Genomic DNA, 72,089 nt, shown 5'->3' on the forward strand with positions numbered 1-72,089 from the left:
ACTATTGATTTTTCTCTCTCCATTGTGGGCTCATTCACAGGCAGTGGGATGGGTTCATCCCATCTGACCTCATGGATGGAACTCAGAGGAGGAGGAACATCCCTGGGAAATGAGGATGTGAGTTCCATAAAGAAGCAATAGAGATGCTGTGAAGCAAAACCGTCATGTGCCTCATACTTTGTCTTTTGAATGAGCTTTGATTGCAAATTGTGAGCACAGTGGGTAGGGAGAGTATAATTTTTTTCTTGGTCTGATAGCCCAGCATATGTAACTTTGAAGGTGTTTTAGACTAAAGTCAGATTTGCTATGCTATTGACTCATCTCAACAGCCTATGAAATCCTTTTTTCAGTTAGGATCTCACATTTCTAGGTTTGGGCCATAAGCCATTTTGAGATCATAGCAAAGGAGAATATGACCCATGGCCAAGATAGACAAAGTATTGAATTGCTAGATGATCCAGTGCTTCCTAAGGACACTGGAACAACCAGGCTGCTATTTAAACAACATATGCCACCCCTAAAGCCCATAGATTTCTAGCCTCCATCTCTCATACTTCCTGAAGTTCAGTTGGTCTTGACTCTCAGAATCAGCATGATGTGTAGAAGAGTAGGATCTCAGGTCAGGCTCTGTCCAGTGATTTCAATTTGGCTGTTGGCTAGAATTCCATCTGTCAAGAAAGTTTTGCAGTCAGCCATTTGATAGTAGGAGGGTTAGCCCAAGAAACTGGATTTCCTGTGTGTTGGGAAAGAGGAGCACCCCTGGAGATCTGAGATGCTCCGTGAAAATTAGGGGTTAGTTTGTGCTATTCCCGGTTAGTCTCCGATGAACCTAATGCACTTCGACATTTGAGGACTAAAAAATAAGTAAATAAATAAGGAAGAGTTTCTGTATTTTTTTAATTCTGAACTTAAGTAACTTCATGGCAAGAGAATCTAATCAACATTAAACTATTTACTTCCCTCCAAAGTAATTTCCTTTCTGTCAATGCACAGACATGCATTTCTACTTAAGTTATAATTAGTGTGAACATAGTCGTTTTTGCTTAAGAAAGGTTTTCTTTACCTTGGCTTTCGGATTTGTTTTCATAGGCGAAGAAAACATTGAGAATGAGAAGGAACCTTTGCTGGAGGGTGGGGAGGATTATATGGGGTCATACTAATTCAGAGTTAAAGAAACCTTAAAGAACCCCACGCCTGGCCTCAACCCCATACCTATTAGGATTACCCTTCTGCACTAATAGACCCAGTGGGGTGGCTTTTCCATTCAGAGTTGTTGACCCAGCAGGACTCTCCCTTGTCAGGGAAGAATGAAATCCCAATCTCTGGTCCTTCTTGTTGCCCCTGCTTTCCTGGGCCATGATTTTCCTTGAGGGAAGAAAGCAGAAATTCTGCTGCTCTGGGACAATTCTCCCTTCTATTTCCCTTAAATGTCTTCTTTTTCCTAAGTGCAATCATACACTGGTGTTTTCTAATAATCTGTCAAAGCATAAAATTGCCAGTCCTTTTCCCTAAATTAAGAAAGTAGCCACATTTGGTTTAATTAAAAACAGTAACTATTTGTACAGCTGTCCCTGGGTTCACGGCTCATAAAAGGATTTAGCTTCAACCTTGCTGCCTGAGTCCTTTGGGAATCTGACACAAAACCATTGAGACTCCTCATCTGGGCAGTACCCAGATGAGGAGTACCTGGGATTTAGGAGCAGGATGCACCTGTGCGCCAGAATGCCGCTTCAGCCGCCAGATTGTCGGTGCCCACCGGCAGGGAGCAAAACTAGGGGCAGGACAGGACTTTGGGATACAAAAGTCCATCTTCTGTTTGGGAGTACGAGGGGCCTCGAAGGATATAGCAAGAAGTTCCTGAAAACGCCGCTAGGGTTGGAAGGAGGCGGGGCAGAACCAGGCACAGTCTTCCTTTTGCTGGGTCTTTTCACGTTTTGGCAAACTGGGTGGGTCTTTTGCACCCCCAGCCCGGGCATAAGTGGTCATTTGGCAGGCATCCTTCAAAGGAGAAGGGGGCGGGGTATCCCTGCTGATAGATGCACCAGCACAAAGCAGCACGTTTTCCCATCAAAGCCCTGGAGAGAAGGGAGAAGCAGCGCTCAGCATTTGGCTGATATTCAAGTGCACACCGAGCAGCGCTCCAGGCAGCCTTGGGTCAGAACAAGCCCATTTGGATTTGAAGCGAATGCAGGGGCCAGAGCGGGTCACCAGCTGCCAGCGCGGGGGCGCGGCTGACCACACACGCTAAGACGCAGAGGCCCAGGAGCCGCGGTTTAGGCAATGTGACCCTGGCGACCCCAAACGCCCCCGCCTCCCTCGCTTCTGCTCCACCTGCACGCGGAGCGCGGAGCAGCCAACGGAGGCTATGGCCAGCCCTGCGCCCTTAGTGGCCTCCATCAGCCACCAAATGGTGGCTTTGCAGACTCTGCAGCTGCTACAGCAGGAGTGGGGCTGGGGGGATGGTCCAGGCGCCCCCGGGGGGCCGTGTGACCCGGACCACGTGCCCACAGCCCCAACCCGTCGCTCAGGCCCAGTGAGAGCCAGGCCGGGGCCGGGGCGCGAGGAGGGGGCAGGGGCTGCCAGGATCCGAGGGGCCCGGGCACGGGCGAGCTCCCCCGAGGTTGAGGGGCTGCGAGGCGCTGAGGGGGGCGCGGAGCTGCTGCCCTTCCCTCGGGATCGCGGGCCCTGCACCTTGGCCCGGATGGCGATGCGCAGCGCGCTGGCTCGCGTGGTGGACTCGACCTCGGAGCTGGTCAGCGTAGAACAGACGCTGCTGGGACCTCTCCAGCAAGAGCGGTCCTTCCCTATCCACCTGAAGGTGAGTAGGGGTCCCCGCAGTCCCCTCTGGCGCGCAGGGCTGGGCTGCGCAGCTGGGGGGGGGGTCTCCTGGAGAGATCGCGGGCGATAAGCCCAGTTGCCACTGTGGTTCATTCCCCGGGGAACAGCCTGGAGGAGAGAGCTGACAGTTTGGGGACTGGGCAGCTGGGGCAGGACCCACCTGGGGTCCGGCTGACTGCGGACCGGGATACAGGGGTGGCCTTGCAGAAACCATCCTCCTGAGCTCCTTCCTGTCACATAAATCAGCTTCCTGCTGTAGCCTCAGGCCCTTTCCACAAGTGCAGCTTCTAGGGGTGGAGGACAGCCCCCCCCCCCTTCTCAACTAATAACCCTTCCTTCAGAGGCTTAAATACACTTAAGTCCCTCTGCTTTCTATATGATGAAATCATCTACATTTAAAGTTCCTTCACACTCATGAATCACAATTATTTTTGCATCAATCCAATTCCCCACAGAGCTCAGAGGCCTTACAGAGTCAACCTAAATTCTCATAAAGTGGATGAGAGCCGGGTGGGTTCCAGGTGTTGAAGCGTGAATACCAACAGGAACTCCTGCTAAGTCACCCAGCTCTTATTTGTAGGACACAGTTTCCTCTTCAGGTGCTGAGTTAGCCAGGGAACAGAGCTGAGGGGGATGGTGGGAACCAGGGGACTGGGTTCCAGTCCTGGCCTTGTCATTAACTAACCTAATTGGTTTAAGGTCACAAATCTCTTGGGGCCCCCTGGCTTTCAAGTTTTGTCTAGGAGCATGGCTGTACTCATTCCCTTGGGAATTTAGAAAGGAAGTAGGGGAGGGGTTTTGAGGTTGGCTTGGAGCACTCCTCCAGAGTTGCTATTCTTGCTCTACAAGCCAAGATTTGGAAAAAGAAAATTACTATATATTAAGTTGCACTATAAGTTGTAAAAAATTTGTTTCAAATCACACACAATAAACCATATTACATACCAAATAAATATTATTTCTCTGTTCCAGGGTTTCTCAGTCTCATTTGGGGATGGGTAATTTTTGTTGGGACTTTCCTCTGTAATGTAGGATATTGAGCAGTATCCCTGACCTCTGCCCAGCAATGCACCCCCACCCAAAGTTGATAAAACCAAAATGTCTCCAGACTCTGCCAAACGAGGGTGAGGATGGGTCAGGAGGCCAAGATCACCTCCAGATCAGGAGCACTTCTACACTCACCTTAGAAAATTAAGCTGCATTTCACCAATGCTGTTCTGCCTTAGATGCACGTTTTTGGCTTTGGTTTTATTGGTACCAAGACATTTTAAAAATCCTGTTAATTAAAAGATGACACACCACTGATTCTAAGGTACACCCAAATTTCATGGATTTTGAAGATGTGAAAAAATGTGCATTATAGACCTGATGAAATATGAAGCAGCATGTGATGTTAGGAGCATATGCAGGGCATAGATAAGTTGGCAAGAGGGGAGACTCAATGATCAGTGTCTGCTAAAGGTGATCCTGGAAGGCTTCTTAAAGGAGGCAACCTTTTAAAAAAAAATGAGTGTTTGCTCTCTAGACATTAAAGGGGGGGAGGGGAACAGAAGGAGACCAGCATTGAAAGGGCCTGGGATACTGGGAAGATTGCAATTAGTTCAGTATGGTAGAAGGAAGAGAGAGAGAGAGTGGGGTGGGGGAGAGAGTGGGGGGAGGGAGGGAGAGAGAGAGAAGAAATGATGATGGAGAATTAAGTGGGGGCCAGTTGAAGGCCTGCATGACATGGATTTTCTTGCAAACCAAGGGTAGATACGTGACAGGAGCCTAGGTAAGTCACAGAAGGCTAGGTTTTAGTTTGAGTCAGGGCAGAGACAATTATCTGAGTTCCTGACCCAACTCAGTGGTGATGGAGTAAATCTTGCACCCTGTGCCCTGAAGCAGTTCCTAAACACCATTAGAGCTGAAACGATGCTGTTTTAACTTAATGTAGCAGTCATTGCTATCTGGTAATCCTTTTAGCCCTTTCTAACTGACTTTTGGTCCTAAATGCTGTCCACCCTCCTCAGGCTTTCTTCATTCAAACCTTGCCCTCTCACTTCTTTTCTGAGAAAATTGAAACCTTTGGATCCAGATCTCTTCCTCTGTCTTTAAACAATTGCGTATCCATTCATCTTTATTATTTTCTTCTAATAAATAAATGTTGCTTTCTCCCCCTCCCTATGTGAATACTTCTTCTTAATTATTGGAACAAGCCTTCCACATATCTTGCCCCCTGATTTCCACCCTGTTTATACAGCATTCCCTGCTCTGCCATCCCCAGGATGCCTGGAGTGAACACTATACATACTATGTTTTGTCCTATGTATACAGACATAAGATCAAGTTTAATTTATAACTTAGGCATAGTAAGAGATTAACAACTAATAATAAACTAGAACAATCATAACTATATTCTGTAATAAAAGCTCTATGAATATGGTCTTTTTTCTCAAAATACCTTTTTGTACTGTACTCACCTTCTTGAGATGATGTGAGGTGATATGCATGGTGCTTAGGTGAGGGGATGAGGGAGTGATTAGGCATTGTGACTGCATTAGGCTGCTGTCCAAGGGTTACTTGAACTCACGTCCTGCATATCATGCCAGCCAATCTGATAAACAAGATGGCTAATAAGTGACTAACGCTTGGGTAGTATGTATGGTGAGGGTCACTGGACAGAGGGGATGATTCACGTTCTGGGTGGAACAAAGTGGGACAATGCAATATTTCATCACACTACTGAGAACCATACACAATTTAAATTTTATGAATTATTTCTGGAATTTTCCATTTAATATTTTTGGAACCATGGTTGATTGCAGGTAATTGAAACTAAAGAAAATATAACCTTGGATAAGATGTGTGTGTGTGTGGTGGGGGAGTGGGGAACTACTGTACTTTCTATGACCTCCTTTCTGCCAATTCTTCTCAATCCAGAAACAAGCCCCAAGCTTCCCACTTATTCATCTCCTGAGTCACAGTCCTCTTTCCTGTCCCCTGGCCAACTTTGCAGACTTCTGGATGTGTTGCTGCCTCTTTCTAGAAGTGTCTAGAGTGCTTATTAGAAGTAGAGATCTTCCAACATTCCACTGCTGGAGCCTGCAGTTCACCTGCAGGGGAATGATACATTTCAGAGCTTTCAGAAGGGAGAGAGCAGGGAGTAGTCAGCATCAAGAAATTCTGCCTGGTTTGCAGTTTGGAGAAAAAAAGGAGAATTTCCGTTTGGCTGGTGGATTAATGATTATGCACCACTTAGACTCAAGAAGATAGCAGTCTGTCTTTCCAAGGAGCTGGTTATGCAGACTTAGCTTCATTAATACTAATATTAATCCAAACAATTTGGAAGGGTGTTTTCTAAATTTTTAAATTAAGAACATGCAGATTGTTTTTCTACAACAGCAGAAGAATTATGCTTATGGAAATAACACTTGTGTCTCATTTAGAAGTGTGTGGAAACCTTCCAGACATCAGGTTGGTGGTATTGTCACAAAGGGTAAGAGGATGACCCAGTTGAACTGGAGTCCAAGGATCTGATGCCACCAGCATCCTTCAGAGGAGACAGCAAATCATAATGAGCTAGTTCCATGGTGCATTTCAAACCTACTCAGCTTCTTCCTGCCTTAGGCCCCTGGGCAATCACTTAGACTTTCTATTCCTCAATTTCTCATCTGTAAGGTGGAAATAGTTGTCTCTAACCTAAAGGATCACTGAGAAAATGCACATAAAGCCTAGGTCAGTGGTTTATCATAGTAAGTCCCCATATATTTAAGTGATTATCACCATTATTATTGCTATTGAATAGGTTGACACCTCTTAAATTCTAATTATGATTCTTTGAGTTCCATTCTTGATATTCATGAATCTGATCCATGTACTCTTTGTTTTCTTTTCTGGGGTTGTTGATAAAATTAGAGTGAAATGACCAAAAGAGATTTCCAGGAAGTTTCCACTGTACAGAGGTCAGCCTTGGTCCCATGTCAATGACAACAATTTGGAAGGGTGTTTTCTAAATTTTTAAATTAAGAACATGCAGATTGTTTTTCTACAACAGAAGAGGAATTATGCTTTGTGTTTCATTGTTGAGTAAAACCACCCTTGGGTTAAGGAAGTGGAATTTTCAGGTGTGAAGGAAGAGATACTCACACCACAATAGTAACAAACTTTTTATAGCATTATACACTTTAATTAAAGAAACCAGCACTTAATATTCCCTTTGACTATTTAGAAATTATCATACACATGCAGAAAACCATGAAATGAGTTTCTTCATGGCAGAGAAAAATGCTTAGCTGTCCTGGGTCTTGTTCAGTTTGGTGAAGAAAATGGAGTTAACCAACTTGGCAAATACTTATTAAAGGTTAAAAATAAGCTCAGAGGAATTGAGAACTTTGCTTTAAACCCTGCAGCTAGGAAGTGATGAGTTTCATCTGATTGATCCTACTATATCACAGGCCGGCTCACAGGGGCATATGAACATCATGCTGAAATAATGTACATGAGAGTGTGCAGTAAACAGGGCCACATTTGTGACATTGCTCACACCATAACTGACACATTATAGGATAGATGTATTAGGTAGCTCAGCTGCTATAACAAAATACCACACACTGAGTGGCTTCAATGATAGATATTATTTTCTCACTGTTCTGGAGGTTGGAAGTCCAAGATCAAAGCGTCACAAGATTGATTTCTAGTAAGGGCTTCTTTCCTGCTCACAGCTAGCCACCTCCTCACTGACCTCATGGCTTTTCTCATTGAGTGACTTTTGGTGTCTGTTCTTACAGGAAATTAAGGCCTTACCCTTATAACCTCTTTTCTTTTTTAATTACCACCCTAAAGGCTCTGTCTACGACTATGGGGGATTAGGGCTTCATTTTGGAAAGACACAATTCAGTCTATAATACTGGATGATCTGTATACTTCTTTCTGTGATGGCCACATTATATGGTGACATAAAGTACCCCAGAAACTCAGGAAATCATTATCAAACTACTAATGAGAATATGTTAGGCATTTGCCATCCAAAGAGAGCAAGAAGTGGGCAGGACACCAGAAGAAAGTTCATTTAGGAGTTTTTAAACTGCTGAAATTGACCAGTTCACATAGGGACCATTAGCCAAGCCAATGATGAAGTTACTCTGATTGAGTTTTGTCTGTCCTCCTTTGAGAATTAAAAGCAGTTACAGTTTCCAAGAATTCCACTCGGAAGCAAGTTGCATGGAAATTATGGCTAACACCAACTTGCACAGGCAGAAGGAGAACTTTCTTGCCACCACAGATTAAACTTGCCTGGGAGCTCACCCATTTCATTTAGCTCATTCGGGTACCAATTATTCTGTTGTGTTCAGTCTTCGGTGCTGGTTTCCTCATTCTATGGAGCAAGAGCAGCAGTCATAAAACTGTTGGCTTTGGCTTCCCAGTCATTGGAAATGCTAATGCTCTGTGCAAATTGCAAGTGTGAATATTGGGTTATTCAGGGGAAGCCATTGGGGACAAGTGCTTTTCCACCCATTAGCATTAATTAGTGAAGTCAGTTTCTGTAAATTTGGGAATTGGGTCTTCAAAAATGAGTAATGCACCATTGAAGAACATGGTTACCTTATTGGTAGCTGTAGCTGGGAAATTGCTCCTTATTTGAGGCAAAATTGTGTCTTCATGGCCATGAGTAGTCATAGAATTTCTGTTGTCAGCTCCCACCCCCCTCAGGATGTGGCGACTGTTCTAGAAGTAGTCTATTTATAGCTTTTCAATGTCCTGTAATGTGAAGGACATGAAAATCATGAAGTGAAATCTAAAATGAAAAATTGGGGAGATTTTTAGAAAGGCTCTAAGAAAAAAACCACTTATGTTGCACAGCTCAGTAGAAACTGCGGTGTTTTATTTTACAGTCTTTGGATTTGCCTTGTGAGCATCCCTGAATCAAGTGTTTGTGTTCATTACAAAAGTGCTTTTCACTGGACTTTTCAGCTGAAAAAGGCATCGTACCCAAAGCAAATGCCCAAGGAACCTCAGTGACTTGTGAGCATTTACACTAAGTCCACCACAAGTAAAAATGTTTAATTTCCTGTGGACGATAGACTTTTTATGGTGACTGGCAAATACCTTGGTTCTTCATTGGGTGTTTTATTAATACATGGTTCCATATCTATTTGAGACAGACTTTGGGGTCAGGCAACTGGTGATGATCCTGGGCCCTGTGAATTTGTGGTTGAAAGCCAGATGTTGATGAACCAGATGAAACTGGGACAATTCCTCATTCAGGACAGTATGTTTTTCAGAACATTTCCCTAAAACAAAGAAACCTCATTCCCATTTTACATATCCAAGCAGTGTGGAGGACACCAGCGAGTCTGGGGGGTTCACACTGGGCTGCTGTAGTGGAGAGCAGGCTGCTGGCCAGGCACAGGTTTATTAAGGTTAGGGCCTAGAAAACGGAGGGGAAACTTCCTCTCTTCTCCCTCCCCCTCCTCCTACTCTCCCTTTCCTTTCTCTTCCTTCCTTTCTCTTCCTCTCTTTCCCTGCCTCTCTGTAGAGGCTTTTTTTAGTCAGGAAACAGGCTTATCAGGCCATTGTAAGAGAATTTAGTCCAAGATATAACTTTTTTTTTTTTTAAAGAGGGAACTTAAAGCCAATCAGTGGCTAAGTGAGCAGGTACTGATTCATATAACTTACAAAAATCTAGAAGCGATTCTGAAGGGGACATGGTAGGGGGAAAGAAACCTGTGGGTTGTTTAAGCATTATTTGTATTTTATAGCCTGAAAATTCGTACTGGATTTTTATTTTATTTTATTTTACTTTATTACCTATTGCTGTTGCTTTCGGAAAACAAGCTTTGAAACTAACTCCTGCTGCCAGATCCCTTTTGTCTTGAAGCCTTCAGTTTGATGGGAATGTTTGTTTTAGCAAAAGGCAAAACACAAGACTTAAGTCCCCCCCTCCCCCTCTGCTTTTGGATTTTGCAGGTGCAAGGAATATACTTTAAGGTCTTTTTAACGTTCTTTTAAGTTTTTTTTTTTCTTTCTGTTGTTCTAGGATTCCAGACTTGTGCGTTCCAAATAAGCACAATGTGTAAGGCAGAAAAGCACAGTGGTGGTGGTTTTCCTAAGAGACCTTTGCATAAGAGACTTTTGCATAAGTAGGAGAGAACAGAGTAGGGGAAGGGAGCACTCCAACTGGGAGGTCTCTGATTAGCTAGGGGCTTGGCTTTATGTGGAGCATAGAAGGTTCCATGCCATGAACAGCTTTCCAGTAGCCAAGCCCTCTCAAATATGCTGTGGGGAAGACGGTGGGCCAGCAGGCCAGTCCTCAGTTTGGATGCAGTCACTGCCAATTTAAGCTTTGTAATGCTCAGTCGACCTTAAGAAAAATAGCATGAAGATGGTCAAGGAAGAAACATGAAATGATTTCGTTGGCAGACATTTTTGTTCCATCCCTAAATCTTGCCCATTACCTCTACTGGCTCCCACGTAGCCCCTGCTCAGCCCCATCCACCGCACTGTAGTGTTACAGCTCCCTGACTTCTGTGCAGTGCTCTTGCCTCCCACATTGAATGCCTAGCTGTGCTCTGGGAGTCCTCACTGCACGAGGCACCCAGTTTGTGAGGTGGGTGGCGCTGGGTTGCAGGGCGGAGGGGGATTGTCAGTCTTTGGTGAAGAGCTGAGTTCTGAAGAAAGGTTAATTCCAGCTCGGTTTCTCACTTGCCTGTGCAACGTAGGGCCGTCATTTACCATCCCTAGGCCACATTTTCTTTTCATCCATCATGGAGACAAGGTGTATAAGGAGCCCCGTTTGCAGTCTAGTACCTTCTGGGTGCTCGGGCTCATGGGCCAGACCAGAGTTCTTAACACCCAGGCTTGACTTGTTACTACTCTGATTGAAGGTGCCCAGGTTTGACTCTGTCACTCAAGGCTTTCTGCACACTCCTTTGTCCTGTTCTTTTCTGACTGGCCCCTCCCTCTGTGTCCCAGCCCCTTCTTACCTTCGGACTTGCTTGTGTTATTTGTTCTTACTACTGGGGCATCCCTTTCCCCTGTGAGTCAGCACAGTATATCTTTTCTTTCTTTCTTTTCTTTCTTTCTTTTTTTTTTTTTTTTTGTGTGTATTGGGGACTGAACTCATGGCACTCAACCACTAAGCCACAACCCCAGCCATATATATATATAATTTTATTTAGAGACAGGGTCTCACTGAGTTGCTTAGTACCTTGCTATTGCTGAGCCTGGCTTTGAACTCCAGATCCTTCTGCCTCAGCCTCCTGAGTCGCTGAGATTACAGCCGTATGGTACCGTGTCCAGCAGGCGCAACATGTATTGTAACGTCTTCCCTAGCTACTTTTCTGATGTCTGGTCCAAGCCTCCGTTCCCTTCTGCAAGAGCCAATGGTAGCAAGCTGGAAACTTCAACCATTCTCTTTGAACTTTGTGTGACATCACTGCTAAACAGGTTCAATAGATTTCATTTCACCAATTATATTCTACACTTCTACAGTGTTCTTTTTTCCTTCTCTTTTTTAACCTTTCCTTTTCTCCCTTTCCCTACTCTCTTCCCTTCTCTCCCCCTCTCCCTTACTGACCTCCCAACATCTCTATTCATAATCGGAGACTGAGGAAGCAAATAGAGTTTTTGTGCTCCCAAGCCAATTTGACCTTCGCAGCCTCACCGTGTGACAGCTGTTATCAGTTCCATCTACAGAAGAGAAAACTGAGTTTCCCACAGATAAAACGGCTTGTCTAAGGAGACAGGACCAGGGCACTAGTGACAGGTGCATGACTCATGTAAGAATGGGCTCTGTCTGTCTGCACCCCTGGTGTCTTTGTGGCTGCTCTGAGAGCTGCCCCTCCTAACTCAAATCTGTAAAAAACCCTTCTGCCATTTAGGGTAACATATTCATATTCTAGGAATTAGGATGTGGTAATCTTTGGGTGGCCATTATTCTGTCTGCCGCAGATCAGATTTCAGCTAACATTTAGAAAGAAATATTTTTAAAACAAGAGCTACAATCTGAAGCACTGCACGACAGAAGAGAGAGAGAGAGAGAGAGAGAAAGAGAGAGAGATTTTCAACAAGTAGAGCTATCTCCTTTAATGGGATTGTCTCCTAAGCAATCTGTATCCAAATGCATTTTGGACAATAGCACATTGGGCACATTATTAGAAGGATTCACACACCAAAATGAGCTTTTTAGGAACCTGGTGTTGTGCTTAGATATCTTTCATAGGATTGGATTGTTTTGTGATTTTCCCATGGCCCTCATCTTATTTCACTGGATATTTAGATAAGCGATCTGAGTGTCTCATTCCCCTTACTGGGTAATAAGCTCTTGGGACAGCAGGTTCCATATCCTATTGCCTTTTATTCAGTATAGTTGGTCATGCAGTAGAGGCTTGAAATACACGTGAAATAAATTTAACAAATTCCCTGAGTTAAACGGGCCTTGAGGCCATTATCCCAGTAGATCCTTTGAATCATGGGAAAGAATCTCAACTCACTTTAGAAGGTAAATGTTAGCCATCAACTTGGACCACTGTAGCAATCAATACACTTCATATCCAAAGTCTAAAATTACACGAGGCTTTAGAAATTCCAAAACCAACTTTAGATTGCTCAGCCTTATAGTTCTAATTCTGGCAAAGTTCTCAAAGTGCTGTGTAGGATATGACATCATTTCTGGGAGCATCTGGGATCTACTGAATAAAATAAAAGCTACAGGGAGGATATGATCTGTCACTGAACAGAAAGCGCTGTAAGTAAAATCATAGCCAATATCGATCATGTGAGTTTCTATTGAAAGCCCATGAATCATTTAATAGGCTGTTTGCTTAACACTGTGATTTGTGACTTCCACCTTCTGCAGCAGAAGCAGCAGAGGTTGGTTGGAGGTAATGATTATTGGATTCATAGTTGGCTTTCAGACCTTCTAGAAAGGAAGAGAAGCAATCACCTGTTTTATTTTTTCCTCCCCCTGGCTTAAGAGTCCCATGGAAAGTCTATTCCTATTAATTTGTTTTCTTTGACTGTTAATATATTTGAGAAAGGATTAAAAGGAAATACTGTACTAGAATAGTAAAATAAAGAGACTTTGCAAAGCTCGCCAGAGATCTAAAGTTTGCCCAGGGCCTCAGGGACCAGTACAGCCCAGAAGTCGAATTTTATTATGCATGTAATTTCCCCCAAACGATGCCTCCTTTGATTCTTTACAGTAAACGTGAAATTGACTTCAGATTTTTGGTCCACAACGATATTTTTAAAGGCATTTTAATCTTTGTTGGGTGATGGGTGCCTTTGCAGACCGGCTAATGGGCACAGGTCAGCACACATTTCAGCGGTTCCTTCTATTTTGAATTTCCCTTTGCGTGTTTTCTTTGATCTTTCCACTTTGTACTTAGAGTTGGATTAGTTCTATAAAGCAAGAAGACAGTTTCCCTTGATGTGGATTTTGGGGAAATTGTCCAGAGTGATTTTTTTCCCCCTGATTTCCCCAATTTCAAGCAATATGCTTCAGCAACACAGGTTTCTCTATAAGATATGGACAAATATCTGAGCAACACATGAAGGTAGGGAAGCAAGAATGCTTTAAATTAGCCTGGGAAAACTTGAGTATAGGTCTATAGCATGTTTATTCCTCTAGCCCTGGATGCTGCTTTTGTTTGCTTCATTGAAATAAGCAGACATTATTTCTTGGGGAATGTTGTCCAAAAAGCACTTTGCCAGAAATCTCAGGTCCTTCTCATCCAGGTAACAGGGTTTTTCTTAGGGGCTAAAATAGCTTTTCCTATAAACAAGATCAGGAAGAACACTCTGGTCCCTCATCAGACTTCAGTCTTCCTTCCATTTTCTTTTGGATTACCTATTTTCTTTTCCTAAACTATTGAGTTTAATTCTTAGCTTGCAGATGACAGTGATTCTTTTTTTTTTTTTACTTACATAAGCATTTAAGTCTACACATTTCTCTACATTCCCTGAATTTTGATGCAATATTCCCTTAACTGTTCAGTATAAATTATTTTTAAGTTTCAATTTTTTTTCACAAACAGATGAAGTATTCAGAAGTGGTGTTTTTAAGGCTTTCCTTTTGAGAAAGTTAGCTATGTTATTGATTTTTCATTTACCCCCACATTGTGGTTTGTATCATATAGACTGTCTGATATTTGTTGAGATATGCTTTGTGGCATGATGATATAGTCAGATTTCATAAATATCCCATGTATGCCTGAGAATCGTTATAGTTTGGATTTGGAATATCTCTCCAAGCTCACGTGTTGAAGGATGTTTGTTCTACTTTATTTAGAATTTTAGGAATTTATAAGCAGGGGGCTTTGGGAAGCTAAATATGCCTTGGTACCAGAAGTGGAAGTCTGTGGAAGTCTGGAGGAAGTCATTTCTCTGTGTTTAAAAGAGAATTTTTTTTTAAACTGGGAATTAAAACCAAGGAGTGCTCCACAGAACCACATCTCTAGCCTTTTCTTTCTTTCTTTATATTTTTTTGAGTCAGGGTCTTGTTAAGTTTCTTAGGGCCTTGCTAAATTGCTGAGGCTGGCTTTGAATTCATGGTTCTCCTGCCTCAGCTTCCTGAGCTGCTGGGATTATAAGCGTGCACCACCGCACCCTGCTTAAAAGAGATCTTTTTTTTTTTTTTTTTAATATGACAGCAGAATGCATTACAATTCTTATTACACATATAGAGCACAATTTTTCATATCTCTTGTTGTATACCCACTATATTCACAGCAATTCATGACTTCATACATGTACTTTGGATAGTAATGATCATCACATTCCACCATCATTAATTACCCCAGGTCCCCTCCCTTCCCCTCCAACCCCTCTGTCCTGTCTAGAGTTCATCTATTCCTCTCACACTCCCCATCCCTCTCCCACTATGAATCAGCCTCCTTATATCAAAGAAAATATTCGGCATTTGGTTTTTTGAGATCGGCTAACTTCACTTAGCATTATCTTCTCAACTCCATCCACTTACCTGCAAATGCCATGATTTGATGTTCTTCAATAGATGAATGGATAAAAAAATGTGGCATATATTCTTAAGAGAGATCTTATAGATAACATTTTCTCTAATGTGGAATACTTCCAGTGGACCTTTATTTGCAGTGGATTTTAGAAAGTGAACCATTGTAAAAAATCTATTGAATTACTTCCTGTTAAAAAAAAAAAAAAGAAACGACCTGAGAACCACTCTTTCTAAAATTGCACTGGGAGTTTCTAAGGGTCCATGTCTATTAAATAACAAATTCTGTTTTGGAATCATCAACACAGTGAGTCAAATAGTGGGAACAGAGGCTATTTGTGTATCTGTCACAGCTTTTTTAGAAACGGAAACAATTCTAATTGGCTAACTTTGAAAAAAAAGATTTAAGTAAATTTAAGTTAAAGAAAAAAAGATTTTTAAATCAAAAGGATTTATCCTTTAAAATCTTGGGGTTTCTTATTCAAGTATATTTAGATTACCATGCATAGGAAAGGTGATTAGAGTTCTGTTATCTGCTTCATCCTGATTTGGATTTGGACTCTTTCCATATGGTGGCAAGATGTTTCCAATAGCTCACTTAGAAGGTTTCCCTTTCCCAATCTAGTAGATGTGGGATGGTAGCCAAAGGCTTTGGTCACCTCTCCATCCTGATCAGTCCACATGGCCAGGGGTAATATGCTCTGAAGGACCTGGCCCCTAGAGTGATGTGTGGGGTCAGCTTTGGTCAAACCACATAGGCTAAGAACGGAGGAAGGTAGTTCTCTGAGAAAAATCTGGAAGCTGGGTAAGTGAAGCACAGCATATGTTCCCATCACCTGTCTAATTTCCTGTCTGTTTGCTGTTCATTTCAGGACAGTGTTGAGTTTAGGAACATCTGCAGCCATTTGGCTCTACAAATCGAAGGACAGCAGTTTGACAGAGACTTGAACGCTGCCCACCAGTGTTTGAAGACAATAGTCAAGAAGCTGATTCAGTCACTTGCTAATCTGCCTTCAGATACCCACGTGGTGGCCTGTGCTTCTTTGAGACAGATCTTAAAGAATCTCCCAGACACATGAATGTTAAAGACATCAAGATTAAAGTCACAGCGAGTGCTGCTAAAGAGAACTGGATACCTTATTTTCTTAATTCCATCAGCAGACAATGGATGTCTATAGCATGTTAGTGAAAACTTTTGAAAGCTGTAGTTCACATTTTTATGTATGTTGACCTCCTATTAGCTGGCTTTTTGATTGAAATATATTTCCCTTTATGGAGCTGAGTAGCTTATATGTGTATATGTACATTTATTAATTCATATTAAGTACTAGTTTGGATCAATTATATCTTGATCTATATTCATATTACTGTATGCGATAAGGTTTAACATGTTTTTTTTAAATAAGATTAAAGCTCCTAGGTTCCAAAAATTATGTTGAATAAATGGCACTTCGGATAATTTACATGTTCTAGGCACTTCATTTTATGTTATGAGAATGATCTTTAGTTGCAAGAGCACATGTGTCAGCAATTATGAGTTCCAATCCTGGCATTAATAACTTAACCACTGGGCAGGAAGAGTTGTTTCTAAACCTTGTGCTTTCATATCCTGATTTGTAAATTTAAAATGATAATGAGCTATGAAGTACGAAGGCTATGTGATATGTAAATACAAAGTACAGTATTATTAAAGTCTCATGAGGAAACATCTAACTTTTCTGACAGTTTCTAGATATTCTGATTGCTGTAGGAAATTCTTGTGAAAAAAAAAAAAAGAGAGAGAGATGGATATACTGCCAGGTTTCCCTGAACATTTAGATGAATTATTTTTTCTGTTCTTCTTCTTTTTTTTTTTATAATGATCTGCACATACCTAGGAAAAACTAAATTTCCTGTTGTTTCATGGTGATTGTATTGAGAACCAAAATAAAGTGAAATGCTGCTTCTTCCCTAAAAGTTTAATAGAAACAGCACTGGATTTAGGAGAAAAAAAATTATACAATGTATACATATAGCTTGCCTTCTATAAGTATTAGAAACTGGATCTGTGTGGGAAGAGTACTTCTCCTATCTTAAAAAAAAAAAAAAAGCATTAGTAGTCATCAAAGACTTTTTAAATCCCGCATATTGCAATCTTAGTTGTTTCCACGTTTTCTTCCAAAATCTGAGAATGAAAGGTAAATATATTGCTTCTCTTTCAATGTAACTGACCATATCCACAGAAGAGACTATATATAAGACTGAATTGTCAAGGGAAGATGAAAGTTGTTTTTTTGTGTTTTTTTTTTTTTTTAATGTGTGTGTGTTGCAGGGGTAGTTTTGGGGATAGGAAGGAAGACATTTATTTCTTGGGAAAAATCTCTGGCACCTTTTTTTTTTCCCACTTCTAGGAAACATTATGTTCTTTATTTTATGACGACGTCTTTTTCCCCAGGAAAATGATCCCACTGGTCTTCTTTAAAGTTCCGTCATTATGTATTGACCTTCTACCGCAATCAATTAATAGGTTTCTCAATGAATATAGTAAGGATTTTTTTTTAATCTCACCCGAGATACATTGAACATTGTTGCTTTTCTATCAGTGTTTGTGCTTTTTCTTCCCTTTGTACCATGTTTCCTACTGATGTTTAAAATCCTACTCATCCTTCAAGACTTGATTTACCTGTCACTCCTGTGTGACCCCCTCCTGGCTCATTCCAGTTGGAGATGAACTCGTCCTCCTTTTAACTTGCATAGATCACATTTTGTGCTTTTGCCCTTGTGTCAAAGCACATGCCATCTTAACTGCATGGCTATTGTTATATCTGCCATCAAGATCTGTTTGCTAGGGCAGGAATTCTTCTAGCCCTCTTAGGATGTGGCACAACATCTACAGTTCTAAAACTTCTTTGACTGTTCTAGAAGCTTCCTTTGTCCCTCCCCTGAATTCTGCATCTCCTCACCTCACTTTTAACGTCTGTGTATCATGTCCTGTGGTCCAGTTTGTATAATGATTTTTTTTTAATATATGCCACTACTCATTTTCCTCTTTTTCCAAGGGCCCTGGGGTTTTCCAGTAGCCCTATTTCATTTCCTAGATCTGTGATATTCAGTATGCCGCATGTGGCTATTAAAGCACTTCAAATGTGGCTTTTTCTGAATTGAGGTGTATAAAAGGCACACTGGCTTTTGAAAACTGTACTCAAAGAAGGCAAAGAAGCGAAACTATCTCAATATTTTAAAAACCCTGATTGTGTGTTAGAGTGATCATGTTTTATATATGTCGGATTAAATAAATTATGTTATTAAAATTAATTGTAACTGTTTCTTTTTACCTTCAATGAGACTTTTAGAAAATTTAAAATTCTGGAGGTGGCTTGTTTCATCTTTTTATGACAGGGCTGTTCTAGAAAACTCACTAGACAATTCGCTGCTGTTTTTGACAGTTTACTCTCTCAAGTGGTTTCACAGCTTCTAACTTTATTTTTCTTTACCTCCTCATACTCAACTGATGCCTTTGCTTCAGGGAGAGGCATCAGTTGAGAATGAAGAAGGAAAATGAAAGCTGTCAGATTATGCTACTCATCTCACTAGCAGATCTTCCAACCCTACATTTGCACCCATATACCTACATTTGCACTTGTCTGTTTTAAGAAGGATCTGCCCTGCTCCTACCCAAAGGCACTGGGCCCTGGATCTGGTCCAGTCTCACTCACTGACTTCCCTCTTGTGCTCATTTCCTTGCCCAAATTAACAAATTTCATCTCTCCATAGGACCATTTAGTCAGCATATGTTATAGTTTGTCCAGTCCTGAAAAAAAAATTACTACTAACAGCAAAACTCATTGCAGTAATTGCCCAAATTGGTTGTCTACAATTCCTATATTCCTGTTTCCTTTTGAACTCACTCCCAATGGATCTTGCGCCCACAATTCTTTTAGGACTGCCTCACTGACAAAGTCAATGGCAAGTCTCAGTCCTCACCTTTCTCTATCCATAAGCGCCTTTCGACACGGTCGTTTGCTCTCTTCTTGGATCACTTTCTTAGTTTGGTTTCTAGATCAGCAGGCGTCATGGTTTATTTCTTTGCTGGCACACTCCACCCGTCTTTGGTTCTTCCATGGCTCCCGATTTCTTGGCTTTGGAGTGCTTCGGGGATCAGTTCTGGTACTCTTCTCTAATAATACTTAACTCCTTGATGATTTCAAGAGCAGAGATTCTGGTGCATGTTTTTAGGCTCCCGTATCTAATCGACTATAGAATATCTACACTTGGATGTCTAAAAGGCATTTTTTTAAATTTCAAAATGGAATCCTTGATCCTCAAAATCTGCTTCTCATCTTCCAAATCTCAGCTGACTATGACTGTTATCTTTCTAGTCACATGGGCAAAACTCCATTAGATTCATTCCTAACTCCTCCATTACTCTCTTGACTCTATTCACTCAAACAGTGAATCATATAGCTCAATCTTCAGAGTAGGTCTCATGCCCACTCCCTTCTACCTACTTCGATGGCCCTTACCCTAGTCGTAGGCACTATTATCTCCTACCTGGAATATTGTAGTATCTCCCTAAATGGTCCCGCCATCTCCTTGCCTTGGCCCTCTCATCTACCCTCTCAAACACCACACTAACAGAAATCAAGTTAATTACTCCTCTGATATAAGCCCACTGATGACTGAGGACTTCCCTTTTTACTAAGAATTAAACTCAAATTCAACCTTATTGACTCGTACCCTACTGCACTTTTATTCTAAAACACTGGCCTCTTCTCCACCCTTACCTCTTCAAACACAGCAGCTAATCATAGGGCCTTTACATTTATGCATTTCTCTGCCTGAAAATTTTTCCTCTCATCTACTTCAAGTAGGTCTCTGCTGTAGGGCTGCCTCATTGTGAAGGTTCCCACTCACCCCCTTAATGAAGATCGCATTCCCGGTCACTTTCTTATCTTTTCTCTCTGATTTGCTTTCTTTATTGCTCTTGTAATGTTCTGAGCTTATTTATGAACGTTATTTTTTATTATCATGGTTAAATGGTGGCCTCCAAAATATATGTTCATGTCCTAAAGCAAGGAACCTGTGATTATTATCAAAATGGCAAAAAATGAGTACTAGATGGCAACAAAGATCCTCAAGGATATTGCAGTGATATTGTTTGCACTCTAAGTGCCATCATAGTCGTAAATCATGAATCTTTCCTGGCATAGGAATATCGCTAACTTTTTCCCCTTAGCTTGCTGATGACTTTGGTAATATTCGTGGCTTTGTTTTCTTTTTCCTTATAGAAACACAAGGAAATGTCCACAGAGCCTAATGGTATCATTTCATCTCTGAACTTTCTTGCATTGTCTTTTGGGGAACACCTCCTTTCTAAGCCATAACGACCATCTTCAAGTTCCTTTGGCTGTGTTGGATTTTCTTTTGCACCTTCAGAAACTGTCGCGACCCCTTGCCCGCAAGGAAGACGCAACTCGGGAATCTTCTCTCAGCAGTTTATTCAGGTCCTTGATACTTTTTCTTCTTCTCTCCTGGATGCCCCTCCCAGCCTTAATAAATCACCTCAAACCCCAATGCGAAGCTGCCACGTGGACTTTTCTCACAGGGTGCCAAGTCACAGCGTGCCAACTCATTCTGATAAGGAGTTGTTTGTCACAGACTACAGGGGAAACCAGCGCCATCTTGTAATGGCGGCCACAGTTCACAGAAACGGCTCACCACAGTTCCCCCTTTTTTGTTTTTATATGACAATACAGGCGAGAGTAGAGGTCCTATCCCACTGTGCAGAAGTGGCTGCATAGTATGGCTCAGCCCCAAGGAGGCGCCTTCCCCAGATCCGAGGCCATATCAGCCGACGCCTTTTTTCGTGGGGCGGGGCGTGGATAAGGTGGGGTAAGGAAGGACGTCAAACCCGCATGCAATAGGACATGCTCTCCTTGAGGTCCACTCCAAGGATCACTCAAGTGCAGTGCCTTGCCTCGCATCCTGTACCGTGACGATGGTGGACGGAGGGGGATAGCTGAGGCTGAACTGTGGCTGTGTACAATGACAAACAAGTTGACAGCACCCTGAAAGAAAGGCATGGACTTTAAAGCGATAGAGAAGCACTAGTGTGGAAACCCATCTGCGTGCAATGGCAGCAAGACCGGCAGAGTGCAAGGGCTTTCCAACACTAAGAGAACAGCGAGGAAAGACATGTCGATCCCAGTGCAATGTTATAATAACTTGGGGTGTAACGACCATGTCAAAGATTTACTGTTTAAGATGCGCAAGCCAGACCTGTGGCGAGTTGCCGTTTTCTAAAGCAGCAAGAGCTTGTATGATCATAGCCTTATCGTGAGCACTGCGGGCCTTGAGGCGACAGAGAAACCACAAGCAGAGGAACATACCGAAGCAACACATTGCATCAAAAATGCCTATTCCCACCCACTCCTTAAAAAAGGAAAAGGCAGATGACAACCAATTGGTAAATTGACCCAAGGTCACTGGATTGACATGGGTGTTATTCAAAACAGCAATCTGAGTTAGTTGAGACTGGATCAAGTTTTCTGCTTCCATGGACCAGGTTCCGGATAGATATTCTCCGATGATGCATGAGGCATTTCTGGAATCATAAAATCTGACAGAGGTTATACATAAATGTGCTCGTTGATCAATACAACCCAAATGTACTAGGTCAGACAATTCCTCAACTTGAGCTTGAAGTAACTCTATCCTTTGATTAGCAGCCAAAATCCCAGATAAAATGTGTTGATTAATTCTACTTTGAGATTTAGAAATTACTTGATTGTATTTTTACTTAAAAGCAAATTTATACTAAACACATTTATCTCAAATATCTGTAACTGAAAAAACAGAGTATCTGATAAATGTAAATATAAAACTTAAATTATGGGTTTTCTGTTGAAGAAAAACAATTAGGCAAATATATATTATCTAATTAATTAGGCATGTACTAATTAATTTATAGATTAACAAATATAGGTTATCTAAATATCTAAATATATATATATATATATTAAGAATAAGAACATGACTTATAATTGTATTAACTTTATGTAACCACGTGGTCTTAAAATATTTGGATCCATTTAAATTTATTTTTAGCTAGGAGTGCACTCTTCTATGTAACGTCACTTGATGTAACTGAAATAAGATCCTTGAGTATACATTTTTATTTTTATAGTTAGAAATGAAAATAAGGATTTTTTGGTCATCACAGGAACTTTGCCGGCTTGTTCCTGTGGCGAGCAAATGCATCCTCATAACCTTTAAAATTAAAAGTAGAGTAAAAAGAAGCATATTTGATATCTCTCATCAATAGAACATTATTCAGTAACACAACTATAGAGAAAAAGTCAGGTTATTTAACTTAGAACTAGCTTAAATTTAGGACTGTAACATAGAAACCTGTGGAATTAAGTTTTGTCTGAAAAAGTTATCTTTCATTAGCATTTACAGGTAGGCATTTTTTATAAATACAGGCTCTGAGCAGCTCCGGTAGAAATCTGAAACACAGCAGTACAGGTTAGTGGCTGGAAAGCGGGACTAGAAGTCCTGTCTGAGTGACTGTGGAAGAACCAATCAGAAGCCCGCAAAAGTGTGGGAGATGGGACCAGGAAGCAGCTATGCCGGCCAGGCACCCCATGGTTACCATGGTGATGCAAACAACATGGAGTCAGCTGCCCATTTTCGGGGCAAAAGTTCCCCAAGTTTTCCTAGCCGATTGCATTTTGTTTGATTTTGTCTGCATTTTCCCCCGCCTGGCCAAGATCTTACTGCGGTAGCAGCTTGTTTTGTCTCTGCGACCTGCGGTTGCAGTTGTACATCCTGTACTTCCTGGCATTCCCCTAGGGAGTCTACAGATAGAAAGGGGTTGGTCCGTGGGAGGTGACAAAGTCGCCCACTCCCCGGGGTACCATTCCGTCCCTGGATTGCCCAGTAGACCTTGGGGCGGGCCCCTGTTCCCGTTTTGAGGGCAGCGGCCAGAACCTGTCCAGTAATATGAGCTCCATCAATATCTTTACAAGCTCGAATCATGTCATCAACACTCTTTGTTCTGGTAGATTTAATGGCATTTTGGCAATAGGAATTTGCATATTTAAGAGCCAATTGCTTAATGACCGGCATGGCTTGTTCCAAGTTAGGGAATATTTTTTCTGCTACCTGTATCAATCAGGCAAGGAAGTCAGAATAAGGCTCAGAGGGTCCTTGAGCAATTTTTGAAATTTTTGTTTTAGCATTTGAAATAGGTAGAGCCCTCCAAGCCTGAACGGCTGCTGCAGCTATCTGAGCATAGACCCCAGGATCGTAATCAATTTGCTGACTTATGATAGCATATAGTCCCAAGCCAGTTAACATTTCAAGGTTATGCCGTGGGAAGCCGGTGTCCTGATTGACTTGGGCTAGTTCGCGACACCTCTCTTGATTTTCACTTTTCCACAACAAAAAATCCCCTCCGGACAACACAGCCATGCAAAGCTGTTGCCAGTCACTAGGTGTCGGCTGATTGGCAGGGGTCTGTAATTAGTAACTGCCTCCTTTAGTTGTTTAATATCCTTAAAGGCTAAAGGAACATGTACTCTGGCCGGCTGTCCATCGGCATCCAAGTTTTCAATTACTGGGAAGTTTGGGCCGTCTTAGGCTGCCACTGAACACCCCCCAGCCTTCTGGGGTTGCCCTTGTCCCAATCGGGGTTATAAGGAGGGAGCGTGACAGCGATCGGGGCTGTAGGTGCTTTAAATCTTGACTTTTTCAATCGACCCTCCAGTTCCTCTATCTCCCTTTCCAATTCTTCCTCCTGCCAGCTGTTACCATGGAGCCCAGTTAGTAACTCCCTTATCTTAGAAATGTAGTCAGCACTGTGAAGCCCAGCTCAAGGCCAGAGGCCTTGTTACATATTTTTGTGAAAAACTAGTAAGGGAGTGTCCAGTGCCTGGAATGCTGATTTTTTTCAGACAGTAGCCAAATAAAACAGGGCAACATGAAAATAGGAAGTTTTATCTATATTGAACCTTTTTGTAGAGATTTTTTTTTGCTAAGAGTCCTAAAATCAGCCATGGTGAATATTCTGGAGAAGGTCAATTAAGACTTTTCTGTGGGCCTGATAGGGAGGGGGAAGATGAGAAGGCGGGGTTGAGAGCGGCTAGGGTGGATCCAATTCCTCAGAACTGTCCGAGCTACTTGTGTCCTTGGGAGTTTTTAACTCAGTCAAGTCCGGATAGAGCCTTCTCCTCTGTTTAACATTCCGTACATTCCCATCCTTCTGAGATATCTCACTTCTTGCCGGAGACAGCCGCCTCCTCCCCTGTTTCATGCTCCGCACACTCCCATCCTCCTGAGATACCTCACTTTCTGCCGTCTCTGACTTCTCCTCATGTAATTGCTCTAAAACTTCCTGTCCTTTAGTAAGTGCTTCCTGACATCTGTCATCTGTGAGGCAACTACGGACCATCTTCCAAAGGGGTATCACCCCACCCTCTAATATGCCCTGCTCAGAAGCAAAGTCAAGGTCTTTGCCTAATTTATCCCAGCTAGGTATAGTAAGGCTGCCCGAGAATGCAAACCACGGTGCAGCAATATCTATCTTCTGTAAAAATCTCTCTAAAGTACTACGTTTCACTTCCAGGCCCTTGGAACGTAACAGGTCATCTAGGGCCAGGAGGAGCGGACTTGAAGACGCGGCACCCATGACACAACAACAAAAGACGCACAAAAAACAAGAGATACCACAAAAAACAAAAACGAGATGACACAACAAAAGAAACACAGAAAACAAAAGTGAAAGTACACAGTGCAGCTGCAATAAACATGAGGCTCTCTCTTTCTTAGTAGAGGAGCTGACCCCGCTTTGGACGCGGATCCCACGTACTGGGACTATCCCTGCTTTCATAGCAGATCCCACTTACCTGGGATTAACCGGTGCACCACCCCTGACTGACTGAAAGTTCTGGTTCCCGGGTCTCGGCGCCACTTGTCGCGACCCCTTGCCCGCAAGGAAGACGCAACTCGGGAATCTTCTCTCAGCAGTTTATTCAGGTCCTTGATACTTTTTCTTCTTCTCTCCTGGATGCCCCTCCCAGCCTTAATAAATCACCTCAAGCCCCAATGCGAAGCTGCCACGTGGACTTTTCTCACAGGGTGCCAAGTCACAGCGTGCCAACTCATTCTGATAAGGAGTTGTTTGTCACAGACTACAGGGGAAACCAGCGCCATCTTGTAATGGCGGCCACAGTTCACAGAAACGGCTCACCACAAGAAACATCTTTCTTCTTCCATTTAAAAGGAAGAGGCAGAGGGAGACAACACAGGCAAAAGAGAAGGAAGTCCTGCCTACCTAGGAAGGTTGGAGTGGTGTGTCCATGAGTCAAGGAAAGTCCACAGCTACTAAAAGCTGGAAGAGAAAACACTTAGATTCTCTTCTAGGACCTCCAGAAGGAGTGCTGCCCAAGAGACACCTTGATTTTGGATGTCTGACCTCTGGAACTGTGATTTTAAGCTGCTCAATTATGGTAATTTGTTGCAGCAGCCATAAGAAACTAATACACCAGTCTTTCCTCACTTAGAATGTAAGCACCAGAAATGTTATTTGTGGCTGTGTTCCCAGTACAGCAGCAAAGCCTGGCACGGAGTACAGCTCAATAAATATTTGATGAATGAAGATGTATAAATTTTGTGGTTAAGTCTGTTAAGGCTTTTTTTTTTAACAAAAGATTTTGTTCTCAGTAGAAGTTCTCCAAATCTTACGTATTTGATCAATAGCAAAGCCCAAAGGGGAAAAAGAAAAGTATAATTTTAAGGATTAAATTGATCAGCTCTTTTTAACCAGATGTTGAGTTGAAAACAATTACTCTAGCAATGGTTAAGCCAGTCTAGATCACTCTGAAGGGTGACCATTTTCTTTGCAGTCTTTTCTCTCTTCTACCTTAACTCCTAGTCAGCCTTTGGGGTTTTGTTGTTTGTTTGTTTGTTGTAAGACCTTCAGCAATATGTGCCCCCTTTGATGAAGACAGGCTGTGGATGCCTTTTCATGATTCTGAAAAAAAAATATGAGTCCTCTGATATTTTCTCCACTGAATTTCCTGAAATAGTTCATCCTCCTGTTGCCTGGAATGCTTGCCTTTATTTAGATGATCCATTGCAATGGTTTTCTGAATGATAGAATCACTCTAGCTTATGGAGTGAAGATAGGGGCTATCCTGGGGACTTTTTAAGTAGAACTGAATAAGCTAGTGACAAGATGGTCCCTATCCCCCTTCTCTGGTCCTTGGATGACCTCCTCACTGACTTCTCTACTTTTCTGGAAACTTCAAAAACTCCCAGATCAGCCTTATTCTACATCTTTCCAATTGCATGCCTTACACTAACTCAAGGACCATTGTTTCAGTTAGCTTTTTTTTGCTGCTGTGTCCAAAAGACCCAACAAGAACAATTTTAGAGGAGGAAAAGTTCATTTGTTGCTCATAGTTTTAGAGATCTCAGCCCAAAGATGGCTGATTACATTGCATGGGCCTCCAGTGAGGCAGAGTATCATGGCAGAAACATGTGGTGGAGTTCAGCAGCTCAGGACATGATACCAGGAAACAGAGAGAAGGGTTCTACTCTCCAGGAAAAAAATATAAACCCCAAAGGCCTACCCCCCCACCCGCTACGACTCACTGCCTCCAGCCACACTCTATCTATAGTCTGCAGTTATCACCCAGTTAATCCCTATTAGGGGATTAATGCTCCTAATAGAATAAGGTTAAAACTCTCATAACCCAAGCATTTCACCTCTGAACTTTCTTGCATTGTCTCACACATGAGCTTTTGGGGGAACACCTCATATATAAACCATAAGGAGAACAGGAAACCATACAGATACTTACATCAGACAGAATAATGGACTGCAAGAATCAAGTCTTTCATGTCTTAAAATCCCCTTCAACAGTTGGCTGTATTTCCTATTTTTCATCATATCTTGCTGCCAGATCCTTGTGCAACAAAGGTTATCTGAGAAAGACTAAAAATACTATGGATCCATGAGTTTTCAGACACATTTTATTCAACAGAACTTCAACGAATAAGCATTCCGTGTCATCTGGGGATTCTCATCAGGGATCCCACTGTTTCATTCTGTGGCCAAAACTTACTGCAGTTCTGCTTTCATTTAGCTACGTGTCAGAACCAGCGGTCTGGGCTGTTGTAGCCCCGGTGTGTGTTATCAGAGACCCTCACCTTTGTCCAGTGTGACGAGTTTACTGCTATGCTTAGTAGAAATAATGTTCAAAGCAGAACAATCGGCTATACATTTCTCTCCTTGCAGACAAAGCTTACATCTGCTCCGTATTCACAGTCATAAGTCATAAACCTTTCCTGGATTAGGAATATCACTGACTTTTTCCCCCTTACCTCGATGATGTCTTTGGTAATAATCATGGCTTTGTTTTCTTTTTCTTTATAGAAGTATTAGGAACAGTCTGTAGAGCATAGTGGTATCTGGCAGAAGAAGCACACAAAGGTCCACCAACCCTAGCAACCAGTTGCAAGAAACAGCTTTGGGTTAACTTGGTGCAATGAGGAGATTTTGCAAATGCCTCTTACCTTCAGCATGTGTCACTGTAGCTCTGAATGAAACAGGAGTACAGGAGTACAGCCCAAGGTTAGAACACACAATGTGTCAGGGGACCAGGGACTAGGAGAAAGGGGACGTAGAAAGTACACTGAGCCTGATGCTGTAATTCCATACATGCAGAAAGCAATGGGAAATGTGGAAAATCAATATCCCTGGGGATGTTCACATTCTCACCTTTAAGAGTTCATCCAATAAGTTTGGTTGGTTTGCTAATTTACTCAAATACAAAATACATCGATCCTCACCCATGAAGATTGTCCTGCTGTTTTATAATGGTTGGGAAGTGCTGATGGGACAGCTTTTTGATAAACAATCTCATTCAGACCTCCAAATTTGTCTTGGACACTTTCCAGTCTGTCAGTCTTTATTCATCCCTTAGGTTCCTGCTATCTTTCATAGAATTCTGTGGCCATTTATCACAAAATTTGGACAAACACACTAATAAAACTATTGATTACATTATGTAGTTTGTGTCCAAATATTGTTTTATGCATAAAGTTAATAGATGTTGGTCTTCTGCTCTTTTCACTCTGTATTTCATCTGTTCCCTTGTCACTCTTCCAGTCTCCAATCACATGATATTTGCTGGACATCCATTTCCTGTGCAACTGAGACTTTAACTGTGTGTGTGTTTTAGTTAGCTTTGAGTCACTGTGACTAAAACACCAAATGATAACAACTTAGAGGAAGCTCACAGTTTCAGAGGTCTCATGGATGTGTGACTCCATTTCTTTGGGGCCAAGACCAGGTAGAACATCATGGAGAAAGAGCCCGGCAGAGGACAGCTGCTCAGTTGGTGGCAGAGTCAAGAAGCAGAGAAAGGGAAGGGGTTGCAGGAAAGATATACCCTTCCAGGGCTCGCTTCCAGTGACCCACTCCTCCTGTCACACCCCACCTGCTTATAGTTACCACCCAGTTGGTCCATTCAAATTAAGATGGACCAATTAGGTCATAATTTTCACAATCTAATCATTTACCTCTGGATATTTCTGCGTGAGCAGGAGTTTTTTTTTGGGGGGGGGGACATCTCCTATTCAAACCATAACAATGTATGTGTGTGTGTGTGTGTGTGTGTGTGTGTGTGTATCAGGAATTCTGTTCATGCTCATGTTGGGTAAATATTCATGCCCAGAGGAAATATGAATAAAGTTCTATCCATTTTCCTTATCCTGCAGCAAGTTTTATTGAAGGACAAAAAGGAAAAAAAAAGAGACAAAACTTGTTGATGTAATTACCCTCACCCTTTTGATTGATTAAATTTCAATGCTTACTACAGTAACACCTATCTTAGTCTACATTTTGAAATTCTGCACTCTTGGGTAATGAACTTAAGAATACTTCCTGTTCCTGTAGAGAAGAGGAAGGGGACCAGAAGAGGGAGCAGGAGAGAGAAAGGAAGATACTGGGAAATGAAATTCACCGAATTATGTCATATGCATGTATGAATGTATAACAACGAATCCCGTTAATATGTACAATTACAATGCACCAATATAAAATTCAAAAATTCTATTTCTTATTTTCAAAACCAAATTTTAATTTTTTTTATACAAAAGAGGGTGGCTTTGCTGTTTAGTCAGGAGCTCCAAAGGGAATGGGGCTAGAATTATGGCCACAAAGTTGAACAAAGGCTGTTTTGCTCCTGTTCTCTGGATTTTGATTTTTCTGGAGAAAATGTTGCACCCTTAAGTCAGAAAGTATTCCCAAATTCACAGGCAACTGAATTGGGCCCATGGGACAGTGTACTTTAAATTTACCCAAAGCATCTGAAAACACAGATTCCCACCTTACATGATGCAGTTACCATTTATTCACACCATACAAACATGTTTTCATGAATGAACCTACTCTCAATAGTTGTTCTTATCAGGTTGGAAATAGCTGAAAAAGAATTGAAAACCCAGGCTGGGGTTGTGGCTCAGTGGTAGAGTGCTTGCCCAGCATGTGTGAGGCATGGGGTTCAATTCTCACCACCACATATAAACGAAGTAAAGGTCCATCAACAATTAAAAAAAAAAAATTGAAAACACACCTAGTAAATTCAGTAGAGTTGTATCTGTGTGTGATTTTTTTGGGCAATAAACATAATTATCCATTGTGCCTCTTAATTTCCTTCACCCATTTCAATAGATTGAAATACAGGTTCAAAAGAGCCCTGAGTACAATTATTTCCCCATTAACAATGGGCATCCATAGAAATCAGAAATTTCAGAATGACTCGCAACTCTAAGTAATGATTACGTACCTAACAGATCCCCCTATGAGTTTTCTAAGCACTAATGATTATTGCATCATAATTACTCAGAGATTTTTGTTTTTAGTTATATGTTTTTAAAGCATTCATTACAAATAAAATGAGCTCCTGAGAAAAAGAGGGAAGCTCTTAACGAATCACTCTTATAGTGAAGAAGAGTTTGCCAAATAGAAAACTCATTATGGTTTTTCTTTTTACTTTACAAGAAGGAATGGGAGAGGTAGTATGGATTCTTTGTCTCCCTGAAGTAAACAGAGAATCAAGGAATTAAAGGTGGAAATGAAAAATGGATGGATGGATGGATGGATGAATGGATAGGAAGGATGGTTGGTTTCGTCACGTTTCCTGGACTGAAACTATATTGGGTTGTAGAGAAGTGATAAGGACTCAAGAAGTCAACTTCTATTTGTTTCATTTGCTTCTTCTCAAAGTCTGTTTTTCTTTTCTTTCTTTCTTTTCTTTTTTTTTTTTTTTTTGGTGGTACTGGGGATTGAACCCAGGGGCACTTAACCACTGAGCCACATCCCAGCCCTTTTTATTTTTCATTTAGAATAGGGTCTTGCTAAGTTACTTAGCGCCTCACTAAGTTGCTGAGGCTGGCTTTGAACTTATAATCCTCCTGCGTCAGTCTCCAGAGTTGCTGGCATGATAAATGTGTACCACCATACCTGGAAAAAATATTGCTTATTTGATCTCCTACCAGGTGTCACTGGTAAATCCATTGATAATTTAAAAAATCATGTTGAAATTCAATATAATTTTTTAAAAAATATGTATTGCTTAAATGTCATTTTTGTATTTTTGTTTTTATTATTCTAAATGTAGTCTGGGAGCTCAGGCTCTTTAAGATAAATTGGTTATTTATTTCAAAGATCAAAATATAGTCTTTGTTCTTTCATTTTAAATTAAATAATAATACCTTTCTAGGAAAAATATCTTCTAGAAATTCCATTTCCATCTATTCACAAATTTGGTATGGTTGGTAAGAAATAAATATATCATAAAAATAAACAGAATTTATGCAAAATAATACATGTTGTTTTAAGATGGCTGAGCCACAAAACATGTGTTTATTTTACCATATAATTCCAGAGTTGCTACTTTAACATTTACAAACAGCTCTTTTGCCTTAAGTTGTTTTTATTGGACATAAAAAACTGCAAACAAATTACAAACTTTTTTTCTTCATTGTCCAAGGGACAATATTTAAGCTCATGTTATTCTTCTTCCCAAGACTTCCAGAATTTTTGGTAAAACTCATGTACCAATGTAAGCGTATCTTAGGCATGACACAGCTCTCAAACCATCACACAGAGTACTGGCATCTGTGGACTCCTCAGAGGGAAAAGGAAGAACTGACTTGGCTTTTTATCTTTTCAGGGGACTTTGGTTTTTCACAAGCAACAGTTCAAAACAAACTTTAAAAATAAGTTTTAATTTCAAGATGCGTGTTTTTTCCTGTCATTTGATAGCTTTTGTTACTTTCATGTCAAAATTTTCCTCCATTATTTTATCTATCTATGAATTAGATTTATGCATACAAAAACTGCATATAGTATTCATGTGTATATCAATAAGTTATACCCTGAATCCCAATTATTATTTTTAATTGATTAATCTTTTAATTGGTGCATTATAGTTATACCTAAAGTGGAATTCACTGTGATGTTCATACATGCCCATGACATCAAATGGTAAATTCTTTTCTGTTGTTTCTCTTCTTTCCTGTCCTCCTCTCACCCCCTTGTTCTCTTTCTCCTACTCCACTGTTCTCCCTTCTATTCTGAACCCCAATCATGATTGATTGAAAGCCATTTGTTTTTATTCAGTAGACTAAAGTTTGTAGCCAATGTGGTTTTGGTATCAGTCTGTGTCCCCCAGATGTAAGTTAGCAGGACTTTTATAATTGCTTGCCATGTGCTTAGCTTCAAGTAAACTGTGGATCTTGCCGTGGCTTTTCTTACCTTTGAGACGGTCACCACACATGCACACCCAGTGAGCTTTCTGTGATACTACCAGGAGGGCTGCAAGGACATCTGTTGAACGCCATCTTCTTCTGAAGTCTCACAAGAAGGTTCTCAGAATGGATGAAGTAGGCAAGGCCCACGGGGTGGCCTGCCTCATGCCTGGGATCCAGTGCCCCTTTCCCCAGGTCCTTCTCCCTAGCATCAGTCTGGCTCCAAGTTTATTATTTAAGCCACCTTTCAAATAGCATTTCTATTTAAAACAGAATTCTGCTACAGAAGAAAAGGACAAATACTGTAAATAAATTAATAAAAACAAAACACTGATATTCACCAACTTTCTCTCCCTTTGCAGACTTTTAAACATAAAGCAGGAGGTGGGATCCAGTTCCCCTTACTCCTGATCCAGCCTTACATTTAAAAGCTCTAAAACAAACACAGCAGGCTGTTGGGGTAGCTAGTCTTCCCACACTTAGCTCAGCATCCCCAGACCATGTGGTCATGGCTGGAAGGCTGGTGATGCTGGAAGGGAACGTCAATGCTAAAACCATTGGATGGGCCCTTTTTCTCCCTGGGCCAAACCACAAAAGTCCCTGCCAAGAACATTTTGCAGGTGAGCAAATTTCCCTCTCAGAAATACCAATCATCACATCCTTTCTAGGACAGAAGGCCCAGCCAATTCTGAGCCTTTCTGTTAAACAGATAAGAGGGCTATGTCCAGGAGAAAGCTCAAGAGCAGGTCTGCTCGGTAGAGACAGGCCCCTGGAAGCCCGAGGACTCATTTTAGGAAATTTGTTGCCTAGGGGGACAACATCTTCTGAGTGCTCTTCTTCTCAATTTTCTGGTTGCTTCTCATTCTAAAGGCTTTCTCCGGATCCTTAACATTGTGTTCTGCCTACAGGCTCTGAAGCTGCATTTCCCTTTCATGTTAGATGCTCCTTATAAAGGACCAAAAGAGAGTGAAGTTTATCTGTTAGGGTCAGAGCAACAAGTTGCAGGGTCCTGGACACCTCACAAAAGTAGATGTCTCCCTGACGGGTGCACCTAACTTCACAAGTGTGTGTATATGTTTACACACACACACACACACACACACACACACACACACACACGAAACACACATACCTGCATATGCACAAACCTGAACACAAAGCTTCTTGTATAGAACCACAAGTCCTACATGCTTTTACTGGTACCACAAGTGATTCTGAAAATGTTTAGAATCCTTTTTACAGAAACACTATTTTTAAAAGTGAATTTCTGGGGTCAAGGTCATTCAGAAGAAAACATCATTAAGCTCTTTGAAATTCCATGGGACCGTCAAGATTTAAGACTCTAGGGGTGTTAAATATAAATTTGCCAAACTTTTAAATAAACTAAAAAATTCACAACAGTTGAATTCCTCCCAAGGCTCTTATGAAACACTTATAGATTGCTGAGATATGGTTAACGGCATGGAAGGCTCTGTGTGGATAGCACAACACCTCCCCTTTGGATGGCCCTTGGCATAGGAGGCTCCCTGTGGACCTTCCCCTGGCCAGCAAATCCTACATGCCAGTTGGTAGACCCGGCCAGTTCCTAACACAGGCTTCAACTTTCAGGAGTGAAATGAGAGGGACTGAGGAGCCAGAGTGTGTGGTCCCACGGCTAAATGTATTCAGTCCAAGGCTGTCATCCTTTTGAGAAATTCAGGCTTAGTTTTTCTGTCCTTATCTTTGTTGTTAAAAAATTAATTTCTTTTAGAAAATAAGAGTAATATTAGGCAGTAAATATATTTTTATTTTATTTAATGGACTTTCTTTTAAGGATGGGAATTTTGGATTCATTTTGGAATCGAGTTTAGCCCTGCATGAAATTTGAGGTCCATCTGGAGAACGTTGTTAGAAGACAGGACCAAAATTCTAGACCTGGGAGGCAATAGCACCCTGAGTGGATGCCCACCATCAGTGAAATTCTCCAGAGAATTTAGTTTTTTGTTGCTTGTTTGTTTGGAGGAAAATTTATTCTCTTTCAGAAAGAAAGCATAGCAAATAAGGTGGTGAAGGATCCATCCCCCTAGATTCTTATCCTGATATCCACAGAAGTCTAATTGGTCTGCATGTAAAGTCATCCTGAAATGGGAAATGAATAATGGGTCAAGTTAAAAAAAAATTGCTATCCCCAGACATCACAAAAAAGCTGCTTCTGTTGTTGATCTGTTCTCATACTACATGCTCGAAGGATCATCAAGTGTGACACTGTGTCACAGAGTCCCTAAGGTGTTTGCTTTTTCCTGACAAACACTATAGATTTTCTCCTTGTAGCGAGCCAGCATTGTTTATGCAGCTGTGATTTTTTCAATGAACTCTGACTTTTGGGTCCTGCATACCTTTGTTTCCCAGACACTTAGGAGAGCTCTCTTTCAGCGCCAGGGGAGAACTTTTCAAGTAAAACTGCCTAATTAGGAACAATTGATGTGCATTAGATCCACTGAAAAGAATTTTTTTTTTTTGGTTTGGCTTGGTTAAGTGTTTCCATCTCGGGTTACGAGCTTCATCAGAGTCGGCTTCTCGCTTGGCCTGATGGCCTTTCCCGCGGAGGAGGAAGGTAAGATTGAATGCTGCCTGTCCCAACAGAGATCTAGAACAAACTCTCAGGAAATCTCAGCCCCTCAAGCAGTTGAATTCACACTCCTCTGAGACCAGCTGAGATTATTTTCTTACTTCATTTAACCGGTCAGATGATAGGTTGACTGATGGGGTCATTATGTCCAGTGTAAAGTAATTTTAGAATGAAAATTATGCAATGGGTTAGACCACAGCTCGGTTTTTATCACCCCAAGTGCATACAGTGTTCCTAATGTGATTACCTTTGGGCAAGGATTGAAAGAAATGCTCAGTCCCAAGATGCCTATATTTTCTGGAATAGATGGAGTGAAACCTCTCTCTCACTCTCTTTGACCTAAATACATTAAAATGAATTTCTTAGGTTTTACTTTCTCAATATCTGGTACAAGGTAGAAACTGCAGTGATTAATATCTCCAGTGGGGCTGGTGGTTGGTGAGAAAAAGTCACAAAGCTTTATCTGACTGTCCATCAAGTGGCTGTTATCATTTTCATGCTTAGGTCAGCTGAGTAGGTAGATGAGCTCCCTGACATGTGGAATTGACTGAGAACCTGGGAACTGATCCCATTTAAAAACATCCTCAACACAGTGATTTTGCTGAAGTGCCTTCTAATTTAAAATATACCCTAGGATGCCATTGTAATTTCTCTTTGCAGCTTTTTATTTCCTTTTTTTATTCCTACTGACTTTTCTAATTTTCTTTCTTTTATTTCTTCTCTCTCTTTCTTTCCTTCCTTCCTTCTTTCCTTCCATTTTTCTTTTGAAATGAAGAGAGAATTTTAAAACTCATGGTTTTATAGGAAAGCTCTATTTGCAAAAACATCAGCAATTTCTCATTTGAGTACATCACATTATACCCAAATTGACTCTTAGATGCAATTAATAAATTAGTCTTCTTTTTTACCCCTATCTACCCCATACTGACTCTGCCTTTTGGAGTTCTGATCTTCTTTATTGGCACTTCTACCAACTCAATAACAGAAATACAGGAGACACCGGGTGGCCAGGGGGACTTCCTTTTATCCACACATTCATCCGATCACTCTGCATATGTCTCCTGGGCGCCTGATGTGGACTGAAGGCGAGTCCTGTACAAGGCAGATAAGGAACTCTGTTCTCACAGCAATCATGTTCAAGTACACTTCTTCCAAAAGTACCCTCTCACTTCAGTACTTCCAACATCACAGAAATGTATATAGTTGAGTCAATAAATGCATATTGAAATAAAACAAAGCACAGAATGGATGTCCCCACACACAGTCACCTAGTTTTTTCCAACTGCCTCAAGTACGCGTTGGATGGATGTGGACATGCTGAACTCCATATTGATTGGTGATGCTGTGGTTCCCTCAGGATAGGGTAGATGCTTGGAAACTGCTCTGTTCACATTCAGATGAGCAACTTGTGCCCAAATGTCTCCATTTCCATCTGGTGGGTTTGCCTTGGTGCACAAATGAAAAATGGCCGACGGGTATGAAGGGCTGAGCTGTGTTTCTTTATTTCTGATAAAGCTAAAGATGTATTTGGTGTTGCTCATTTCTTCATGATCTTTGAGTTCCCAATAAGTCTACAAAGCTAAAGACTTCACAGTGTGATGCCTAGTGGAATGGACCTCACCCACTCCCCCTTGAATTGAAAGTGTCAGCGGTCACCTTCGCATTGCCATGACCCCTTCTCAGCCACCATCCCCCCTGGCCTTCGCACACATGATCCCTTCTCTTAGAAAGAAAGTCCTTTCCTTTTGGCTTTATCTCTTTTGGGAAATGAACTCCCAATGACCTCCTTAGACTAGGCCGTGGGGTGGTTTCTCTCTACCTCTACTCCCCCGCCCCCAATCAGAACAATCAGAAGCAGAGGGACTGAAGTTGGTGATGCCCAGAGATACTTTGTGAGCTGGAGATGAGAAGATCCCTGTGGTTCCTTCTTTCTTCCCTTCACTTCAGACTTTCAAGTTTCCTGAAATGTCCATGAAAGAATTCCTATAATTCTCTTTCCTTTTTTTTTTTTTTAAAGGCAAATCTGACTTCAGGATTTCCCATTGAAAAACTCCCTTGTCCTTGAAAATGATAATACATATTTTTTTAACTCAATAGTCAAAAAGGAAATTTATGTCTGAAAAAAGAATTTGTAGGTAGGGGTACCTGGATTCTGATGCTCAGAAGAACAAGAAAAGGCAGGGAAATATCAAATTCTATTGCGTGCTTTTTCCTTCCTTCCTTCCTTCCTTCCTTCCTTCCTTCCTTCCTTCTTCCCTCCCTCCTTCTCTTTCTCTTTCTTTTCTTCTTCTCCTACCCACTTCTTCCTTCTCCTCCTTCTCCCTTCTGATTTGTTTATTTTTGGCAACCATCATTAGTAGATAAATGGCATACATGAAATCCAGAAAGAGAATGAAGCAAGAGTCCAAGAAGTAGCTGAACTCTTCTTAAAGAAGCTAGTATATATATAAAAAAGAAGAAGCTAGTATAAAATCATTTTATATCTCTAACATTTTGGCTCATATAGTAAAGTGCATTGAAATCTATTAATGATTACAAAATTACAAGTTAGATAAAATTTATTTAAAAATTGACGTTTTTAAGATGCCAGCCTAAGCTACGAATGAATTCTCACATACATCTTAACAACATTACACTTTGGTAGCTTGCAGCAGCAGGCTATTCTTAATCAGCAGAAAAGCCAACAGCAGAGAAACAGGCAGGAAGTACTATAAAGTGTAATTACAGCAGGAATTTTGCTTCATCTTAAGAATTACATTTGTAGGTAATGTGTAATTAAACTTTGCAAAGATATTGGGACCCTATGGCTTGGGGTAAATATACAATACAAAAGATCAAACAATTTTGCCGCAGTCTGGCTGGGCACAAATCACGAGCCACTGAAGCAAGAACAGACTTTATTTTTTTACTGCAAGAAAAAAACCTCACACACGCTCCTGGGGAATCCTCCCGAAAGCCACGAGGCTCCTGCAGGAACTCCCCGCCGGAAATATCTCCCCGGGAAATCCCTCCTCCTGCACTTCGCCAACCAATGGGAACTCCCGGGGAATCCCCGTGAGAACTCAAAATAGCGCTAGAACTCAAAAGTAGCGGCAGAGGCGGATATTAACGCCTTGCCTGTCAATCAATACTGTTGGCAAAATGCCAGGGGCCATACAGACTCGGCTGTGGCTCTCAGCACAATTTTGGTTTAATTTTCAAATAAGCCCAATATAGAACTAAACAAGACTTACTTGAAGAATTTGAGGGTGAAATTGGGAGTGCTTAAAAGATTATTTTCATCTATTTAAAAATATTTGCAGCAGATCTTTATTTACAGTTACTGGAGAAGTTTCAAGTGCTAAATATTACTTTGCACTGTCTACTTTAATTGAGTCAGAATTTAGGTCAATGGAAACTACAAAGCAAATTTTACTAAGGCTTCTAAAAAATTGTGTTTATGTTCTCCATTGAGAGATCAAATTATACTTAAGAAGAATTGTGTGTGTCCTAAAATCATGAAATTAAAGAGAAAAGATCTACATATATTTAGGATGAAGATATTAGTATTCTAGGATGTCTCTCAAATGGTGAAAACAAAACCCACCAAAGAAGTGAACAAAAAACCAACTTCTTGGGATATTATCTGATAACCTAATTTTCACATGTAGAGAAAGTATTTTCTCACTTGCATCTCAGAAAAGCCACCCAATGCAAGAAAAACAGCAATGCATAGCCTACCTTTTGTGAAACTAGGAAATGGCAGGAATGGTGGTGATGGTGGTGGTGGTGAGGATGAGAGAGAGAGAGAGAGAGAGAGAGAGAGAGAGAGAGAGACTGATTTAGACTTGGGGAAGGTCAAACAGGGACATAGGAAGCTCCAGAGCTGGGATGCCCTTGGATGGGAGCTCAGAAAAAGTCATAAGTGCACAGTTCCAAGTGACATAAATGAAATGTAAACTCAGCTTTTTACAATAGGGGCCAGCATTATTTTTCCCTTAGGCAGCCAGATGGTAAATATTCTAGGCTTTGTAAGCCGCATACAGTCTGCCACAAGAATTCAGCAATGCTGTTAGTACTAAAGCAATCATTATGATAAAGAAAGAGGCATGGCTATGTTTCAATAAAACTTTATTTATAAAAACAAGTCAGGAGGCTGTAGCTTGCTGACCTTGTTCTATAGCAATAAAGACATTAGCTTGAATGAGAGTGTCCCTGGACCCCAAACTTGTGAGTTTTCCAGAAAGAGAAGGTGAAATAAGACTGAATGAGAAGTCATAGGGAAAAAAGGGAGAGAGAGATACTTGAAGCAGCACAATTGGTATGTTAGTGAGGAGCACAGAGACTTTGCTTTTTGAATGGCCCAAAGTTTCTGATAACAATAAATGAATAAATAAAGGTGAAAATAACCAACTTCTAAACCCCCACCAGCTGGAACATGACATATACTTTCTCACAGAGGCCTTTTAGAAAGAGCTAATTTCAGGAAAAACTTATTCCGTTGTGAATGATCCAAAGGAATCAGTCAGGATCTAACAAAAATATTAATAGATGGGAGGAAAGAAAGAAGAAAACCAAGACAGCAACCAAGAATTATTCACTAGAAAAGTGCCCCATGAGGCAGATGAAAATTGTGACCAAATGTCCTTGATGAAAACGAGTGAAGTCACCTATCAGCAATTTCACAGGAAACAACCTAAACAATAGAGTTAAATTAGGCATGTGCCAGTAGTATTAAGGGAAGATATGAAAAAAGACAAAAACCAACAAATATCATAGGAATAAAGGTCAAATTGGCAAATTCACACACGCAGGAGATGCTGAAAAAACAGGAAGGGATATGGAAGAGGACTGGGGAAATGCTAGTAAAAAGAATAAATAAACACACAGGAAGTTTAAAAGGATTATGTGATTGGCAGGTAGTGCAAACAGCATAAATCAAATATACACGTAACTGGTGTTCCTAAAGAAGGAAACTCAAATAATAGGACATGGGTAGAAATATTGCACAAATATGGTGAACACGAAACCCTATTAAACAAACTGGATGAAAAACTGTAACTCCTAGACTAGCACTGTCCAACAGAGATACAGTGCAAGACACATTTGTATTTCGAATTTTCTAATACTGTAATTAGGCTATGTAACAAATGGGTGAAATAAATTTTAATAGTGTGTTTAGCTTGAAAAATCCCAAGTATTTCAACAAGTAACACAAAATATTGTAAGTGAAATATCTTCATTCTTTATTTTGTGTATATTAAGAAATCTGTTGTGTGTTTTATGCTTACTGGATAACTCCACATTCATATTTTGAATGTTCAAAGAGCCATATGTGGCTGGTAGCTACCTTATTTGACACACTTTAACGGGCTAATTTTCTTAATATAGAATATTCTAATATAGACAGAGTTCTTATAAATCAAAAAGTCTAACAATCTAATAAAAGAAAACAAAGCAATATTAAATCACTAAAAATAAGAGAATTTCAAGTTAAACTATAAGAAATTACCGTTTCATCGCAGATTGGCAAAGATCAGTACTTTTTTTTTTTTTGATAAACTGAGTCCATGAGGAAAGCAAGAGCCAGCCATTTATACTGATGGTTGGAATATAAATAGATATAATATCAGAATTTGGCAAAATTTTTAAAAATGAACAATGTACTCTAACTTGACAATTTCAATTCCAGGAATTTTTCCTACAGATATATTTGCAAATGTGTGAAGTGATTTTGAACCAGTGAATTATTAATATATTACCTATAAATGTAAAAACTTTGAAACTGCCTAGATGTTTTCAGGAGAGCACAGATTAAATAAATTTAGAACACAACACAATGAAATGCCATATAATACAACTAAAAAGTCAATATTTTATGTAATGATATGCAAGTTTATTTAAGGTATATTGTCATGTGGAAAGAAAGACAAGACATAAAGTCTAAATAATCTGGCATCAAAATTGCATTACACACACACACACACACACACACACACATCAACTGTGTTTGGAAGGATCCACATGTCATTAAGTAAATGGCTGCCAACTCGGCAGGGAGCTGGTTGTCCCTGGGACAGGGATAAGAGAGTTACTTTTTATTTGGTGCCTTTTAAGTTTAGTACATGAATATGTATTACATATTCAAAAATTAAATAAAAGTATACTTTAAAGGGCATTGAGGGCTGGGGATGTGGCTCAACTGGTAGCGCACTTGCCTGACATGAGTGAAGTCCGGGTTCCATCCTCAGCACCACATACAAACAAAGATTTGTGTCCGCCGAAAACTAAAAAATTAATATTAAAAAAAATTCTCTCTCTCTCTCTCTCTCTCTCTCTCTCTCTCTCACTCTCTCTTTAAAAAAATAAAAATAAAGGGCATTGAAGCAACAAATATATCTATCTTTTCACTCCATTTTTGGTATTGGTGGCAAACACACATTTTAAAATTTCTGCTTAAAATTCATCACTGCATAGTTGTTGACCAGATAGGCAAATGCAGACACCAACATCAAGAAACAGGTTTGCTAGCTGACAGTTTTGTTTTGGGCTCCAGTTTTCTGGATACCAAGGGACATCTGTTGAGTTATTTGGCTCAGCCCTTTCTGACCTACTCTGCTTAGTGGGACCAGATGGCAGGTGCTTCCTCCCCCAACTACTCTCTTCTCCTACCACGCACTCCTCGGTGGAGGCCTGTCAGGCTTCCATCACAAGCAACAAGTCGCCAGATTCCAGATGGGCTGCTCTGGATGGAAATGCAACAGGTCAGGTCCTGTTTTTTTTTTTTTTTTTTTCCTGTAGGCAGAGGTGTCCTTGTTGACTTTGACTTGCACCTCTCCAGAAAACTCTGTCTGGTTCCAAATTCTGACTACCCCCAGGGAGAGAAACACACCCGGCATTGGTGGCTGTGTGAGCCAGCTATTCGTCACTGTGACCAAAATACCTAACAAGAACAATTTAGAGAGAAGAAGATTATTTTGGCTCACAGTTTCAGAGGTTCAGTTCGTGGTCGGCCAATTCCATTCTCTGGGCCCAGTGAGGTAGCACATCATGGCAGAAGGGCGTGGTGGAGGAAAACTGCTCAGGACAGCCAGGAAGAGGGGAGACAAGTCACGGGAACAAGATATAATCCTCAAGTGCACGCCCCTAATGACCTACTTCCTCTAGCCACACTCTGCCTTCCTGTAGTTACCACCCAATACAAATTATTAATCCATCAAATGGATTAATCCACTGGTTAGGTTACAGCTCTCATCACTGAATCATTTTTAGCTCTGAACATTTACACAGTAGCCTTCGGCGGACACCTTATATCCAAACCATAACATGGCACTCATTCAAGCAGGCCAACGTTGCCCACTTTCTTGAGGCCCACCAAGGTATTAGCAAGGTGGCACCTGGCACAAGCTGAGAATGTGGGTGAGGTTATCATGGCAACTGAAAATGGGGTTACAATGACCACAATCGGAGTTTGAGGCATTTAAAAGGTGATAATAAATCAGTTGGCAAATTAGTATCCCTTAGTAACACCACCATGGAAACAGAGTGACCTCGATTTCTCAGACCCCTAGGAATTCCACCTTGAACTCCCAAATCTGTTGTAGGCAAAATGCGGCTACATGATCTTGGTGGTTTGTGGTAATAAAAGAGGACACAGAGGCACACCAATATTGAAGTCTCAGAGCCTGCTGTTGGATCAGAGTTTCCCAGAATCTAAATATGTACCCCCTAGAAGGTGGATTAATAATCATTTTAAATTTCAAGCTAGCATCTCCATCTCAAGTGCCCAGGGCTCCCTGCTGCCCTGTGAGAATGGCCACAGTTTGGAGAGAGGGACTAGGTATTTCCATGTCAACCAGTGGAGGTCAGTGTTGAGTCGCTGATCTCTTGGTTTAACGGGAGGTATGAAGTTACCAGGGTAGACAGGTCCCTAGCCATAAAACAGTAAAAGGACACTCCAAGACGAAAAATATGAAGCGTGTGACACATTTCACAGTGTAAATGACAGTGCCAATGCTGCGGAAGAATGATTGCCTGGAGTGGCAGATGCCACCTGCAGCAGTCTCAGGAAGGGGAGCTGCACGGTGAGAAAGAGACTGAACGTGGGGGTGACTGCCATGGAGAGCAGCTTTGCCCTCTGAACACGTGACTTTCTCAAGTTCCTCGCTGCTGAGACATCGGGGATCCAAAATGAGCGTGCAGGTCTCCTCATTGGCAATGTGAGTTTTTAAAAGCAGGAGTGAAGGTGATTTCTGTGGTCAATCTCTTTCTCAGGGTCATAATCCCCATTTCTGTGAAGTGTAGATGGCTCTTGAAACATTCATTGCAATTTGAGAATCGTCCCCCTTGCTGGCTTTCTAGCGATCCTGCTCTGGGATGGGGGGCTTCTCGCTCATCTCTAGACCCTGCACAAATGGGGAAATTTAAATATGGCAAAACTAACCACTAAAACACCAAGAGACCACCAGGAGACAGAAATGTCCAAGAGGCCATTGATAGCTCTCTTCTCTCCTCCTTAGGGGACGCAAGCTTTCACTCTTCATAATTTGAGGATTTGGAGGTAGAAAGAACTAAGTGGAGTTAAGTGTTTGTCCAAATCAAATACTTAAGCTCTTGGCGTTTCATTATTTTGGAGGCACTACTGTTTGGGATTTTATTTACTCAGGTGATTTAGCCAGAGGAGGTGGGAAAGGACAGGAGTTCTAACGCACAAGGAACCCCTGGGGATGGTCTAAGCATCCTTCTTGATGGTGGTTCTATTTTTAGAGGCTTGTGTTCTTCATCAATAGGCAGCTGAGGGGAATGAATGGCACCTCTCTTCGTTGAGTGCCAGGGGGTGTGGGTAGCAATTAGTAACTTAAAATGACACTTAATGAGGCGGGGTCTTTATTCTTCAGAGTGTGTGATTCTTATTCAAAGGTCTCATAAATAAAGGATGTTTTGAAATTGAAGGGGAGAGAGCGGCTCTCTTGGATTCTGAGTTTGGTAGTCTTTTTTACATTTTCATCCATGTTTTTGAGGGCTTTCTGGTGTGTATTTTTTTTTTTTTTTATACTCTGACAACCAGGTTGAGCACTTGCCATAGATATGCCTCTACAAGTGTCATGTGTTTCAACTGCAGATGTCACCTCTGTCCTTCTCATATCATGAGCATTTGGGCTCCGTGGCCTCTATCGCGTTCCTTTTCTTGTGCTCGCGACAATCTGCCACTCTCAGGACAAGTGCCAAGGCATGCCCCCGTATAATGAAATTCTATTTGTTCTTTAAACCTAGTGCAAATGGCACCTCCTGTGTGAGAGCTTCAATGCCCCTTGCCAGTGTGTTTATTCCCCAAGCAGACTTAATCATTCCCTTCTCTCCTCTCAGAGCTCTGTAGGGGTTTGAGAGTGTATACACAGGTACGGGTGACATCCAACAAGCAAAACTTCAACAATAGAGGAATCATCTAAAACCTCTGTTGTTGTCGCTGGGAGAATGATGCAATACAGGCAGTAATCACAGAGCAAGAGACTGCCAAGTAAATAGAGCAGAGAAGAGCAGGCTTTTCTAAAGAGTATCTAAACAGAAAATCATTCAGTGGTTGCCCCCCAATCAGAGGGTGCCTATATATAATGTCACTCCCCTTCACAGTGCAAGAAGGGGAAGATGATTTGTAGGAGTCGTTTTATAGAATGTATTTTAGAGGAGACTCAAGCCTCCTCAAACTTCTGCATTTGCCCAGATCTGTGCTGTGGCAATTAGGAATGGAGATAGCTAGGGCCACAATAATGCATTTGTAAAAGAATGTAGAGTGTAGATTCTAAATTATAATATCAGAACTTGCTTTTCAGTTGCTGAGACAGAATCCTCTGTAGTTGATAAAAATCACTCTGATAGAAGGTAGTCATTAATCTGATCGATCTGCTGAGGAGAAGCTGGAGATGGATCAAAGAGAACAGGACAAGCATATAACAAAAACCAGTGAGACCACATGCAGGAATCCAGAAGGGAATCTTCCAAAACCAAAACCCAGGAAAAAGCAAGGAAGATTAACAGCAAAGAGTCCCGCTTTCAGAAGAAAGACAAAGTTTCTTTAGATTGGAGACGCAAGGAGCCCTTGCTCCATGGGCCTCTCCTGCATGTGGAGGGAAGAGCAAGGGCCACCTACTGTGTGGCATCCAAGGGTTTGGAGGATCCTGGGAGAAGAGAAGACTCCAGAGAGCAATGGGTGGAGGACACCAGTGCCTTGAGGGTTCAGTGCAGTTTCTGGCACTGAGGTGTAGGGAGTGACCAGCATGATTGTCCTGTTCTGAAGTCCCTACATGGCCTGGAAGTTGAGTTGGGACCTGCACAGCCTCAGAGAGTTTCTCACCCTTTGGTGCAGGTAGGGAGCAGCCAGCTATTTCTCATAAGCTCAGGAGCAGCACAGAAACAGCACCGAGTCCCCATCTGGACAGAGATCTGTGGGTATGTGCACATGCGTGTGTGCATGGGGAAATTGTGCACTGAGAAACGCACAGGACAGGACCTTCTCAGTGGAAGCCAACATCATCAAGTGATAATGTGGACATTCACCCCCTTGGGCCTCTTACCCTTCCCCCACGCAACCTTGAACTTGAATAGAGAGAGTATACACTCTCAAACCTCTTTCTTGAAATCTCACATTGATTGCCTTGGTTGTTTTCAGGTTATGCTCGGCTCCCAAAGAGAACTGAATTTATAGATTCACTGGAGTAACCACAAATGCTAAAAGTTTCATTTTTGCACTGTTAAGTTCGCAGTCGGGTTTGTGACTGCCGTCACTCACTAGGTTACACACACCTATGAGGTGCTTATTTTGAATGAGTTATAAACACATATTAAATTTCATGGGGGTTAGGTCATTTTCAATGGTTTCCTTTGTTGCCATTCTATTAATATTAGTGAGAGGTTCCAGATGCAGATGGGCTCAGCAAACATTTATGTTGTCAAAATATAGGTGCCTGAGATGGTAGAGCACCTGCAGGGCGATATGCAAGCCAGGCCTGTTTGTGGTGCCACCTATCATCATGGCACTCTGAAATGGGCTGTTTTGTGTGTTTCTTACTTGTTCATCTGCCCATCTGTTAGACTGTGAACTCCTATTCAATGTTGTTTCCCCAAGCTAGAAAAGGGTTCCCCCAAAGAGTGGCTTAATAGACATTTGGTAAATGCATTGAAGGAGGCTCCTAATGGAAGCGGGCAGAGATGTATTCTTACAATTCTTTTCTTCCCCTGTCAGATTCTGCCAGATTTGGGGGCACAGAAGCAGGACTCAGTATTTTTTTTTTTTGATTGAATGAGTAAATAATGATTTTTAAAAAGTGAGATTAAAAAAAAAAAGTGACACCCAAGGAATGCTTAGTGTGCTCAGAACTTTCCAAAAGAAAGTGAATCTGCACCTCTATTTCTCTTAGTTATAAGTCTCAAGATCTAAGTGTAAAACTCCCCTTCAATGTTTCTTGTCTTTTTCTGTCCTGCGAGGAAACAATTACCTTTGAACTCAAGACCTAACAAAACACAAACATGCTCTTTTTAAAATACTACCAAGGAGAAACTAATGTCGACTGTTTCTCCGTTTTCCATTCCCACTTCAAAAGTTTTCTGATTCTTTTTTTTTTTTTAAATGTAAGAACTTAGCAAAGAAAAACCACTTCTGTGAGCGTTACTCAGTGATTGAAGTCTTAAAGTGAGAGACCAGGCCCCCATGCATGTTCCAGAAAAGGATTAGGTTTCTCTCCAGATTGACTTTGGCTGAGTTTCCTCCCTGAAGTTCCCCGTCCCCCATGATTGAGCTTCCTGCCTTGGACTCCAGGCTGGGATTCTTACCAGGGAGCCCCAGTTTCCTGGACTATGAATCCCAGCACCCTTTTCATGCTAACTGCTTCCCTTGGGCTGAATCCAAGTTCTAGACCTACTCTCTGAACTCACATCCCTGCCCCGTTTGTCCCAGAATGACCAACTCCATCCAATATGGTCCACGTTCAGACCTTACATCCTCTCCAACCTGCTCATGTATCAAGTCTGCTTCAAAACCTGTGATGGGTCTCCATTTTCAATTGCAGAATTTACCTTCTACCTGTCTGTAGCACATTTTGTTCCATATATTAGTCCAGGTGCGTTGACTGCTTTAACAATCATCACTGAATTTGGAACAGTTTAACATAAAAAAATGTAATATCTTGCTCACAACACAGACCAACACAGATGGGCCTGCAACTGAGAATTTGCTCCGTGTGGTCTCCCAGACCCATTTTCCTTCTGTTTGACATCTCCGCCCCAATCCTGTCCAAGTCTCACAATTCCACAAGAGGATGGTGAAAGAATAAAGATTGGACGAAAGAGGTTTTCATGAACAGAAGTGGTACATTTCCTTTCCTATTCCAGTGACCAGAATCCAGTTACATGGCTGAGAGAGAACAGAGTCATGTGCCACTCCCCTCTGAGTATGTAACCTGGTGGCAAGCTGGGAACAAAAGGAGCTCGGATGCTGGCCAAGAGTGGTCAACTGAGTCATAACTGTATAACCTTCACTACTAAAGGTACATAGTTTTAAAAACATTTAGGCCAAAATGTCCACTGATACTTAAGAGAAATTATACCCTAAGTAGCTCTGTCCTTGGGGAGCTACTAACTTATTTGCAGTCACATTTTTTTTTTAATTATGAGGATAGAAAAATGAGTAAATAGAATTCACTAATAATAATCATACTAATCATCTCAATTTCCAGATTGTATGCCTAACTTCAATTCTATAGCTTCCTTTAAAAATAATCTCAAAGTGATTAACAGTTTAGACCACCCATGAAAGAATACATAAATGGCACTTGCTGTTTATTGATGAGTTTAATAAAACACAAATATGTGTGACATACATAGATAATTAAGGGTGTCAAATTGGAAATTTCAAAGATTTTAACTCTCTGAAGTAGAGTTTGGGTTGAGAAATATTGAACAGGATAAATGTTGCATTCTCAGAGCAGCACCCAATGCAACGTCTTCACCAATCAAATCTTAGCCTACCTCCTGCACACACACTACCATGCTCCTTCAACAGAGCTGGCCAGGACGACTAGGAGAACAAGGAGAGGGATTACATTTCGTTTATCTCCCCTTCCTGTCTAGCTACATTTGTTGACTAAGTGAATAGGCAAGGTACTGGACTGAGTGGGGGACTCTGGTGGTGTGGACATGAGTTTAAGGTCAGTCTCCTGGGGTGGTGCATGCCTGTCATCCTAGTGACTTGGGAGGGTGAGACCAGAGGATCATAAATCAGAGACCAGCCTCAGCAATTTAGCAAGGCCTTAAGCAACTTAACAAAACCCTGATAAAGTGCCTCTGGGTTCACATCCCAGTCAGTAACCACCTTCCCCACTTCCCCGCTCCACAAAAAACCTCACAAGACCTGATCAGAAGCTAGTTTTCCAAGGCTGGCCCCCTTCTCTAGGATAGTTCTTAGGGATTTCCAATGGAGCCATAAGCTAACATACCTCCAACTTTGGAGGTATATTATCATAATAATTATCATAATTATATGATAATTCCCCAAACAAGCAAAGAGCTTCATACCTTGAGGCCATCTCCTAGGGTCCTTAAAGCCAGCCCCATGGATGATAGAATGCTTAATTCTTAATTAGATGAATATCACATGTCATAATAGTCCTCTCCAAATAATTTATTGTAATTATGTGTCATTTTATATATAAGCATAATTTTTTGCATTTTTATAGTGTGTGATATCCACGTACTTAATTTCCAACCCAACCAGTCAGCTTCCAACTGTGGGACTTCAATCTCACTGGAGTCTGTGAATGGGAGCCATTTGGGATTTGAATTCTGAATCTGTCATTTGTTATAAATCTTCCATAAGTTGATAGTGTTGAGACTCTGTGACATGGAGCTACTCAACAATGCCCACACCCAAGGTTGTTGTGAAGTTAAGTAGAACCTATAAAGAATATTCACTCTCTTTTTTTTAAAGCACAAATGCTAATATTTCACAACTCAAAGTATAAGTACAAGTAGCAAGTCAGACTTGGCCTCCCATAAAAAGAAGTGAACATTCTTACCAGATGCCAGTGACAGTCTGGCAACCTGATGTAGAATATGGAGCACAATAAAAAGGGTCAGAGCCCTGGATTAGAAACCCAATTTGGATCCAATTCAACTGTGTGGCTTTGGACAAGTCCACCCTTCAGCTTCTTCATTTGTAAAATGGAGAATATAATCCTGCTCCAGGGACCTCCTAGGATTTATATAACTCTCAAACATCATAAGGCTCAGACTACCATCATTATTATGATCAATCGTTTCATGCTGAGCAAGGTCTTCTGTACAAAACTTTCTAAAAAAGCTCGAACTCTCATGACAAGGGCCTGGAGTGTGACAGATTCATTCACCAACCACCTCCCTGACCTGTGCTGCACTAGGCATCACTGAGGAACTGGGATACAGGGGGAACTCCAAGAGCAGGTAGACGTGCAGGTAGTACAAGTCATCTTATAAATACTAGAATGACCTAAAGGCATTTGTGTGGGCAGCATTCACAAATTCTAGCTAAATTTCATAGACTAAATTTCGTTCTTGAGTAGAGAAGTCGAGTGGGATAGAAAGGACGAAGTCGGCCAAAGAGAAGAAGGCCATCAGTTAAGGCCTTTTCCAGGATGTTTCTTCCCAATCTATTATCTTCTCTCTGTATTGAGTGGTATTGAAATGGCTGTGGACATTTGGGGGGTAGCTGCAGGGAAGTAGCCCAGGGAATCCATTTTGCTTGGGTTTAATAAGATACACTCACGTGACTCTACGGATTTATGTGGCATTTCTCTGTGTAGTTATTCAGATATAGAAATAGAAATAACTATCATAGTAGATATATATATATGACACGATTTTTAACTGAAAAAATGAGTAGATTCTGAGATTATTTGATAATTCAATTAATGAGGAGGAGAGTCCCTCACATGAGCTCACTGAAGAGATGTTTTGTTGATCCAACACAAAATATTGACATTGATGGACAAACTCGTGCTCACTATTAAGATATATGATACACTAGTGTTATAAAATATTTAGAATATTTGAATGCTATCAACGCTTTAAAATATTTAGGATGAGACAATATGTTAGAACACTTGAAATACCCTTAAATCGTTCAGTTCCTATGTGAAAGAAACTTGATAGAATTTTCCCCAAATTTGATTACAGTCTTGAAAAAAACTGTAAAACATTGTCGAATGGGTTTCAGAATTGTAAGAGTACAGTTTGAAAACAAGGACTGGAACTGAGTTGTCTTTCCCTGTGTAGGAAATGCTATTATAATATTGTTGTCATAGGAAAAGGTGATCAAATGGCAGCCAGGAAAATGTGCAAAACATTTATAGGTGTGAGGCTGGTAACTAATAAAAATATGTTTCTGGATTTTGTGATGTTTGGGGTATTTATCAGATCTTTAAAATTGTCACTTGTGGTTTCACTTCTTATTTGAAAATATTTATTTTCACACCAATTTGTATTCATAATTTCATCCATGTATATCTTTATATATATATATAAATGAAATTATGAATGAATATATATATATTCTAGAAAGTTCTCCCACCATGTAATTTTTAGGCTCCACAAAACTTGGCTTCACTCTTGCTGCTGCTCCTTAAGGGGACAAGGAGAAATTTGGAGGTTTCCAGAGTGTTGTTTCTCATGACATTCCCCAGTGAAGGTAGATTCTGGATGTTCCTCAAGTGTACAAGAACAAGAATGCAGGGTCCCCAGTACTCATAAGTCCCGCCTTCTCTCCAGGTGGCCCCGAAAGTTACTTCTCTCACCTGCCTGTAGCTACTAGGTGTCCAAGTCTTGGGGATTCCATGAACCCCTTGCAGTCACTTCTGTGGTGGGCATGGGGTTGAGCAGGGAGCACCCAGTCTGTGCTGGGTAGGTAAACTTGGGTGTGCTGAACCCTCCTTTGCCTTGCACACCACTCAGTGAAGAGCCCCCCCCAAGCCCAGCAGACATACCTGTGCGGACACAGCCTGCATCCTGATGGCTCTCTGACTGACTTCGGAAGTCTGATTCATGGAACCACAGGTTGAATACACAGGTGGCAAATTTAGCACTGGAACCCCAGAACCAGAGTGCTTTCCATTCTTTATATTTTCACTTTCCCACCCGCTACTCTATCTTCCATTCACAAGCCTCTGTCCTGAGTCACTTCATTCAGCTGGGAAGAAGGAAGCCACACCCCCATCCCTCCCAGTGTCCTGCTTTCCTTGGGTAGAGCCTGAACAAACTTGTTGATAATTCAATCAATGACATCCTAAATAACTTCTTTTCATTTGAGGAGGGGACACTTATTTTTGAATGAGCACAAGGCTAAGTACTGAGGGTTCCTCTTCAGGAATGCTGGGGAACCTAGACACAGCACCCATGGCTAATGCTCTCAGCTTCCGTCCTCCCACCGGTAAAGCAGGACTGAAGATGGTATAGACCTTGTTGAACAGCCTGACACAGCCCTCTTCCTACTCCAACCAGCAAGTCTCCAACCCCTGACCTCAGCCTAACCACCACAGCTTGGCTGTCTACACTTCCTACCATTCCCGAGTCCCCCGAAACATGCTCCCTACGAGAGCACGAGAGAGACCAAGGATTTCTCAGAGCTGTGTCTGAACAAGGATGGCTGTCAGACTCCATGAAAAAATACTTCAAAGATAACAAAAACAGCAGCAGGGGTCTTCTGAAATGGGAATGTTCTTTTGGTTCACATGAGATCCTTGTGGACCTAAGAGGACACCTCAAAGTCCACATTGTGTCATGAAAAGAATATGAGAGAGTCTGAAAGAAGAAAAACAAACGTCTCTCCCACATAACTCCTACTCCTTCCCCCTTCAGATCTCTTTTTATTTCTTAACAAAAGGAAGAGATATTAATGGTAACAGATACACAAATAATTGTGCAAGTAGATAGCTCTGGGAAACCCAGTTGTTGTAGAAACACTTGGTATTTAGTTCTGAGATGTTTCAATTTATGGGGTCAGCACTCTAACATTATGAAGAGCTCTATACAGGCACTATATTTTGAAATATTAGAAATAGACATTAATTCACTTCACTGGGGTTTAGTTTCCCAGCTGCAATGTGAAGAGTTAGAATAAAATGATTTCCAAGGTCCTCTTTAGGGATAACAATCTATGACTATAATAATGGTGTGTTCTGTTTAGTTAACATACTGTTGTTCTCTAGTTTAAAAATGCCTTGCAATCAAGTCAAAACAGGAATTATTGATTAAGCACTAACAGGGCATGGGACTCAGAAAATGTTCCTGAAAAATGTATATAAAATCTCAATATCTCTCTTCTTCCCTCCCTCCCCCATATATATATATATATATATATATATATATATATATACACACACACACACACACACACATATGTATACATATATATATTCTCCCCTGTGACATATTCATAATCATATATTATATATAAATTATATATATATAAATTCAAAATCTAATTTAGATATACCATGAGATTTTCCGCTTTCAAGAATCCTATAATGAAGATTTTTGCAGAGCTTATTTATCTAGTATTCCAAGTTCAAATTTTTGAAGAATACTGAATGCCTGCACTGTCCCTTTCCAGAGAATGGTATCGAGATGCTGAGAGGTTAAATGGTGGGTTGTGGGAAGTCGAAGCAGTGACAGAACTAAGCCAAGAACCTGGAAACTTAGGGCCACACTCTGACGCCAGTTTCCCCCACATCCTTGCCTGGTTCCAACCTGAAGATGCCTTACGGTGCCTGGGTGATGTGCATGCACTAAGCACGTGGAGACGAAAAGCACAAGCCAACACATTTCACGAGAAAGACAGGCAGCCTTCTGGATGCTGTTGTCGTATTATGACGAGGCTCTGTTTGGCAATACAACGATGCTCCAGATGTATGTTTTCCAATTGAAACCATTTATTTATAGACATACAAGGAAAATAAACTTTGCTCTCCTGCAGACTTCTCAGGAGGCTACTCTCTCCTGTGACATAGCCCAGGCCCCTCTCTCTGGCCTGGAATAGGGCCCAGTTGGTGGAGTGGCTGCCCCTACAGCCCTGGGGAAGGGGGGTGGGTGGAAGGTGTCCATGAGGACAGAGGTTCTTGCTTCCTCACGTTCTTCTTGGTGCTTCAGCCCTCAGTGAGGAACCTAGTAAGAAAGTTGGCGCAAATCATATCACCTTTCCTCAGTCACTTCTACTAAGAGCATTGTTAGAAGTCTTAAGCCAACATCGTTTATTATCATTGTATGGTGGGATTTTTCTGTATACGGTTTCCACGTCTGAAAATCCCAGGTCTTGGGCTAGGGTCTTGGCTGCTATTTTCCTCTCAGGAAATATTTCTTCCCTTATATTTTCACTTCTTGAAAAGTGACATAGTTTCACTTTGCTTTTCATAGGAAACAGAACAGCATGGTCATTGTATGGGCCGCGTGAGGCATTGAACTCAAGTGGTACAAAGCCAGCTGATGAAGCCTAAATAAATGTTTAGTGGACTTGACACTGAGATTCCTTCTACTAAATGCTAGAAATCACTTTTTCTCATCCTGGTCCTTTTTCTTTCATATTCTCCGTTTATTTTCCAATCTTTTAACTCACATAATATACAGAAGGAGGGACTGGGGGCTATGTGGAAAGATGTCGCAAGCCAGCCTGGTATACACATTTCTACCCACATTCCAAGGGAAGGTGGAGGAATGTATCTAGCCAGATGCCCTGCGATATGGCAAGATGTTTATGTTTGCTAATAGGCAGCTCCGTCTCAGCAAAATCTTGGAAGAAGGCTAGAGACCTGAGCATGAGCATATGCATTTCTAATGACAGTGCCTGGGACAGGCCTGGAGGCTGGGAACCATGAGATTCAGTGAAACTCAGCCCTGCCCTCTGAGGGCTCACAGTCTTGAGGAAGATCAGCTCCTTAACTGCACAGCTTGCCTTGTGATGGATATTGCCAAGGGAGGCATGAAGAGTTGAGAGGGTGGAGAGGAGGGACGTGCTTGGGGCTTAGCTAAACTTTTACAGCAGAGATTATTTTAGAGTGATGCGTTAGCTTTATGTCACTGTAACAAATACCTGAGTGGGTCACCTTATAAAGAGGAAAGGTTAATTTTGGCTCCCAGTTATAGAGGTGTCAGTCCACAATCGGTTGGTCCTGCTTCTTTTAGTCCTGTAGAGAGGCAGCACATAGTAGGAGCACATGGCAGAGTAAAACTGTTTTCCTCATGGTTGGGAAGCAAAAAAAGGGAGAAGATACTTGGGTCCATAATCCTCTTTAAAAGCATGCTCCCCAAGATCCCAAAACTTCCCACTTAGCCTCACCTCTTAAGAGTCTCCACAAATTCCCAACATTTCCAAGCTGGGACCCAAGCCTCTAACATGCAGGCTTCAGGGAACACTCAAGATCCAAATCTTAGCAGTGATTTGAAAGTATGAATGTGGGCTGTGAGGAGAAGTGGGCAAAAGTATGAACTGCAGGAAGCCCCTGAGCTTGGGGGTCCACCGTGAATGAGGAGGAGGCAGCAGATCACACAGAGTCAGAGGAGGAAACTGCGTTGAGAATAGTGGGAGGGGCGTCTTGGATGTTGCTATGGGGAACAGGTAATTGTGCAGGTTTGAGTTCTGGGTGATGCCAGGATTGGGTTGGTGTATTGGCAGCAGGCACAGGTATCTGAATGGAGGACAAAGGGCAGGTAGGAGGAATAGCAGGGAATAGGGAGCTCAGTGAGGAACCTGCACCAACACCGGAGAGGCAAGAGTGAGGACCACGAAGAAGAGAGGATTCCAGAGACTTCTGGGAGGATTTGAGGGTCAGCTGGATGTGGCTGGTGAGGGGTGAACACTTTGTTTCTTTCCCTCTTCTCTGATTCCCTCCCCAACACATGTTATTGCTCCATTTTGCTCCAAGTTACATAAAATCACGCAATGATTGATTGATTGATTGATTGATTGATTTTGGTACCAGGTATCGAATCCAGGGGCACTTAACCACTCAGCCACATCCTTGGGGTTTCTGGTGTTTTGTTTATAGACAAGGTCTCATTGAGTTTTTTAGTGTCTCACTAAGTTGCTGAAGCTGGCTTTGAACTTGAACTCTTCCTGCCTCAGCCTTCTGAGTCACTGGGATTTACAGGTGTGCATCACCACACCCAGCAGAATGCTAATTTTAATGCTGGTGTTACAACAGAACACTTCTCTTCTGATTTAACAGTGAGAAGTCTCTCCTGATTGGATCATTAAAGGCAATGCTAATGTTTCTGGCTTTTCCTTTAAATTCCCTTCTGTGCCATTATTAAATAGACTTATCAACTGGGGAAAGCCATAGAAGAACTGGAGTAGCATTTAGTAAGTAAATAAGGTGTTGTCTTAAGGAGTTCGAAAGTATTAACCCATTTAACTCTCATGATAGCTCAGTAAGGTGTGTGTGGTCAGAAAAATTATTCAAACTGGGAATGAAAGCAATATCATAAAGGACAAAAAGCCCTCCCAACAGTTTTCCTGACAAGTTCTTTGGTTCACTTCATTGCTTAATTTTGTCTAAATTCCTCAGACTCAGGGAAAGTTAGTTGGAAGATGTTAGCCTAGCAGATTGACAAACAGCTTCTCATCAGTGAAACAGATAACCCCAGCAAACTGTGGCATTTTAGATATCACCTGAATTATATCTAATTTAGCAATCTTTTCTTAATATTTCTTTATTAAAATGTCTATAAGTATCCTAACTTCTCATCTGTTCTGTCAGAAAATCTTATTAGTTCTTTTCATGAACTAGAGAGTTAAAAAAAACAACTAATTTGATATTTTCAGAGAATTACCTGGTGAAAATTATCATCTGCATTGTATAGATGGGTCAACTGAGGCACAGAGAAGTTATGGGACTGGCCCAGAGTCAGAAGGTGGAAGAGCTGGGATTTGAACTCAGGACATCTGGTTCCAGAAAACTCTCCATATTCATTTACCCAGTATTTATTGAACATTTTTCTCCATTCTTGACTTTTCTGGATTTCTTCTCTAATTGAATCCAAGGGTTATCTTATTTAACAAATATTTATGAAGATACTACTATGTGACAGGTTCTGGGTTAATCTACACAATGGACTGTATTAGTGTTTCATAGTACTAGCTTTAAAATAAACACTTGTCTACGTAAAACTGGACAAGACTAATGACATCATACAAAGATCCTCGCCTACTGGAATGGCTACCTTCCACACTCTCCTTCAAAGTGACGTCTGCCTTCAGTTCCTCTACTTTAATGCTGGTACTTGGTGTCAGAATCTGTCTAAGCAATTATAGTTACAATGGGCAATTTTTCCTTCTGTTTCAGCTGGCAGTATGTTCTGTAGCTTTAACTGCCTCTCTGTCTTTAGATAGGAGAACACAGAAGAAAGGGACTAAAATATCTGTGGCCACATTCAGCCAGGGTTGCTGATCCGTGCCCAGCTCTTGGAGAAACAGGCCCTCCCCACTCTACTGTGAGGGGTCTATCTTCATTTCATGGATGGAAACTTCAACTCCCCAAGTCAGGAAACTCGTCTGCAGTCCCAACAGGGAAGGAAGTGATTCTGCGGAAGTGAGGTCCACTCTGCCTGGACAATGGCAAGAACCACGCTTAATTTGCCATTTAGCGCTGTGGCCTGGAAAATCACCTGGCAGCTGGCCAAGCTGCCATAGGTGACCCTGACCCTTTCTATATAGCTAGAGACAGGTCTGTAAGGAATATTCGGCCATCTCATTTCCAGATTCCAACTTCCAATTTCCAGTGAGTAATGTTGACTCCAAGATCAATTACCGTATTTGGCTTCTAATACAGCAAAACTCTGGAAGAAATCATTTTTTATCCTCCCCAAGTCTCCTTCAAAAATAAAATTTAAGAAAATATCACTTTAGCCACGACTGTTATCAACGGTCACATCTTCTGATTTAAGCTAAAATTCCTCTAAATTGCTTAACTGAGCGTCTGGCTTATTTGATTCCTGGTGTTGTTTGTTACCCAAAGTACCCATTGAATTTGGGTTTTCTCCCCGTGATTTGTTGTCATGGCTGTGAGTTACTCATCTGCTGGGGTCAGCAGGAGGAATGCTCATCCAAGTCACCTAGTAGATGGATGACCTTTTTGGCAGATCATAACTGCAGAGAATCCATTGGTGGTCTAGTGACAAGGAAAGAGTCACAGCACTTCAGGAATATCCTGTAACTGGCCCAAGTAGGATCCCAATTACACATTAACTTTGGAGAAGAACCTGGAGATCCCAGACTCTTCTCCATTAGGGGAGAACTAACTTGACTATCTGAAGACTTCTAGCTTCAGGCTGGTAACTGACACTCTAGGGAGAAAAATCTGACCTCGAGCTGCAGGACAGGTTCAAACACACTTTGATAAAGCACTTATCTGTTAGTACAGATCCAGGGAAGAAGGTAGAATGTCCATCAGATCGTGCTGGTCAGAGAGAAGACACCCAGACGTTCAAGCCGCTTGTCTGGGTCACTACTAGGGAGAAGTGGCAGGTCAGGAATGGGGCCCAGGCTCTCTAACACGGTGGCCATTCCATCTCTTTGCAAAGGTTGTTGTTTGAACTTGTAGGAAAATTCATTTGAACACAGCTCCTGAATGTGCCATGCCCTGTGGGAGGAAATATCTGTCACCTAGCTGGGGCATAAACATCTTTCTTGAAGAGCATTATACTTCAAGAGTCTCATTGCTCCTTCTTGCTGATGCACACAAGCAGACTAGCAGAGAAGTGGGTAGTGAATGCTAGGTTAAGGGAGGTATGCAAATGGAATTCCAGTAGGTTTGGATTTCAAGTGAGATGCCCGGCTGCCTTTTTCCATCCCTCATATTTATGGGCCTCTAAGGAGCTGTGAAAAGCACCTGGTCTTTAGGGACCAATATTCTGAAGCAAGCTGCTAGGAAAAAATCCTTCTTTAATATGTCTCAAAATGAATTCATGACAGCACCAGAAATATATCTTCACTCAAAATGAACACATCAATAAACCAAAAAGCAGAGGTGCTCCCAAAGCACTTCGAGTGGGTATTTTTGATTAACATCTCATAATCTATGGCAGCTCCAGAGCACAGATGGAAATTCTCTGCAACCAGGTGGCACAGAAATCCATGTGTCTGGCAAAACCCAAGGGTGAAGCTAGAGCTAATGGCTTTGTAAGGAGACTTTGTAGCTGGGGTTGGCAACCTCTTAAAACAGGCAGTGGGAAAGTGGTGGCCTTATCCTGGCAGGAGCAGTTACAGCAGAGGCCTGGTGGGTCAGATGATGTCTCCATATGGTGTGTTAGGGGCCAGCCTTGGGAAGGCTCATGCTAGAGACCAGGGAGGGGGTCAAAGGGAATGGGACACTACAAAAATACCCTGTTCCTGGAGTAAATGCCAGAGAACTCACCTCATCCACCATCACATCTTGATCATCTTGTGTTGAATTTGGTGACTACCTATTTTCTTTCTTTTTGACCTTCTTGCTGTCTATTTGTGGCAGACACCATTGGTTGCTAATCCATCCGCTGTGCCTTCTACTTTCATTTGTTCAAAGAGCCCCAATGCTGTAGCCATGGGTTGAGCTGGGTCCTTTACCACATTAAGTAAAGAGCTACATTGGCTTAAGCCAATCACAGTGTTCTCACTCTCTTCCTGTGGGAACAAACCTACAGGATGATGATGACCTGGTAAGGTGGAGTAAGGTGGTCTGGGGATCATCAAGACTCCCATTTAAGCCAGGGGATGGACTCTGTATAAGAAATATGTGTGAGATAGCAGATGCCTGGAAACACAGGTTAAAATCAACTTATGGGGTGCTTGGAATAATAGACTAAGAATTTTGGATTTGGTTCAGTGACACTGTTTGGGTTCAGAGAGTTTATTTGGGAAGAATATCAGGGGACACAAAGGCAGAAGTAGGGAAATTGAGATAGGAGGATGGAGAAAAACAAATGGGATATTTGTTAAGTAAGTGACTTACTGAAAGGACAAAGAGACCTCAATTCTGCTGCCTCAATTCTGCTGGGCTCCTGAGACCCTGAGGAACATGCTTTAGAAAACACCTCCTAGGAATGAGAAGATGAAGATATTTAGCTAGTGACTTCCAGTCCCCCCATCGGTTGAGATTGTCCTCAGGGGTGTTGGCTTTTCCCAACTTCTGGGTTATTGCTTCTGTAGGAAAACTCCCTTGATGTTGGGGAAAACTTTCAGAAAGAAAAAAAAATGATGCAAGCTTTTGAGATGGAAAATTGACCAGGTGAACTCAGGAACTGAGGGGATGTGGACCTGGGCATCAGCAATGCAGAAATGAAAACAGAAATTTTCTGAATAGGTAGAGGATGTGATTAGAGGTTGCTCTGAAAAAAAAAATTGAGATGGTGTAAATAGTGGAGGGAAGATTACCTTTTCATTCAAAAGACAATTTTTTGACTCCTGCACAGTAAGCCAGGAAATTGGGTGAAGAATACAATTTTTGCCCTTAAGAAGCTCACTGTGTAGAAACTGGGGCTGTGTCTGCCAGAAAATGAGGAAGCTAGGCGAATGGTCAAGTGGGAGATAATAAGGAAACAGAGTGGTGGCAGGGGAGGGCAGAAAGGAGAAAAATGGATGTAAGAGATATGACAGAGATAAAATAAGAGCTCTAAGTAGCTGGTTGGACAAGGGGGCTGAGGGTGAGGGAAGATTTATAGATGACTGAAGTTTGCACAAGGGCTGTGTGAGAACACCACACTGCCAACAGCAGAATCTCGGGTAGGGAGAAGGGCTGTGTTGGAGGAGGCATAGACTTGGGGTTCGACCATCCTAGTGAGACAGCATACATTCACATCTGAGTTCCACTAGTCATTTATCAGCAAATCATTTTTGGAGCGTCTACCATGTCTCAGGAATCATGCCAGTCACTGTACTCAAGTCTAGTAATAAAGACAAGTGAAAATGGCTTATATCCTCAAGGGGCTTACCTACTCTTTGTGATGGAGAGGGACATCTGTATCTGTGAGGAGCTCATGGCGGGACCATGGAAGAAGAGGGAAGAGTGCTGAGGAAACCTGGAAACCATTTAGCTTCTGGAAGACTCCAATGTATGCCAGTAAAAGCACAGAAGTGAAAAAGAAAATCCCTTTTTAGCAGTATTTATAGTTTTGACCTCCCAGACCACCAAGATCTTGAGGGCCCCCAGGGTGCTCAGACACTTTGAAAATGGCTGCTCTAGAGCATCAGCAAATAGTCTCTCTGCTTTCATCCAACACTTCCCACCTCACTGATCTTCTAAATCATGTGTCTGATGGTGACAATCCCCTACCTAGAATTCTTTTCATGGCTCCTTATTATCTGTAGGACACTTTTGAACCTAAGCCTGGCAAACAACTACCATCACGATCTGGTCATGCTTATCTTTGGTGTGTGATGAGACCATCTCTCTAGGGTCTACTCGGTAAATACCTGAGACTGGGTGATTTATAAAGGAAAAGGATGAATTTAGCTCATGGGTTTGGAGGCTGGGAAGTCCAAGGCTGGGCAGTTGCTGCTAGTGAGGGCCTTATGTTGCTTTCACCATGATGAAAAGCAGAAGGGCAAACAAGAATATGAGCAAGAGATAGAACATGAGAGGTGGACTTGCTGCATATCATCCTGCTCTTGTAAAAACGAATCCAGTCCTACAAGGAAGACAACTCACTCTTGTAAGAAAAGCATTAATCAAACCGTGAGGGCTCCATTCCCACCAACCAAACACCTACTACTAGGCCCCACCTCCCGATACGGCTGAACTGAGAATTAAACTTCAACCTAAGTTTTGGTGGGGACAAACCATGTTTAAGCCAAAACGGCAAAATAGGCTTGTTTATTCTTGTGTTTTAAACATTCCTTTTTAAATTGTAGTCAATTTCTAAAGTGGTCTGCATTCAATATGGGAAATATGGATTGGTCACAGTACTCATAAACAAAAGCTTTTTAAGAATCTCAATCATTATTAAGAGTGTAGCAGGGTCCAAGAACTAATAATCTGGATAACTCCTGCTTTACGTGTATTTACTGATTAGATGTGGGAAGTAGCCATTTAAGGAATGAGGGCAGAAATACTCTGCATTAGTTAGCTATTTATCACTATTACAAATACCAGAGATAATTCAACTTACAAAAAGAAAAGGTTTATTTTGGTTCACACTTTTAGAGATTCCAGGCCACAATCAACGGACTCTGTGAGTTTGGAGCTGCAGCAAAGCAGCACATTATGGTGGGAACACATGGCAGAGCAGAGCAAAACTGTTATGGTTAGGGAGGAAAATAGAGTAATAAACACTTTGGGGCCTCATAATCCTCTCCAAGGACATGGTCCTTATTTTAGTCAGCTATTTTGCTGCTGTGACTAAAAGACCCAACCAGAACAATTGTAGAAAAAGTTTATTAAGGGCTCACAGTTTCAGAGGCCTTCGTTCATAGAAGACCAGCTCCATTCCTCAGGGTTCGAGGTAAGGCAGAACATCATGGCAGCCCAGTGTGGCAGAGGGAAGAAGCTCACATGGTGATAAGGAAATAAAAAGAGAGAGAGAGAATGAGAGAGACTCCACTTTCCAAATAAAAAGAGATATCCCATAGCCATGCCCCCAAGGAACCACTTCCTCTAGCTACACCCCACCACCTCAGTTTCCACTCAGTTAACCCCTATCAGGGGATTAATTCACGGATTGGGTGAAGACTCTCACAACCCAATCGATTCTCCTCAGAAACTTCTTGCATTGTCTCACAACATGAGCTTCTGGGGGACACCTCACATCCAAACCATAACATCCCCCACGATCTGAAGACCTCCTATCAGGGCTACCTCTCCAAGGTTCTACCACCTTCAGATGGCACCACCTTAAAGATTTAACCTTGAACATGGGAGCCTGTGGTAGATATTTAAGATCCAAAATATAGCGTGCTCCAATTATTGGAGTGAGGAAACTCAGGAAGAATATACCACCTTGCTGGAATGATTCAGAACACCCAAGGGTAGATGAACAGAAAAATAGATTGGGAACTCATTGGAAGAAATCCAGTTTTTGAGTGCTGGCTCTGGCTGGACAGAATGAAGACCCGTTCTGCTGCAAAGTTACACCTGGGGCAGAAAAAGAAAGGCAAGATATTTCACCTATTGACCCCCTGCCCATTCTCTGCCTGGTCACAGACTTTCATTGCTCTTTCTGCATCCTCAGAGATTCCATCTCTATGAGATCAGCCAACGTGTGCCCCCCTCCTTATGTTTTAACTCATTTCTGTGGGAATCCTTTTGGGCAAGGACTGGGGCTGACTCTACTTTTCTAGACTGAGTTTATTTCATGTCAGCAGCCATGTAGCATCAAGATAGCATTCTTCCCCCAACCCCAACCCCATATAAAGTCTATTACAACATCCTCACAGAGGCAAAGAACACATATATTTCTCCAGAAATGTAATAAATGTTAAAGCTTGTTTTACAAGGAGATCCTTAGCTGTAATCTGATTCCCACATGATAATGTGTTGCAAATTACGAGTAAATGCTCTTTTTTAGTAATCTGCAAACTGATGTTTGCTTTCAACAAGTGAGTCATTAGTAGAAAAGAAAATGACCTTTCACATTCAGGAATGCTGATAATCTCAGATTTTAAATCAAAAGCCCTTGATGAAATACACTCGGTGGGCTCAGTTTGCTAATCTGCACTGAGCAGTGATCTATGGTTTTCAGAAACTGCTGCCAAGGAATAATGCAGACACAGTTGTTCTTTACCCCTAGGCAGACAACTAGGCTATGTCGGCTAAGGTAGCCCATATCTGCTCAGGGCTCCCACCATAGTTGCATACACAAGTCGCCATCTTGAAGACCCTGGTCCCTTATCCCTTCTGTTGGCTGTCCTTCAAAATTTACCAAGGCTTTTGAATTCAAATCAGTATGCTATAATGATAAATGCACATTCATGTTTATAGCAGCATAATTCAGAATAGCCAAATTATGAAATCAGCCCAGGTACCATAACAGACAAATGGATAAAGAAAATATGGTATATGCAATGGAGTGTTACTCAGGCATAAAGAAAAAGAAAATTATGGCATTTGACGGCAAATGGGTGGAACTGGAGAACATCATGCTAAGTGAGATAAAGCCAGATTCAGAAAGTCAAGGGGTCAAATGTTTTCTGTCATGTAGAAACTTGACGAAATAAAGGTAGGGGTGAGGGGATGAAAATCCCAAGAAAATAGAAGGGAGGTCAGTGGAGCAAAGGAAGGGAATTGAAGGGGAGGGAGGAGGAATGGGAAAGAAGAGGATGGTTAGAATGAAACTGACCAACTTATGCCATGTACTTATATGAACGCACCATAATGAATTTCACCTTTATGTATATCTATAAAGCACTAAATAAATATTATTTATTCCTGTAAATAATAGCAGGAAGATCCATAGAGTAGAGGAAGGGAACAGGAAGAGGAGGAAGGGAGGAAAAAGGGAAGTACTAGGGACTGAAGTCCCCATGCTTGTATGATTATGTCAAATTATATTCTATGCTTATATGATTATGTCAAAATGATTCCAATATTATGTATAACCATAATGCACAAATAAAAATACAAAGAATTTGCCAAGTCCTTATGCTTTTGCAGGATGGAACTTGTTAATGCTGACCCACAGCTGCTGAATTAACAGTTTCATGTGGTCTTTCCTAAATCAGCTTCCATAGAACACATTCATTCAGGGAAGTTAGGGGAAAGGTGTGTCCTGATTAAAATAATGTTTAAAAACTCACTTTGGAAATTCAGAATAATTTCAGCATTTTAAAAGCTTGGAAATGGTCCTTCCATAAACACCCTGTTTAATTAAACTAATCTGATCAGGTGAAGATATTATATGCATGTCTCCATTTTCCAAACATTGACATTTACCTACAATTCAATTCCCTAGGAAGTGGGATGACTCAGTGAGACCTGGAGGAGGAAGTTGGGACATTGTTGGGGACTGCATGTCTGGATAAGCATAATTCCTGCAGATGCCTGTGTTCCATGGGTGGCCCTGCTGGATTGGTGGGTGTTCACTCTCAAGTGCCGTGGTTGCTAAGTGGCACGTGATAGCAGCAGCAGCAGCAGTGTCTTTTTGGAAGCTGGGCCACAGTGTGTGGCTGGACATTATTTTCTGCCTGTTGTTGGCCATGGCTGCACTGTTTCTGGCAAATCTGGCCTCCCAGGGAATAATATATAATAAATTTGTAATAATTATTGTTCCCTTGCTACTTAAACTAGTTGGAGTCAAGATCACAACTAAATCTTGACTGCTCTTACTTGGAAACTTCTTATTTAATATTTAAGCATAGCCCACACAACTAGTGGTTCTTAGGATATACATTTGGAAATGCTATTCTTTGAAAGTAGGGCTTGGCTGGGTGTGGTGGCACATGCCTGTAATCCCAGCAGCTTAGGAGGCTGAGGCAGGAGGATCAAGAATTCAAAGCCAGCCTCAGCCACTTAGAGAGGCCCTAAGCAACTTGGAGAATTCCTGTCTTTAAATACTATATTTAAAAAGGGCTGGGGATGTGACTTAGTGATTAAGCACCCCTGGGTTCAATCCCCAGTATAAAAAAAAAAAAAGAAAGAAAGAAAAAAAGCAGGGCTTAGGGGAGATTCTCAATCTTGATCCAATAGAATACAGGCCCAGAATAGAAATTTCAGGTACTGTGCCAGGTAACATGAGTCATGAGGATGAGGGATAGTGGCTCTACATGTGTCCTGTTATTTGCCATCTCTAGACTAAATGCTCTTCAAGCACTTTCTAGATCTACAATTCCTTGAAAACATTAGTTGGACTAAGCATCTGTTCTTTATCTCACACCCTGCTAGGGCTTTATGAGGAAATAACAATGAGTGAATGGTTTGATTACCCATTGGGACTAACAAGAGGCTGGAGATTTATATATGAAATCATTTGGGGAATGCAAAAGGATATAAAATTAAGTGCTACATTTTGAGGTTTCATATATCTAACTTATTAAATGCATAAATCAAAAACAGTTCTTCCCATTATCTAAGATTTCTTTCTTGAAATTAGTGGGGCATGCTTTGTCCATAGCTCATGTTTTATTTTGACCACACAGGGTGTGTTTAAAGGGAATGAGTTGACAACGTTTGCAAACCTAGGAGATTTTGCCTTAGCAGTGGAGAATTGGCACAATGGGCAGAGATAATTATGATTCTTCTCTGACATAAAGATTTGGTTTTTTAAAAAAAATGTAATCTCTAAACTCATTCTTCACAAGGGACAATGGCTCTCTGGTGTTAGTTGTTCAGATATTTACAGTTCTCCAAATGTAATTGTGCCCTTGAAAGATCACTAGATTAATAAAAAAAAGAACCCACCTGATGTCTCCTATCACCTGAAGGAAGGAAGAGAGGGGAGCAGCAGCAGATAGATGACATCAGAAATGGGCACTGAGAGTTTGTCACTTGGTCCCTCTGGAAGCAATGCATCTAGCTATAAAAGGCAGGTCTGGCAATGAAACACAGGTCTTCTGATGCCCTACTGCGTGTCTGCATCCTTTATCATGTCCTCTTTAATCTAAGCAAACAGCATATTGTTTAGTACATGGAAGGAAGAGGCAGAGGAGGGAGGCTGGTCTATGGAAGGATGAAGCTGGCATAAACTGAAGCTCTCTCTTATCTGAGGCTTTGTGACATCTCAAGACAGCTTCAGTCAGAACTTCTAGTTTTGTCAGACAACAAGACAAAGATATACTTTCAAGAGCTAAAAGCTAAAGGCTTCCTAAAAGAAATGATTTGCTAGATTGCCACATGTTAAAATCTGGTAGAGTTCTATGAGCCCCAGGGCTTGCAATTTTAATGCTTTTAGTAGCAAGGACAGTAAAACAGGACCGTGTTAAGTCTACAGGGTTCTGTGGTGACTGTGGCAAGCTCTGGAGCTGTTATCCCATCTCAGAGAAGGAAGCCACCACTTAGCTTCTGCTTATGATTGCCACATGACACTGTGGCCCAATATTGCCCAAGATTCATATTTTTCAAGAGAAAATAGAAATGTGGATTTTTTGCATGAAAATTCTGGATTTAAAAAAAAAAACACCTGTGCACCACCAATTTCGCAGTCTTTGTACAAAACCCTCACTTGGTTATGATACTAAAAAACAAACTTGTATGTTCCTCTACGTGGCAAAAAAAAAAAAAAAAAAAAAAGAGAGAGAACAGAAACCCTTCTTTAACAAAACATCCAGTAATGGTAGATATAATGTTTAAAATAATGTTTTAAATGTGTAGCTAAGCTCTCTAAAGAGTGAGACGAATCCCCAGGGCAGCATATGAGCTGATGGTATGCCTGTTCTGAATTTGGGGGTGAAGGAACTTTCCTGTCTTAGTAACTTAGAGGCTCAGGTTTTAGGAATAGGAATTAAGATCTCAAACCCACAGAGGCTCAAAACCACCTACAGAGCCAGGACTTCCAAATAGTTAATTCCTTATTAAAAGAAAGAAATATAAATAAATCTGTCCATCAACCTAAGAATATTGCAAGGACATTGGCAATTTTAGTCTACACTTTAGTTGGAAACATGTTCACTAAGGTGCAGGAACCCTGAAGCTAAGAAATTAGTTAAAAGTGTACCCAGGCACGGAGAGTGCTGAGCTATCTATCAATTTAATGCAAAACCTCTCTGGAGGGTTATAATCTTCACCAAAGAATCACCGATCATTTCCACAAATAAAACTCAGCTGTGGACAAACTCAAAATGTGGAGCTGGGTTAAACTTTCAAGCACACAATGATACAAACCACCATGGGTAGAAGTCAATTGGCGGAATAAGTAACTTGATTTGACACCCCCAGGATATGCAGGTAACAGTTCCCAGAAAGAGGTTGTAAAATAAGTATTGTCAAAATGGCTAGGGGCTCAAAAAGAAATTAAAAACACAAGAAAAGAATAAGACCTTGGGGAGGGGGGAAAGGCGGATGGAAAAGGAATGTCTAGAAATGAAAAACACAGTCATTGAAACCAAACTGACAGATTAAATATTCACCGAAACAAACTTAGAAATGTAATGCATGGAAAAAATATATGTGATGAAATTATCCAGAACAGAACAGAGAGAAAGCAGACACAAATTCTAAAGCAGAAATGGCAGAAAGGAATGTTTGGAAACTTTCTTACCAATAACTATTGTAAATTCTGGGAACAAACAAACAACCGGCTAAAATTGCTGTGGATTTGACCCTTACTGAGTAAGATCCACATTTGTATGACCTTTTCCCTCTAAAGGTACTTCTCAATCTTCCAGCATGTGGTACATCGTGTTGCATCAGAAAGTGGCAGTTTTATGAAACTGAGGAATTGAAAGATGAAGTATGGAGCTGTCAAAGAGACCTGAAATTGAGAGAGATTCCAGAAAAAGAGGGAATCTCATAGGGTATCCCCCAGATTTGTGTAGATATGCCCCTGGAATCATTAACTGACCCCTAGTCTACACATGCCATGGGATGAAACCCTAAGAAGCCTGAATTAATCCATTTTCTGTTGCTATAACAGAATACCTGAGACTGGATAACTTATAAAGAAAAGTTTTATTTTGGCTCATGGTTCTGCAAGGCTGGAAAGTTTAAGATCAAAGCACCAGCATCTGCTTGGTTTCTGGTGAGGGCCTCATGCTGTTCTGTGCATCCTAGAAAAGCAGGAGGGTAAGTGGGCTCCTACAAAAACAGAAAAGGGACAACTACCACACAGCTAATGCATTCGCCCACCAGAGAACAGCAATAATTCCTTCACAAAGGCTCCAACCTCACTATGCAAACACCTCCCACCAGGCCCCAAGTTCCAACACTGCTGCGCCTCCAAAAACTAAGTTTCAACATTAGTTCTGATGAGAACTAATATTCAAACAATAGCTAGAAAGCTGGAATTGCTGAGCAGATATTTCAACAGCTGCCCAGCACAGGGACGCAGAGTGTGGATTTCTAGTCCTGCCAAATGAGACAGACTTAATCAAGGTCTCAAGCTTTTAAAATTAAAACACAGATGCTATGCCTTAGGACTCAGGACTAAGGGGTTCATCCTATACTAGTTGCAAAACAGAAATAGATTCACCCTAAAAATCAATCCTTCATAAAACCAGGTCATCTAATCTGCCACTTAACTAATTCCTGAGACAAAAATCACTTTTAATAGGAAGATAACAGAATCCAGAGTCTCTATAAAAGTGCTACCTATAATACCTAGTATAAAATAAAAATTTACTAAACTTGTAAAGATACAAGAGGAAAGAGGCCCATAGACCAACTAGATGGAAAAAAAGTAACAAGAATTTTACATAGGGGCTGGGGATGTGGCTCAAGTGGTAGAGCGCTTGCCTAGCATGCGTGAGGAACTGGGTTCGATTCTCAGCACCACATAAAAATAAAATAAAGATATTGTGACCACCTAAAACTAAAAAAAAAAAATAAATATTTTTAAAAAAGAATTTTACATAATTATGACAAATACATTAATGAACCCATACGATAGCATACATATAATGTATGGAAAGATAGGGAATTGATAGGAGTGATATGTACATTGTAAAAAGAATCAAATAGTAGGGCACCAAGGTGCACACCTATAATCCCACTGACTTGGGAAGCTGAAGCAGGAGGATTGAAAGTTCAGCCAGCATCTGCAACTTAGTGAGGCCCTAGGTCACTTAGAGAGATCCTGTCCCCAAATAAAAAGAGTTGGTGATGTGACTCAGTGGTTAAGTGACCCTGGGTTCAACTCCTGGTACAAAAAAGGGAAAAAAAAATCAACTGAAAATCTTAGCACTGAAAAACACCTAACAACACAACACAACAACAACAACAACAAAAACCATTTTCTGGAATTTGTAGCTTAGTGAAGAAAACAAATAAACAAAAAGGAATAGTAACCATGAAGATGGCACATTATGAACCATCTAAAATGAAGGGCAGAGAAGAAATTTTTAAAAATTAACAGAGCCTTGGTGAGTTCTGGTTCTATTTCAAGAAGTTTAAGAAATGAGAGAAGATAGAAAATGATACAGGAAAAATAAAAAAAATAAATGGAGCCATACTGATGGGAAATTTTATTTATTTGATCCAAAACAGCAACTCATATATTCATGAAGCTCAACAACCTCTGTATTAGTGAACTTTTTATAACGATGATGAAAAGACCTGAGTAGACCTACTTAGAAGAGGTTCAGTCGTAGTCACCCAATTCCATAGCTCTAGACCCTCAGCCAGGAAGAACATCAGGGCAGAAGGGCAGGGGCAGGAAAGCTGCTCAGTGAGAGAGAGAGAGAGAGAGAGAGAGAGAGAGAGAGAGAGAGAGAGAGAGAGAGAAGAGGGGGAGAAAGGGAGGTAGGTGCCAGGGACAAAATATACACCCCAAAGGCAAACCTCCAATGAACTCCTTCCTCTGGTCACATCCAATGTGCCTATAGTTACCACCTGGTTAATCCATTCAAATGGATTTCAAGTGGATTGACCCACTCATTATGTTACAGCGCTCATAAATCTAATCTAATCATAATCTGAACATTCTTGGACTGACTCACATGAGAACTTTCAGGGAACACCTCTTATCCAAATCATAACGAGCCCCAAGCAAAAAATTTAGAGTCCAAATGCAAATCAAAGCGTATATAACCATATCATGGTCAAACTGCTGAAAGACAAATAGTAAAAGCCAACTTGAAAACACCAAAAAATGGGGTGGGAGGACAGGCAAACTGTGTAAGGAGGGATTCGACGAAGACTGATAGCTAACTTCTCCTAAGTTGGGGCTAGAAGACTAAAAGAATTATCTTCAAAGACATGAAAGAAAAGTCAACTTGATATATTATGTGTCTCTCTCCACAAAATACAAGTAAAATGAAGACTTTTCAGATAAATAAAAGCTGAGAGCATTTGTTGCCCCAGACAGACCCCACACTACAAGAAATTCTCACAGATGTCCTTTAGGTTGAAGGAAAAACAACACCAGATGGGAATTTGGAGCTATGGGAAGAAAAGATGAATATTTTAAAAATGGGGACAATTTGAATAAATATAAAGGATGTATTGGACCTGGCAAAAATGGACATCTGTCCTTCAAAATACCGCTATAGAGATAAAGGCAAAAGTCAGAACAGCAGAATGTGTTTGTCCCTGGGAACCCACTGCCACTCTTCTGGAGGGATGGGCTGGGGGTGGGTATGCAGAACAGCAAGAGGAAAAGACAATGGAGTCTCTAAGCTCAGGAACTCCCTTTCCTACCCTAAAGCTAGAGCTAAAAGGGTATCTCCTGGACCTCTCTGTCCATGACCTGGTTCCGGTTTCCAGGTTTCAGGCTGCCTTTTATCAGGGCTGAGGACTACCGGAGGAAGAGTGGGACACTCACCAGCTATTCAGAGGTTCTTTGAATTCCTCTTTCCCCCCAATCTACTGCTGCTCGGACTCTTCCAGTCACTGGTCTGCATATTAGAGCTGCACCAAATCAAGTAAGAGAGACAGGGTGCAGCGTACTTCTCCTTCTTATCCAGAGCCAGATCCCTGGATTAGCTTTTGAGATGCTGAGCCAGAGGTACTCATGGGACATCCAGACGGAAATGTGTCCTGTCCAACATTCCACATGTTGGAATGTGAGCTTGGGGTAGAAATGAGCAACTCAGCCTTCAATGTCTAGAAGTTTCCATTCATAAGACTGGATAAGAGCAATCAGGTATAGCATAAGAGGAGGGGACCAAGAATTGAACCCTGGGATTATCAACATTTGGTTAATGGGCAAGGGAAGAGGAGGACTAAAGAGGGGAGGTAAAAACTCAGGACACACCCGTGTCAGATCTCCATTCCAGCTCTCGTCTGAAATGTGCACAGCTCAGCACATCTGGCCAGCGTTTGCCAATGTTTTGTCTATACATCACCTGGAGCAGGACTGCCTGGGGTGGGCCCCATGTTAAGATGTTCTTAAGGCACACTCCAACTCCAAACTGACTTAATTAGAATCATAAGTGACAGGGTCTGCCTGGATTTTAAGCTCCTTTTCCATGGATTTCTCATGAACCAGGTGGAGAACCGCAGCCAAGGCCTAGGAAGAATAGAAACTACCTGATCTGTCACCAGCATAATGGAAAGATGATGAGCAAAGTGGAAAGAGAAGGGGGTCGAGAGAGAGAGAGGCGGGGGAAGAAAGATTGATTCCTCTAGTCATAGTATGGTATGAGAAGCAGGAAGACAGCCCTTTGTTCTCCTTATTCCACGTGTGAGGTGGACATTCTTGGTTTCATCTTGGGCACTTCACCTTTGCAGACCACTGAGGCTGCAGGGCTGCAGGCTGACTGAGGGGACAATAAGGAAGGATGGCGTGCAGCTGCTGCATCCATGCCTAGAGAAGGAGGATGGCCATGATGGAGAAGGAGCCTTGGAGCTGACACACTCCTCCTTTAAACAACATCCAGTGATAAGTCAGCCCTGTTGCTTCTACACGACGGAATCACTGCAGGTTAATTGGTGCATGTATGCCAAATCCAGTAGTCATGTTTTATGCTGTGCTGCTCTAGCCAAACAACATCTGTTTGGATGGGGAATGAAACTTGCTGCAATGCAAAGTTACACATGCTCTCCCCACCCCCTGCCACTCTCCTACTAAGCAGTAAATTTCTGAGGTTTCTTGAAACAATCCAAAAGCTAATGTCAAGTAGAAACCATATTATTTGACTTGGGAATTCATCACCAAAAGGACTCAGAGGAAAAGAACTTGACCCCTTTTGAGCCTATTCACCATCAATGTGATGCATGTGTTTTTGGACTTCACATAATTTCTTCCCAACCTTGATTCTTTCCTGTGTTTGTCTCAAGAGCAGTGGCCAAGTCTCCTTCTCTTCCATATTCCTGGCTTCCATAAAAGTGTCTGGCACACACTAGGGGCTCAATACTTATATTAAACTGAGCTTAACTTTAACATCAAATTTATGTGTATTTCTTCTTAGTGTCTCATGTTTTTTTTTTCTCCTTCAGATTTCTTCTATTTTTCTCCCTTTCTAACTCCTTTCTCTTTTTTCTTCTTCTCCATTTCTGTCTTGTTCTCCTCTCTCCTCCAGTGCCTGTTAGTGCCAGAAGAGGACAGAGAGCAAATTCCTCCCCTATCTTCCAATCTCCCCTTTCTCTCTTCTCTTTCCTCTCCCTCCCCTACCTTTCCTCCATCTCCTTCCATCTCCTCTTTTCCTTTTTCTTCTCTGAACCATTTGAGATTTATTTTCAAAAGCCCTCCAGGTAGAAACTTATTAATGTGACGGAGGTAGCACTACTGATGTCATTGAAATAAAAGCTATTTCTCAATTCCTATGAATCCCCTTACTTAGTCATTCTTAGTTTTCAATGAAATGCTCCTCCATATTACAAAATTCAACTGCATGAGGTGATGCCTACCTCTTCAGAATTCTTAATTAGTGAAAGCACTCACTTTAGGAAAAAAATATTCTATCTCCATTGGCACTTGATAGACTGTACTATTTGATATCTTGAGGATTCAAGGGATTTGATGCAAATCTCCTCCACAATCTAAAAGAGAGTATTGTACTATGTCCCCTCCATCTCCAACACAATCCTCTGAGTTAATTTTCAGATCTTACGTGAACAATGACAAAAGGTTTCTGAATAACAAGTGTGCCAGAAATTACTGAGGTTGTGGGATTATAGATATGTATTTGAAACAACAGATAAAGACACTTCACTTATTTGATCCATTTTGACTTTGACTCATTTATCAGTAGTGCGTGAGTTTCTGAATTATCTTGGCCCTTGGGCCATCTAGCTGATTACCCAGTTTTAATGGAAGGTATATGTATTGGGGGAAGTGGAGAAGTGGGGAAAGAGGGAAGGGGAGAGGAATAAGTTGATCTTTATCTAAAAGCACATTTGTAAG

The 72,089-nt window shown here is 41.4% G+C and overlaps 1 protein-coding gene across 1 annotated transcript; it reads left to right on the plus strand.

Moving 5' to 3' along the window:
- The first annotated feature begins 2,365 nt into the window (after positions 1 to 2,365).
- Positions 2,366 to 15,864, plus strand: Dleu7 (deleted in lymphocytic leukemia 7). The gene is made up of 2 exons (XM_026393712.2): positions 2,366 to 2,818; positions 15,658 to 15,864. Exons 1-2 carry the CDS (start codon positions 2,366 to 2,368, stop codon positions 15,862 to 15,864), a joined length of 660 nt encoding a protein of 219 aa, XP_026249497.1.
- The last annotated feature ends 56,225 nt before the right edge of the window (positions 15,865 to 72,089 follow it).

Source organism: Urocitellus parryii, chromosome 2 (assembly GCF_045843805.1).
Source record: "Urocitellus parryii isolate mUroPar1 chromosome 2, mUroPar1.hap1, whole genome shotgun sequence".
Taxonomy (NCBI): Eukaryota; Metazoa; Chordata; class Mammalia; order Rodentia; family Sciuridae; genus Urocitellus; species Urocitellus parryii.

Coding starts and splice junctions, on each gene's coding strand:
- Dleu7 (XM_026393712.2), top strand. CDS start 2,366: ATGGCCAGCCCTGCGCCCTTAGTGGCCTCCATCAGCCACCAAATGGTG. Junction 2,819..15,657: donor CCTTCCCTATCCACCTGAAG/GTGAGTAGGGGT, acceptor TGTTCATTTCAG/GACAGTGTTGAGTTTAGGAA.